We start from the raw sequence: 72089 nt of genomic DNA on the forward strand, positions 1-72089 counted from the left end.
CGATCTCCGTCTCCTACTGGGACTGTCTTCTTACCCCCTCCTATCATGTGGAACAGTCTGTAAGTCATTCATCACATAACCTAGCTCTGGTACAGGGCATTATGTGCGGCTTGCTGAAGGAAGGCTCAGTGTCTGCAAGCTGTACGTAACGTCCTGGACCAGAGTGACACATTACCCACCTCTGGCCATCATGGACAGTCAACTCATCACATTCACGTACTGTAAGTCACAGTTGTGTGATTTGTGTTATTAATTGATTATTAGTATTAAAGTATTAAATTGAGCAGAAGTTAAATTATTATTTTAATATTGTAGTAAATTGTCTGAGTTCACTTCCTAAATAATGTGTTGACATTCCTTTGCTCCCAGCTACAAGCAGGCAGAGATGGAGGTTCACTTCCCGAGAGAAGAGAAGAAGACCTGTACAGAGAAGGAAGCCCACATGCTTGAGTTGAGGGGGAAGGATCGAACGATCCGAAATCAGAAGAAGGAGATGGGAAGACTTCAAGTGTGCCTCTGGGAGGAGGAAAAGAAGAAGAGGAATGGTGGAACGGAGAAGGACAAGATCATTGAACAATTAGAGTCTGAGACAGACCATCTCCGAGCCCTTTTAAAAGACGAAAAGAGGAGAAGAAGAGTAGAAAGGGGTATCATGAAAGAGTGGAAGGCTGAGATCCTGAGACTGAGGGAGGCAGAGAGCCAGAGGGAGGCAGAGAGCCAGAGGGAGGCAGAGAGTCAGAGGAGAGAGCCAGAGAGCCAGAGAGAGAGCAGAAGAGACAGAGAGAGAGAGAGCAGAGAGACAGAGAGAGAGCAGAGAGAGCCAGAGAGATGCAGCAGAGAGACAGAGAGAAGCAGAGAGACAGAGGGAGGCAGAGAGAGAGAGAGAGAGAGACAGAGAGAGCAGAGAGGAGAGCAGAGAGAGCAGAGACAGAGAGCAGAGAGAGCCACAGAAGCAATGGAGTACCAGAGAAAACTGCAGGAGATCCACAGACTCAAACAACTGCTGGATCTACTGATGGTGGACCTACAACTGGCCCACGTAAGACATGTCATTGTTATTATTAAAAGGCAGTGTATATTTACCCAGCTGAAAATGAATAGTGGCAGACAGCGGTACGCTAACCCAATGTTAACTTTTATTCCTTTCCTTAACCCTTACCTTAACCTCACTGAAACTATACCTAACCTTTACCTTAACCCAACCCTAGGTCCTGAACCTAACCTTCATTTATCTCAACCCCTATGCCTTTCTTCTGCCGGTTGAATATCCACTTCCTTATTAACGTCATTACTGTTGTTGTTGTTGATAACTGTATCTGTGCAGGTTGTAAATAGTTGCATTAGTGAAGCATCATTTGTAGGAGTAATTTCTACAAGCATAAACATCAGAGGCAACATTGTTGTAACATCACACAAATTGTAACAGGAATTTCTCAAACCCCTAACTGAATGGGCAAGAAGGTTGTGTGTTTGTATTTGTACACATTGTGGACATAATTGATTCCATAAAATGTCTCATAATTTTTTCAAACCATGTCAATACATTAATTGACAATGAATTGTCCAGATGAATTGATCAACATGACCCTGCTATTGATGTTGTCCAGTGTTTGATTCAATTACCTAGCTCTAGGTTGTATTTCTGTGTATCATTCTCTGCAAATCCTTTGAAAGTATGTCTTGGTAATAGATTATCACTAATTTAACCTTTTAAAATGAAGCAAGAGATTGAGAGATTGAGGCTATGGCAGAAAGTCATGGAGGAGCAGCGACCAAGACTGGCCTGGAACAACAAACCTATTGAAACAGGAAGAGAGAGGGAAAGAGAGAGGGAAGGGAGAGAAAGAGAAAGGCAGATGGAAAGTGAGAAGAAAGTGGAACAGGCAGAAGAACGAAAAAGAGAATGAAGAAGAAAGTGGAACAGGAAGAAGAAACGATAAAAGCGTTAGAACGAGAGATTGAGAGATTGAAAGAGATTGAGAAGGAAATCATATTTGAAAGAGAAAGAGACATGCGTATTGCAGAGAATGAGAAAGTCAAACTGGTCAACGAAAAGGTAAAAGAGTTAGAGAGAGAGGTTGAGAGACTGAAAGAAGAGATTAGATTGAAAGACGAGACTGAACCAGAGAGACCATTTGATAGAGACAGAGAGAGAGAAAATGATTGGAGACGAAGTGAAGAGGAGATGAAAAATAGAGTGGAGAGAGAGATGGAGATGGAGACAGCCCTCATCAATGACAAAAATACGTCTGAATTGGAGGAAGTCTTCAAGAAAATCAAGGAACAGCAGATAGAATTAGAAAATATGGAAACAGACAAATATAAATGGAAACAGAACCAAATGGACATGGAGGAGAAGATGGAGGGTGAGCACAACAAACAGAAAGAGGTAGAAAGAAAGAGAATGGAGAAAATACCAAAACAGAGACAAGAAGAAGATGAGAAGAAGAAGGAGATGGAGAGAGAAGAAGAAGAGGAGAGACGCAAACAGAAGCACATAGAGATGGAAGAGGAAGAAAGAGAGAGGGAGAAAGAGAGACAGAGACAGATCAAAAGAAAGATAATGGAAAAGAGACAAAAACATATCGAAAGAGAAGAAGAGAGACAGAAAGAGATTGAAAGAGAGAATGAAGAAGAAAGATGTAAACAGAAGAAAATAGAGATGGAAGAGGAAGAACGAGAGAGGGAGAAAGAGAGACAGAGAGAGATCAAAAGAAAGATAATGGAAAAGAGACAAAAACATATCGAAAGAGAAGAAGAGAGACAGAAAGAGATTGAAAGAGAGCACGAAGAAGAAAGATGTAAACAGAAGAAAATAGAGATGGAAGAGAAAGAAAGAGAAGAAGAGAGACAGAGAGAGATTGAAAGAGAGCACGAAGAAGAAAGATGTAAACAGAAGCAAATAGAGATGGAAGAGGAAGACGAGAGAGGGAGAAGAGACAGAGAGAGATCAAAAGAAAGATAATGGAAAAGAGACAAAAACATATCGAAAGAAAAGAAGAGAGACAGAAAGAGATTGAAAGAGAGCACGAAGAAGAAAGATGTAAACAGAAGCAAATAGAGATGGAAGAGGAAGAACGAGAGAGGGAGAAAGAGAGACAGAGAGAGATCAAAAGAAAGAGAATGGAGAAGAGACAGAAAAACATGGAAAGAGAAGTGAGACAGAAAGAGATTGAAAGAGAGAATGAAGAACAACTATTTAAACAGAAGCAAATAGAGATGGAAGAGGAAGAAAGAGAAGAAGAGAGACAGAGAGAGATCAAAAGAGAGAATGAAGAAGAAAGATGTCAACAGAAGCAAATAGAGATGGAAGAGGAAGAAAGAGAAGAAGAGAGACAGAGAGCGATCGAAGAGAAAGAGAGACAGAGAGAGATTGGAGAGAAAGAAAGACGACAACAGCAAGAGGAGAGAAAGATCATGTTTGAGAGTGATCAAGAAGAAGAAAATATATGGAAACAGAAGCAAATTGACATGGAGGAGGGAAGAGAGAGGGAGAACAAGAGACAGAGAGAGATAGAAGAGATACACAGACGACAACAACAAGAGGAGAGACAGAAACAAAAGGAGAAGGAGAAAGAAAGGGAGAAAGACAATGACAATCAGAGAGAGATGGAATTAAAAGATCAGCAACAGAAAGAGATGGAGAAAGAAAAGATGATTATGAGAGAAAGGGAGGAAGCAGGAAGCAGAAAGGAGGGGCAGAATTTTTTGGGGGGGAAATTGAGGGACAGAATGAACTGGAGATAGAACAGGAGAGAGAGATGGAAGAAAAGCAGGAAGTGATTAAGGAAGCAGAGGAAGAGTACAGGGAAAGAGAAGAGAGAGGAAAGGAAGTAAGCATGAAGAAACATGTAGTAGTTAATGTTAAAGCAAAAGCACGGGAAGTCTTCAATAGGCGTAAAGAGAGGAGGTTAGAAGTGTTGAAGGGGGAGCGAGAACACATAGAAAGAGGACAACAAATCAGGAGGGAGAAGGAGGAAAGACGGCTGGAGATGGAAAGAAAACAGGAGAGGGCAAGACAACAAGAGGAGCAGGATAAAAAACGAGAGATTGAAATTGCTAGACAGAAAGAAATGTTGAGACTAAGAGAGGAGGAGAGGCAGAGAGAGGAAGAGAGAGAGGAGGAGAGAAAGAAAGCCATTAAATGCCTTTTATCTTTAATCAGAGAGAGAGAAAAAATAATACAGGCAAAAAAAAGAGAGGAGATGGTGGAAGAGGAAAGAAGGGAGATCCTTGAGTACAAGAGGGGTGACTTAGAGGAGGAGGAAAAAGAAGATGACAAGGAGGACATTCTCCCACCCGATAAAAGTATCCGAAGGAGAGCCGTGGGCTGGGTGAATAAAAAATGGGAGAAGAGGAACCTCAGAAAGATAGAGAGAACGTATCAGAGAGAGGCTGAGGAGGGCCATAAGATCGTCCACATAGGTAAGACCTGTTTTCCCTCTACTTATGACATCATCCTCTTTAGTCTCCTCTACACACATAAGTTCCACACCAGTCATCATGTCGCATCATTGTTTCAATATAAAACTACTGTCCAAAGAATATGTTAGCTGACATGGCTCATTGAGTGACTGACTGACATAACAAGAAAAATACTGCTGATAACAACCACGTTTTTAAATGGTACCTTGTGTCATCTACTAGTCTAACTCTCAAGACTAAGTAGAGACCCAGAAAGAGTTCCTAAAAACACACACACAAAAACGTGTTTTGGGGGGATCCGGGGGCTACTAGTGGCCATGGGGCCCTAAGCGATCACATAAGCCCTGGCACTATACAAAGAATAGGTGCCATTCTGGACACATGTTCAACTTAGGGCCAGGTCAATTTGGGATGGGGATTATTGCACTTAATTCACAAATTCCATGCCTTGCTCAACTGAAAAGAGTAAATAATCAGTGAGATCCAATTGTGTTTTCTATTCTTCATTCCCTGTGTCCATTACATTTAAGTTGATACCAGATCCACTAAGTTGAATGTGAACTCTACTTCTTCTCCCCTCCCAGCCATCCCTGGACACACAAGGCTAACATCCACCATGACCCGGGCAGAGAGAGAGAGGGAGAAGAGGAAGGAGCTGCTGAAGGCTGAGGAGAGAAGGAAGAAGATGGAGGATTTCAATAAGCAGTGGAGAGAGCGGTCCCTGCTTAAAAAACAGACTCATCAACAACTGAAGGAGGAGAGGGAGAGGATGAAGGAAAACTACCTGGAGCAGATGAATCTGGAGGCTGATGCTCAAATCAACACCCGGTGTCTAACCACCCAACACAGCCACGATTACAACCACGGTCAGGAGTTGCCCGGGTGGGCCAATGGCCAACAAGTAAGCCAAGAGCCCACTGGATCTGCTGATGGCCACCAGGAAAGGCCAAGGAGGCAACAGGCATGGGCAGAGAACCAGGAGGGGAGTTCAGAGAACCAGCAGGAGGGGCCAGAGAACCATCAGGGGGGGCCAGACAGCCAGCAGCTAGAAGCTCCAGAAGAGGCTGAAACATCAGAGCGAATATCCAAGACAAAGAAAAAGCCAAGCATCTGGAAGAAAATTAGGATGAGGTAAAGAATGTTTAAACATCTATTCATGTTTTACACTGTTAATATACATGTCATCACTTTAAAAAGTGACATTATCCAAATGTGAGGGTTTAGTGTACATGCAACACACATGTAAATATATAGATACTTACCTGTCTCTGTGATGTCTTACAGCCTTCCTGACGTGCTGTCTGCCTAGAGCTGGAACTCGATGAAGCCACAGTTCCACTAATGTTACGTTGGTAATTAAAAGTGTCGCCCAATAATTCCTCCTCCTCTTTAAGTCATCGAGCCACATTTCCTCCTCAAAACATTATAGTCTCCTCAAGCCAGCAAGTATCCTCTTTATCAGGCAACAAACCATCGAAGGTCAGTGACCCTCCTCCCAAGAACAGAGACTCTCATCTGTATCCTAGTTAAATTCATCTCTGCTTACCACCTCTACAGTCCTAGAAAATATCCCAAAAATGGAAATAGTTTCAACAGAAGTCCTCCCCTCAGACCAGTGGCTCCACAGACCAGAGTTTCTCATCTGTATTCAAGTTGAATGCAACTCTGATCATTTCCACCACCTCTCCTGTTAAGGGGAGGTTCTGAAAAGGAGGTCTGGGAGGAGGTCTGCAGGTAGCCTGGACCGGACCGGTAGCAGCTAAGTTGCTGGCTCCATCCCCGGGCAGAGCTTCTCAAGTCAGGCCAGTGATGTTTGATGATGTCATTTTTGTTTGCAAAGTTTTACTCTTTAATAAAAGCATTTATTAAAAAAGCAATATTGTTGTTACGGTGTGGATTGTTTTGTTATTTATTAGAATTGAAACATCCAGTAGTCATGGTAGATGTTAGACTTTCAATGAGACACCTAACATTCCATCAGTTTGATACAATGTGTGACATGTTATATTACAGAGGAGTCCTCTATACACATCTATTTTAGACCATAGGAGAAATATCAGATTGAAATAGCTTCTCTAAGAATCTGAGGAGAGAGCAACAGTAGAAGCATCGTTAGCTCTCCCACCTCCAGTTCAGTACTCGGGTCATTCCACCAATTGAGTACCTTTTGGGGAGTGTAACTTTATATTTCACCTATTTCTAACATTCTGTCATAAAAAGCACATGTTCAACTTAATATAAAACATGTTTTCCCATCTCAAAGTAACAAATACATACTATAGTAAGTGTCTATTAAGTGCCAAATAAAGTGACAGGGTTGACTGTAACAGAGTTGACTATTTCATCTAGAATCAACCATAGATCCCCATGTGACAGGGGGAATGGAATGCAAGCTTACCAAACACATGTAAATAGTTTAAACATGTCTAGACTGTCTATCTATAGGTAACAGGGTTGGTGTGTTATAATTCACCCACCCAGTGGTGATTGCAGCATGTACATCTTGGTGGGGAAAACTCCCCCAAAATGTTTTAGATGAATGCCAGCAAAGCCACTACACAACACAACACTAAACAATACATTAATTGCACTATAAATTTAACAAACGGTGCCCACAAACTGTTAGGGTCGACATAAAGCTTTCGCAATAGCAGAGCTATCTTTTCAGCACCATGGAGAGAATCCTTTAAAAAACATAGCTGATATGGCTGACTTGCTTAAACAAATGTGGTTTCTACTGACAATTGAGAAGTACAAACTATGGCACAAGGGGACAACGAGTGGACTACAGGATATCTGTAATTTAGATTAAGACAATGAGAGACCTAGGATGGACGTCGTCAATATAACCATTTGTTCAGCACTTTTGAAATGTACAGCGACAGAATTTTGAACATGGGCCATTCTTACAGTATTCTCCCTGTACACCAAGTCATAACTGCATATAAGCAGACAATGAAAGCTCGTACAATATTCAATGATTACATTTCTCTTAAACAGGCTATAGTCTACATGTGCACCACCAAGTCAGAGCAGTAGGCTAAGTTATGAGAGGGGAAAGGGACAACATTATTAGGGTGAGGCACATGGGCTACTAACAGCTTACTACACAACATACACTTAGTATTACTTTCTTAGATACAGTATACATATCTCCCTGTAACGATATTCGTCTTCCTCTGACGAGGAGTATGAAGGATCGGACCAATATGCAGCGTGATACGTGTCCATGTTGATCATTTATTAACATTGAACACAAAAAACAAAATAACAAGGACAACGAACGAAAACAAAACAGATCTGTCTGGTGAAGACACAGAGACAGAAAACAATCACCCACCTCTAAAATGGGAATAACAGGCTACCTAAGTATGATTCTCAATCAGAGACAACAAACGACATCTGTCTCTGATTGAGAACCATACCAGGCCAAACACATAAATACTACATAGAAAAAATAACATAGACTACCCACCCCAACTCACGCCCTGACCAAACTAACACAAAGACATAATAAAGGAACTAAGGTCAGAACGTGACACTCCCAGGCATATTACATCATTTATAGAGAAGCTTCCAACCACTCAGGAGTCATGCTGAATAGCAGGCTAGTGATTGCTTTGTTAAGCTTGAAGTTAGCCACTGATTCCTTCCAAACCACTCATTGTTGAATTTGCGATTTTCCAACTTTTTGTGTTTATTTGGAAAGGTTGATGACCACCAATACTTTTTATCTATAATTTGCAGGTATCCTAGTGGTTAGAGTGTTGGGTCAGTAACCGAAAGGTTGCTAGATAGAATCCCCGAGCTGACAAGGTAAAAATCTGTCATTCCTCCCCTGAACACGGCAGTTAACCTACTGTTCGTAGGAGCTGGATTTGCCTTTCTTTGCAACAGTGGAAGCTGCTGAGGAGACGATGGCTCATAATAATGGTTGGAATGGAGTCAATGGAGTGGGTTCAAACACATCAAAGATGTTTCCATGTGTTTGATACCACTCCATTGACTTCATTCTAGACATTATTATGAGTTGTCTTCCCCTCAGCAGCCTCCACTGCTTTGCAATTAGTTTGTTCGTTTTCAGTTGTTAGCATGTAGCTAACAGCGTCTATGTGAATTTGCTATCAGTTTGTGCTAATTTGTTAGCATTCTGGAAATAGAGTGCAATAGGTTTTTCTTGTGTTTTTAGCACCCCCTCATGTGCTATGCTGGCAATACTTTAAACCCCGGTATGAGAGAAGGATGGTATGACAATATGAAAATATGGATACCACCCAACCCTAATCACCACAACCACCACACCAACCTACCACAACTAACACAACTACCACACCTATCATCACCACAACTACAAAACCTACCATCACCAAACCTACCTAGCACAACCACCACATATATGTACCACAACTAACACACCTACCTACCAAAACTGCCACACCTACCAAACACAACTACCAAACCTACCTACCACATCGACCTACCACAACTATCACACCTACAATCCACCTATACCACAACTATCACATCTATTATCATCAAACTTACCACACCTACCATCACCACACCTACCAAACCTACCTACCACAACTACCTACCCAAACTACCACACCTATAATCACCATACCTACCATATCTATCATCACCAAACCTACCAAACTTACCTACCATCACCACGTCTCTCACACCTACATCACAAAACCTAACACACCTACCATGCCTACCTTCACCAAACCATCCATCACCACACCTATCACACCTACTATCACCACACCTACCATAACCACAGCTACCTCACGTACCATCACCACACCCACCATACCTACCATCCATACACCTACCATCACCACACCTATCTCACCTACCATCACCACAAAAACCATACCATAATTACTTCACCACACCTACCATCATCACATCTACCATAACCACACCTACCATCATCACATCTACCATAACCACACCTACCATCACTACACTTATCATCACTACACTTACCATCACTACACTTACCATAATCACACCTACCATACCTACCGTCACACCTACAATCACCACACCTACCATCAACCACACCTACCAACACTCCACTTACCATTACACCTACCATCGCTACTATCCCCACACCTATCACACCTACCATCCCCACACCTACCATTATAAATGTGGATAGGTATGCTGCTTCATTCAATGATGACGGTATTGTAGAAGGTAGATACAGGAGTAGCCTATAGTCTACTATAATAACGTCATTGAATGTACTATAGTATCATTTATTTAATTGATGAATGAAATTGTAAATAGGCTCCTTCATTCAGTGAATACTGGATGTCTTTCTATCTCTGGGAGTATGTTAATGAAGGCTTTTCAGCTGTTGAACTATGGCAATGTCCAACAAATGTCTAAATCTTTCTTTCTTTTAGTCAACAAGTGATGAGCCAGATCAACCAATCAACGTCACTGCAGCTGTTCTACCCACCACCCCCACTGCTCTTCCTCCACCACCAACCTCATCCTCTTCTCCTGTTCAACTCATTTGCCGCCACACTAGAAAGGACTGGACATACAGTCGAAGTCGCAAGTTTACATACACTTAGGTTGGAGTCATTAAACGTTATGAACTGAGAGAAAACAGGACCTACCTTTGTTGATGATCTTATAGCCCTCCTCAGCCTCTCTCTGATATGTTCTCTCTGTCTTTTTGAGGTTCCTCTTCTCCCACTTCTTAGTCACCCAGGCCACAGCTCTCCTTCAGATACTTTTATAGGGTGGAACAAGGTCTATGGTCTAAAATAGATGTGTATAGTTGACTCCTCTGCAATATAACATGTCCTTTGTCATTTTTATTAGGATCCCCATTAGGTAACGCCGTAACTCAGCTGATCTTCCTGGGTCCAACACAATTAACAGACATTACAAACATTCACAAATCAAGACTTCAAACATTCAACAAGTAGACAGTTACAGACAATTAAAACACCTGACAGGAAACACATGTAACATTCAGTTGATCCTTTCTATTTCCTGTCCAGTCATAGGGTCTATTGCATTAGATGTTATTTTATTTTCATCTTGAAGGGGTGTTTACTTTTTGCCTGAGAAATATGGATTGGTAAACAGTTCCATTCAGCTATGGCTCTTTATAAACTGTTGATTTAAAGGCGATTTGTCCTTGGCTGGGTTGTTTTTAGCTGCCCTGAATTTGCCTGTCTGGTTTGGTGGTTATGTTGTTGCTAGTATATACTAACTGCCTAACAAAAAATACGTAATGTGAAAAATATATATAACATTTCTAAAATAATCAGAAGACTGGATAGTAATTTGTTTTCAACGTGAGGCCATGAGAGATTCGGATGCATTTGGATAATATTCATACGGTTGGAGCAATGAAAGAGCTAATCTACCAGCCTGATCAGAGCAATGAAGAGCTAATCTACCAGCCCCTGGTTTAGAGCAATGAAGAGCTAATCTACCAGCCCTGGTTAGAGCAATGAAGAGCTAATCTACCAGCCCTGGTTAGAGCAATGAAGAGCTAATCTACAAGCCCTGGTTCCTGCAATGAAGAGCTAATCTACCAGCCCTGGTTAGAGCAATGAAGGGCTAATCTACCAGCCCTGGTTAGAGTAATGAATAGCTAATCTACCAGCCCTGTTAGAGCAATGAAGAGCTAATCTACAAGCCCTGGTTAGAAGCAATGAAGAGCTAATCTACCAGCCCTGGTTCCTGCAATGAAGAGCTAATCTACCAACCCTGTTTAGAACAATGAAGAGCTAATCTACCAGCCCTTGTTTAGAGCAATGAAGAGCTAATCTACCAGCCCTGGTTAGAGCAATGAAGAGCTAATCTACCAGCCCTGGTTAGAGCAATGAAGAACTAATCTACCAGCCCTGGTTAGAGCAAGCAATAGAGCTAATCTACCAGCCCCTGGTTAGAGCAATGAAGAGCTAATCTAACCAGCCCTTGTTAGAGCAATGAAGAGCTAATCTACCAGCCCTGGTTAGAGCAATGAAGAGCTAATCTACAAGCCCTGGTTCCTGCAATGAAGAGCTAATCTACCAGCCCTGGTTAGAGCAATGAAGAGCTAATCTACCAGCCCTGGTTAGAGTAATGAATAGCTAATCTACCAGCCCTGGTTAGAGCAATGAAGAGCTAATCTACAAGCCCTGGTTCCTGCAATGAAGAGCTAATCTACCAGCCCTGGTTCCTGCAATGAAGAGCTAATCTACCAACCCTGTTTAGAACAATGAAGAGCTAATCTACCAGCCCTGTTTAGAGCAATGAAGAGCTAATCTACCAGCCCTGGTTAGAGCAATGAAGAGCTAATCTACCAGCCCTGGTTAGAGCAATGAAGAGCTAATCTACCAGCCCTGTTTAGAGGTAATGACGAGCTAATCTACCAGCCCTGGTTAGAGGCAATGAAGAGCGAATCTACCATCCCTGGTTAGAGCAATGAAGAGCTAATCTACCAGCCCTGGTTAGAGCAATGGAGAGCTAATGTACCAGCCCTGTTTAGAGCAATGAAGAGCTAATCTACCAGCCCTGTTTAGAGCAATGAAGAGCTAATCTACCAGCCCTGTTTAGAGCAATGAAGAGCTAATCTACCAGCCCTGTTTAGAGCAATGAAGAGCTAATCTACCAGCCCTGTTTAGAGCAAATGAAGAGCTAATCTACCAGCCCTGTTTAGAGCAGAAGAGCTAATCTACCAGCCCTGTTTAGAGCAATGAAGAGCTAATCTACCAGCCCTGTTTAGAGCAATGAAAAGCTAATCTACCAGCCCTGTTTAGAGCAATGAAGAGCTAATCTACCAGCCCGGTTTAGAGCAATGAAGAGCTTAATCTACCAGCCCTGTTTAGAGCAATGAAGAGCTAATCTACCAGCCCTGTTTAGAGCAATGAAGAGCTAATCTACCAGCCCTGGTTAGAGCAATGGAGAGTGAATCTACCAGCCCTGGTTAGAGCAATGAAGAGCTAATCTACCAGCCCTGTTTAGAGCAATGAAGAGCTAATCTGACAGCCCTGTTTAGAGCAATTACGAGCTAATCTACCAGCCCTGGTTAGAGCAATGAAGAGTGAATCTACCAGCCCTGGTTAGAGCAATGAAGAGCTAATCTACCAGCCCTGTTTAGAGCTAATCTACCAGCCCTGGTTAGAGCAATGAAGAGCTAATCTACCAGCCCTGTTTAGAGCTAATCTACCAGCCCTGGTTAGAGCAATGAAGAGCTAATCTACCAGCCCTGTTTAGAGCTAATCTACCAGCCCTGGTTAGAGCAATGAGAGCTAATCTACAGCCCTGGTTAGAGCAATTACGAGCTAATCTACCAGCCCTGGTTAGAGCAATGAAGAGTGAATCTACCAGCCCTGGTTAGAGCAATGAAGAGCTAATCTACCAGCCCTGTTTAGAGCTAATCTACCAGCCCTGGTTAGAGCAATGAAGAGCTAATCTACCAGCCCTGGTTAGAGCAATGAAGAGCTAATCTACCAGCCCTGGTTAGAGCAATGAAGAGCTAATCTACCAGCCCTGTTTAGAGCAATGAAGAGCTAATCTACCAGCCCTGGTTAGAACAATGAAGAGCTAATCTACCAGCCCTGGTTAGAGCAATGAAGAGCTAATCTACCAGCCCTGGTTAGAGCAATGAAGAGCTGATCTACCAGCCCTGTTTAGAGCAATGAAGAGCTAATCTACCAGCCCTGTTTTGAGCCATTTTGAACTTTTTTTTTACATCTTTCTTTGCTGCAGATGACCATAGAACCAGACAGTACTCTAAGTGTGATGGGACCAGGGATTGACCATATAACTGGACAGTACTCTAAGTGTGATAGGACCAGGGATTGACCATATAACTGGACAGTACTCTAAGTGTGATAGGACCAGGGATTGACCATATAACTGGACAGTACTCTAAGTGTGATAGGACCAGGGATTGACCATATAACTGGACAGTACTCTAAGTGTGATAGGACCAGGGATTGACCATATAACTGGACAGTACTCTAAGTGTGATAGGACCAGGGATTGACCATATAACCGGACACTGCTCAGTACATTTGTTAGCTCATTACATTCTGATGCTGCACTATACATTGCAGAATCATCAGCATACATGACCACTCTTGCTTTGTTCATTACTGAAGGTAAATCATTAGTAAAGATTGAGTAGAGAAGTGGTCCTCAGTGGTACTGTGGCTTGGTCGAGTTCCAGCTCTCAACAGACAGCAGGAATGCTATATAACATATATATAACAGTGTAAAACATAAATACATTCTTTACCCCATCTTAAATCTCTTGCTTGTTTATTTAGGTACTGTTCCTTCATCCTCTCCCTCTCCTCTTTAAGTTTCTGATGAGTCCGTTTATTAAGCAGGGACTGCTCTCTCCACTGCAATCCTCCATCTTATTCCTTCTCTCCTCAGTCTTCAGGAGCTCCTTCCTCTCTCTCTCTGCCTGGGTCATGGTTAGCCTTATGGGTCCAGGGATGACTGGGAGAGGAGAAAAAGTAGAGTTCACATTCAACTTAGTGGATCTGGTGTCAACTTAAATGTAATGGACACAGGGAATTAGGAATAGAGAACCCAGTTGGATCTCAATGATTCTTTACTCCCCCCCCCCCTTCTTTTACAGTTGAGCAAGGCATGGAATTTGTCAATAAAGTGCAATAAGCCCCTTCCAGAATTGATCTGACCCAAAGTTTAACATGAGTCCCAAATGGCACCTATTCTTTGTATAGTGTCAGGGCCGGCCCTAGGCATATGCGATAGCTTAGGGCTTCATGGCAACTTGGGGCCCCCTGACCCCCCCCCAAAAAAACTTTTGGGGTGGAATTACAGACTAGGCACACAAGGCACGCAGGGCACGTGCCCAGGGGCCTTGACCTGCAATGGGCTTCCATTGATCTTGTTAGTCACTCTCATTCAGATAGCATCTTAGCGTCATGGCAAAATGTGTAAAATGACACGCTACCCAAACCGGACACAATGCGTGCGCGAGCATTGCAAAATAAATGTACACATACATGTTATTCAGTCATTGCATCCACACTGTTCGCATGTGCGTTTCCAAGCACGAAAATAGAAGTTGCTTCTATTTGTGACGGCGAACGCGATGCAAGTCCTGCCTCTCCCATCTCCTCATTGGTTATACCCACGTGGGTGATTGAAAGATGAACTGAAGTCGGTCGGTTGTGGTAATACACCTTATTATGAAAGTTAGACGCCAATCGCCATATAAAGTCCAAAGAAGAAACGATTCAGTTGACCATTACATAGGGATTCATTTTCAGAGAAGAGGACCATTTCAGGTAAAATAACAACTCTACGTTTATATCCCTGGACAAATTAGCTAGCAACTGCAAGTTAGCTAGCTAATTTGCCAAAAATGTTTAATAGTTTTCGACCTGCGTGTCGTGATTGCGTTTGGTGTGGGTGGACAAAATCAATATGCGCACGATGGCGCATGCGGACGCGTTTCGGTGTTAGATTCAAACTGCCAACATTTTCTCTCCACCCCATGGCAAAATGTGTAGAATTGAAGGAAATTAGGTTAAAAACTGCTAATTCTTCTCTCCACCCCATGGGAAAATGTGTAGAATTGAAGTAAATTAGTTTGGGAGGAAATGTAGTCAAAAACCTGAACAAAATGTTTCTTAGGGCCTCAAAAGGCTATGATGCACTACTTTAGACCAGGGTCATTGAGATCCAGTTTTCCATTCTAAATTCCCTGTGTACATTACATTTAAGTTGATACCAGATCAGCTTGACCATTTTGGACAGTAGTTTTATATTGAAACAATGATGCAACATGATGACTGGTGTGGAACGTATGTGTGTAGAGGAGACTACAGAGGATGATGTCATAAGCAGAGGGAAAACAGGTCTTACCTATGTGGACGATCTTATAGCCCTCCTCAGCTTCTCTCTGACAGGTTCTCTATCTTTCTGAGGTTCCTCTTCTCCCACTTCTTATTTACCCAGCCCACGGCTCTCCTTCAGATACTTTTATCAGGTGGGAGGATGTCCTCCTTGTCATCGTCCTTCTCCTCCTCCTCTTCAGTGTTCTCTAACTCACCCCTCTTCTCAAGGATCTCCCTTCTTTCCTCTTCTGCCATCTCCTCTCTTTTCGTTGCCTCTATTATCTTCTCTCTCTCTCTGATTGAAGCTAAATGAAATTCCCAATGCAAATATGAGACATTTTACGGAATCAATTATGTCCACAATGTGTACAAATACAAACACACAACCTTCTTGCCCATTCAGTTAGGGGTTTGAGAAATTCCTGTTACAATTTGTGTGATGTTACAACAATGTTGCCTCTGATGTTTATGCTTGTAGAAATTACTCCTACAGATGATGCTTCACTAATGCAACTATTTACAACCTGCACAGATACAGTTATCAACAACAACAACAACAACAGTAATGACGTTAATAAGGAAGTGGATATTCAACCGGCAGAAGAAAGGCATAGGGGTTGAGATAAATGAAGGTTAGGTTCAGGACCTAGAGTTGGGTTAAGGTAAAGGTTAGGTATAGTTTCAGTGAGGTTAAGGTAAGGGTTAAGGAAAGGAATAAAAGTTAACATTGGGTTAGCGTACCGCTGTCTGCCACTATTCATTTTCAGCTGGGTAAATATACACTGCCTTTTAATAATAACAATGACATGTCTTATGTGGGCCAGTTGTAGGTCCACCATCAGTAGATCCAGCAGTTGTTTGAGTCTGTGGATCTCCTGCAGTTTTCTCTGGTGCTCCATTGCTTCTGTGGCTCGCTCTGCTTCTCTCTGGCACTCTGACTCCCTCTCTGGCACTCTGACTCCCTCTGTGGCACTCTGACTCCCTCTGTGGCACTCTGACTCCCTCTGTGGCACTCTGACTCCCTCTGTGGCACTCTGCCTCCCTCTGTGGCACTCTGCCTCCCTCTGTGGCACTCTGCCTCCCTCTGGCTCTCTGACTCAGCCTTCCACTCTTTCATTATACCCCTTTCGAGCATGAAGAAAGGTAAAACACATATCCTGTCTCACATCCCCAATACATTGCTAGGTGCTTTCAGTGTTGACAGTACCAAAATACAACAACTCATGTACAAAAACACTGCAACACAAACAAGTTACAACGTGAAATCGCCTCTATCCCATTCAGACCGGACAAAACTACATCTCCCATAATGCAAAGCCAGCACCAGTGGGCAGCTAACCGTCTGCATCACAGAAAGGCATGCTAGCTAGCAACAGCAGCACTTTTAGCACTCTGTAAACTATCTTAATAACAATAAAACTCTGAAAGTTACATGTTTCAATAGTCTCACACTCCCTTATAACAATATCTACAGCATTAACATCGGGATGTTTTATTTATTTCACGTTATGGACTTCTACAAAGGAGTAATCTGCAACACATACCTTTCTCTCAGTGTTTTACTCAGACTGAGGAGAACGGGAGCTACGGGTTGTACCAGGGTGTTAGTATGTGACGCAAGCACTCAGATGAAATAAAATACATTTAAGATGATGTTAACATCATTCAGCTACTGTAGTTCCCTACCTAACATCAACAGGCAGCACCAGTAGCGCAACAATTAAAAATAGACACCAAAAGTAAATTTCCTGGCGATCATAACGATCTGACTCCCCCCCTTCTGTCTGAACTTGGAATATTCCTGTTCGCGGGCTTGGGCCACTGACCCCCAACCTGGCTGTTCTGTTCTGCCTTGTGTACTATTCTAATCATTAGAAGTTTGATGGAATAACCTTTTCAACTCTACTACATTTATATGTAGATTATATTTTGGTTTTATATTTCATATTTGATTGATGATTAGGCCTATGACTTTTGATTCCACTTTGGCTACCTTGCACCATATTGTCCTCTCTTGCTATATCTTAAACTTTATGCCTGATCTTCTATGATCTTCTCTCTAAACAATAGTCATGATAGTTTGAATGAGTTGAGTTAACTACACTGTTGTTAGTGTAACAGATGTTAATCGTTCTCTCCTTGCGTTGTGTTTTGTCCTAATAAATCACCCCAGCCAGTGGTCCCAGTTGAGCATTATTATCTGTTGTTCAATAGGAAACAGCAGGTTAGTTGTGAAGGGCCTAATGATGTTGATGGCTGTCAATGGTAAAATCTGTAGCATGAAAACAACTGTGTTAGCAGTGGGCTTATGTGACCATTACATCGGTGCATGCTAGCTAACCCACTTATATACAGCAATCATATACCAAAGCACATCCCAGAAAGGTATTCTAATGAATTCTGTATGAAAAACCCTCTGTGTCTGCATAGTCTCCATGAGTCTTACTGGGTGTTTCCTAACCCGACCAGCCCCTGACCTGACAGACCTAACAGAGTTATCATTACGTTTAACCTGTTCACCTACAACCCCCACTGGTGGGTCACTGTCCACAGTCGGTGGATAGTCAAGGTCAAGGGTTCTGTGACTGTTGCTGGAGCTTGTGCTACCAGAGGCATCTTCAGAATGCCTTTCTTCTTCAGAGGGTTCGGACATTTCTTCTCCAAAGGTTAGCTTTGACATGCTTGTGCCACCAGTGGCCCCCTGTGGTGAGTTCTGATGGATGTTCTGTGGATGTCACTATTCTTCTCCGTAACAATATAGAGGTTGTTCTCCCAACGATCCGCCAGATTCCTCTTTCCACGTTCACCTTTATTCGCCAGCCGCGCCCGATCACCAACCTCCACTGGAGCTCCTCTGATCTCCCTGTTGTAGAGGCCTGCATGCCTCTTCAGCTGTTTGGTTGTCGACACCTGTACCGTCTCCATGGCCTCCCTCAGGTCTCTCGTCAGGGACTTGATGTACTCGTCATAGTCTACAACCTCTGAGTCTTGCAGCACAGTACCAAACATCATGTCCACAGGCAGACGTGGGGTTCTCCCAAACATCAACTGGAAAGGGGCGTGGCCCATGGTTTCATGGACTGTACAGTTGTAGGCGAAGGTCAACGACTTCAGCTTCTGGGGCCACCTGTGCTTCGCTCTCGTAGGTAAAGCCCTGATCATGTTCCCCAGCGTTCTACTGAACCTTTCGACTCCCCCATTTCCCATCGGCTGGTAGGGAGGTGTGTGGACTTCTGGACTCCTGCAGCACTCAACAACTCAGCAATCAATTTACTTTCAAAGTTTTCCCCTTGGTCAGAGTGGATATGACGAGGTAAACCATACACACAGAAGATGTTGTTCCACAGCTGAAGGGCCACCGCTTTAGCTGATTGGTTCGGACACAAGAAGGCATGGGCCATCTTAGTAATATGATCAGTGACGACCAGAACATCCAAGGACTTGTTGTTGGAGTCTTCCGCAGATCAGAAGTCCACACACACCAACTCGAGGGGATCAGTCGTGATGATGTTCTCCAGTGGAGCTCTGGCCTCTGGCTCGGGGGCCTTACTGAACACACACCACTTGCAGGTCTTGACATACTCTCTCACATCCGACTCCAGACCATGCCAGAAGAACCTCTGTCTCGTCAAGTACAACGTCCGCTGTTGCCCCTGATGACCGGCTTCATTGTGGACACCCTTCAAAACTGTCGCCCTCATTGAGGTGGGTACTACATACTGGTACGTCTTCTTCTTTGACAGAAAACGTTTGGTAACGTGATATAGTACACCCATTTTCAGAGTGAGCTTCTCCCAGGTCTTCAGAATCCGCAGAGCCTCAAGTGGTTCATGGCCACATTCCCTCCTAGAAGGTCTACGGCCAGTGTCCACGTAGAAGACAACTCTGGCGTGAGCGTCATCCTGGCGCTGCTTTGATATCAGGTCATCACGGGATAGCACTCTCACATCTGACATCTCAGATGGCACCAGTGACTGAGGGAGCTGAGGCAGTAGCAGAGCACAGTTCTGTAGACCAGCCTCCTCTTGCGACCTCAGGACTGCTGACACCGCTTCCTTTGACAGAGAACCGGGAGAAGGATAGGAGGTAGTTTGGCAGTCCATGACAATTTCACAGACATCTGCCTCAATTGACGGTGAGCAGCTTTCGAGGTCGAATGGGTGGTTCGACCAGCGGAACACATCTTGCACCTTCTCAGCAAGTACTCCTGCACCTTCTTCCAGCAAGGCCTTGTATGGAACCCTTGTGATGCGGTGGAGAGCGCTCGGCTGCACAAATGGCTGTCTACTGAGTGCATCAGCAATTACATTTTTGGGACCGGGGATGTACTTGATGTCAAACTCGAATGGAGCGAGTTTAGCAACCCATCTCTGTTCACAGGCATCCAATTTGGGCTAGGACAGGATGTACGTTAATGGGTTGTTGTCTGTCCATACAGTAAAAGGCTTGCCCCTTAGCCAATGACTAAACTTTTCACAGATGGCTCAGCGTAAAGCAAAAAACTCTAACCTATGGGTAGGATACTTTGACTGTGCATAAGTAAATGATTTGCTAGCAAATGCTACGGGTCTGGCTGCAGACCCATCCTCTGGCACCTGGGAGAGGACAGCACCTAATCCATTACTAGATGCGTCTACAGACAGCAAGAAAGTTCTACTAAAATCAGGGTGGGCTAGCGTGACCTGATTGAGGAGAGCTTGTTTCAACTGACTAAAGGCCTGTTTGCACTCACCAGTCCAGTCTGCTGCTGTGAGTTTCCTATGTATTCCTCTTTTCCTCTTGCTTTTCCCATGGCGTGGTGCCTTCGTCCCAGTTGTCAGCCCATGCAGCGGCTTAGCGATGGTGGAGCACCCCTCAATGAAATGCTGGTAATAGCCTATCATTCCAAGAAAGGACATAATCTTGCCCTGGGAGGGCAAGTCCGTTTTATCCTCCATGAGAGCCTTCTCTGTCATCCCTGCAACAGCCTTCACTTTTTCTGGGTCTGTGGCCACACCTCCTTCACTGATGACATGCCCCAAGAACCGCACTGACCTCTTCATGAAATGGCATTTCATTGGAGACAATTTCAGATGATGGGCCTTGAGACGCTCATAAACTGACTCCAAGTGTTGCAATCCAAGTTTTTCAGTCGGGGCAAAAATCAGCACATCGTCCAGGTAGTATAGAAGGCTAGAATAATTTTGATCCCAGAAAATGCTCAACATCATCCTCATGAATGTAGCTGGGCTGTTGCATAGTCCTTGTGGAAGATATCCATATCCTTCTCCTGATCCTCCTCAACTGAGGCCACAGACCCCTGAATCCCTTCTACCACATCCCTCTCAACACCCCCCACTTGCACCCCATCACTCGTACCAGGCATCTTCTTCACTACCTGGGAGACTAGCCCCACCTGAACCCCATCACTCGTACCAGGCATCTCCTACACTACCTGGGAGATTAGCTCCACATGAACCCCCTCCTGAACCCCATCACTCGTACCAGGCATCTCCTCCACTACCTGGGAGACTAGCCCCACCTGAACCCCATCACCTGTACCAGGCTTCTCCTCCACTACCTGGGAGACTAGCCCCACCTGAACCCCATCACTCGTACCAGGCATCTCCTACACTACCTGGGAGATTAGCTCCACATGAACCCCCTCCTGTACCCCAGCACTCGTACTGGGCACCTCCTCACCAGTCTGAGGAAATGGCTGTTCAGATCCATCCTTACCTTCTACAACAATATTTTTCTGCTGCATAACATTCTCCTCTGGTACAAGTTGCAACTCCGTGCCCTCAACACGGACAACTTGTTCCTCAGCAACAGGTGCTTGTGGCTGTTCTACCGCTGTCGGCCCATCTCTCCCTACATCAGTGGGCCCAGTCCTTACGAGGACCACCTGCGCCCCTCCCTCTGCCTTCTCCCTTTTCGGGCAAGCATGTCGCTTATGGCCAACATCACCACACTCAAAACACAGTTGACTACCCGTACTAGCATAAGCCATATACAGTCTATTGTCATACTTGACTTAAACGATAACTCCAAAGTCTGCTCCGGTGAGTCCAAAAACATAAACACCTGTCGCCGAAACGACCTAACCTGTTTCAACTCCGGGTGTTTGAAACAACCTAACCTGTTTCAACTCCGGGTGTTTGAAACGACCTAACCTGTTTCAACTCCGGGTGTTTGAAACGACCTAACCTGTTTCAACGCCGGGTGATGAAACGACCTAACCTGTTTCAACGCCGGGTGTTTGAAACGACCTAACCTGTTTCAACGCCGGGTGATGAAACGACCTAACCTGTTTCAACGCCGGGTGTTTGAAACGACCTAACCTGTTTCAACGCCGGGTGTTTGAAACGACCTAACCTGTTTTAACTCCGGGTGTTTGAAACGACCTAACCTGTTTCAACGCCGGGTGTTTGAAACGACCTAACCTGTTTCAACGCCGGGTGATGAAACGACCTAACCTGTTTCAACGCCAGGTGTTTGAAACGACCTAACCTGTTTCAACGCCGGGTGATGAAACGACCTAACCTGTTTCAACGCCGGGTGTTTGAAACGACCTAACCTGTTTCAACGCCGGGTGTTTGAAACGACCTAACCTGTTTCAACTCCGGGTGTTTGAAACGACCTAACCTGTTTCAACGCCGGGTGATGAAACGACCTAACCTGTTTCAACACCGGGTGTTTGAAACGACCTAACCTGTTTCAACGCCGGGTGATGAAACGACCTAACCTGTTTCAACGCCGGGTGTTTGAAACGACCTAACCTGTTTCAACGCCGGGTGTTTGAAACGACCTAACCTGTTTTAACTCCGGGTGTTTGAAACGACCTAACCTGTTTCAACGCCGGGTGTTTGAAACGACCTAACCTGTTTCAACGCCGGGTGATGAAACGACCTAACCTGTTTCAACGCCAGGTGTTTGAAACGACCTAACCTGTTTCAACGCCGGGTGTTTGAAACGACCTAACCTGTTTCAACGCCGGGTGTTTGAAACGACCTAACCTGTTTCAACGCCGGGTGATGAAACGACCTAACCTGTTTCAACGCCGGGTGATGAAATGACCTAACCTGTTTCAACGCCGGGTGATGAAACGACCTAACCTGTTTCAACGCCGGGTGATGAAACGACCTAACCTGTTTCAACTCCGGGTGTTTGAAACGACCTAACCTGTTTCAATGCCGGGTGATTGAAACCCAACTGGACAATCTTAATTGAACTTGAGAACTTCCCAAACCGCAATAACTCGCGCTCCAACAGCTCATTGGGTATAAACGGCGGTACATTCGAAATCGTTACCCTTGTTGACGGAGAGAAAAGCGGCGTAACTTGAATAAACATTCCTTTAAGAAGTACGCCATGCTCAACCATACGATCTACAAGACTCTCTTCTTTAAGAAGTACACCATGCTCAACCATACGATCTACAAGACTCTCTTCTTTAAGAAGTACACCATGCTCAACCATACGATCTACAAGACACTCTTCTTTAACCTGTTAGATCTCTAGGGGCGCTATTTCATTTTTGGATAAAAAACGTTCCCGTTTTAAGCGCGATATTTTGTCACGAAAAGATGCTCGACTATGCATATTCTTTCAGTTTCAGAATCTGCAAAGATTTTGTCTGTAAGTGCCCCAGAACTCATTCTACAGGCGAAACCAAGATGATGCATCAACCAGGAATTAGCAGAATTTCTGAAGCTCTGTTTTCCATTGTCTCCTTATATGGCTGTGATTGCGCAAGGAATGAGCCTACACTTTCTGTCGTTCGCCCAAGGTCTTAGCAGCATTGTGACGTATTTGTAGGCATATCATTGGAAGATTGACCATAAGAGACTACATTTTCCAAGTGTCCGCCTGGTGTCCTGCGTGGAATTCGGTGCGCAATTGCCAGCTGCTCGTACCTTTCCATTTGATATAGGGGAGAAACCATGTGTCCAAGAACGATGTATCAATGAAGAGATATGTGAAAAACACCTTGATGATTGATTCTAAACAACGTTTGCCATGTTTTCAGTCGATATTATGGAGTTAATTTGGAAAAAAGTTCGCGTTTTGAGGACTGAATTTTCTGATTTTTTTTGGTAGCCAAATGTGATGTATAAAACGGAGCTATTTCTAATACACAAAGAATCTTTTTGGAAAAACTGAGCATCTGCTATCTAACTGAGAGTATCCTCATTGAAAACATCAGAAGTTCTTCAAAGGTAAATGATTTTATTTGAAGGCTTTTATGTTTTTGTTGAAATGTTGCGTGCTGGATGCTAACGCTAATGCTAACGCTAAATGCTAACGCTAAATGCTAACGCTAAATGCTAACGCTAGCTAGCTACTTTTACACAAATGATTGTTTTCCTATGGTTGAGAAGCATATTTTGAAAATCTGAGATGACAGTGTTGTTTACAAAAGGCTAAGCTTGAGAGATGGCATATTTATTTCATTTCATTTGCGATTTTCATGAATAGTTAACGTTGTGTTATGCTAATGAGCTTGCTGATAGATTTACACAATCCTGGATACAGGGGTTTTTTCATAGCTAAACGTGACGCAGAAAACGGAGCGATTTGTCCTAAACAAATAATCTTTCAGGAAAAACTGAACATTTGCTATCTGAGAGTCTCCTCATTGAAAACATCTGAAGTTCTTCAAAGGTAAATGATTTTATTTGAATGCTTTTCTGTTTTTTTGTGTAAATGTTGCCAGCTGAATGCTAATGCTAAATGCTACGTTAGGCATCAATACTGTTACACAAATGCTTGTTTTGCAATGGTTGAGAAGCATATTTTGAAAATCTGAGATGACAGTGTTGTTAACAAAAGGCTAAGCTTGAGAGCTAGCATATTTATTTCATTTCATTTGCGATTTTCATGAATAGTTAACGTTGCGTTATGGTAATGAGCTTGAGTCTGTATTCACGATCCCGGATCCGGGATGGGGAGACCAGAAAGGTTAAGAAGTACGCCATGCTCAACCATACGATCTACAAGACTCTCTTCTTTAAGAAGTACACCATGCTCAACCATACGATCTACAAACACTCTTCTTTAAGAAGTATGCCATGCTCAACCATACGATCTACAAGACACTCTTCTTTAAGAAGTACGCCATGCTCAACCATACGATCTACAAGACACTCTTCTTTAAGAAGTACGCCATGCTCAACCATACGATCTACAAGACTCTCTTCTTTAAGAAGTACGCCATGCTCAACCATACGATCTACAAACACTCTTCTTTAAGAAGTATGCCATGCTCAACCATACGATCTACAAGACACTCTTCTTTAAGAAGTACGCCATGCTCAACCATACGATCTACAAGACTCTCTTCTTTAAGAAGTACGCCATGCTCAACCATACGATCAACAAGACGCTCTTCTTTAAGAAGTACACCATGCTCAACCATACGATCTACAAGACTCTCTTCTTTAAGCAAAACCACCACCCGTTTATTCATCCGTGACGCATAAGCAACATTCTCATATCCCACCTTCTCTCCTACGGCGACCAGAATCTCCTCCACAGTGACAGTAGCTTCAGTAACACACCTGAAGCCGTGCTGAAGTGACAGGGACGGCATCCCCATGTGGGTCGCCACCCCCGCCAAAGCCAATTTCAACACGAAAAACAATGTACTTAATTCTACCACAACAACTAAATAAAAATACTGATAACCTCAATGATGCATAGGAAGAGAAAAAAGACACCACCAAGAAAAATAAATGTAAAAGAAAAAGCAGGATATGTAACTCTACACAACACTCACTCATACAATTCCCAGCATGCACCAAACACTCTCAGCATGCAGAGAGAGATTGTCCAGACAGAATGTTTTAACACTCTTGATTTGACCACCAGAGAAGAGAAAGAAAACTGTTATGAGCTGAACAATATGCCAGTGGAAAGGAGGACCGTACCAGGTGACCCAATTGTGGTTTGTGACTATTATGATTTCCCATATCAGCCAATTCAGTTGCAGTAATTCGGTTACAGATTTCTTGGTAATTCCACTAGCATTTTGGTAACGGAATTACGAATTTTAATCACTTAATAATTCACCCAAAAAATATACATCAGAAAAATCACTAGAACTAATTGTTAGCCCCACCATTACTTCTGTGAACTTTCATTATCCCCCTCCTCACAATGACAAATGTGAAAATATCTTGAAGTTATGTGGGTTTTTGGTAACGGAATTACAAGGCACAAGGTAATATTTCTGAAACTTAAAGAAGGTTAATGATTTCTCCAAAACCAAATGTAAGTGTTGATATTAGTAGTCAGGGGTCTTTATGTCAACATGATTCTGTTTTTATGTAGTTCTGATATTGGATATTGGACCTTTTTAGACTTTTTCTGGTGATGTTTTCTAAGATCCCTTTTCCATCTGTTGACCCAGAAATCAAAGCCTTCACTGGTTGAAAAATGTATCTAGAATTACATTTACCAAAAATATACACTCTTAGATTTCATTTGACACCCAATTACACATGCTCCTATGAACGATGCGTTGGTGCTCAAATCAAATCAAATTTTACTCTTCACAACACATGGTTAGCAAATGTTATTGCGACTGTAGCGAAATGCTTGTGCTTCTAGTTCTGAAAGTACAGCAATATCTAACAAGTAATATCTAACAATTTCACAACCAATACCTAATAGACATTCATTTTACATGGAAATGCCTTACTGTAACTCTAGAGATACTATCCAGCCCCAACTAGTAATAAAGTGGTCAGGGTGGTTGCTACTGGCCTCTCCAGCTTCAGCCTGAATCCCACCCATGATGAGAGGAGGTTTACTGGACACACAGGGAGAAACTACAGTCTGAATCACACCCATGATGAGAGGAGGTTTACTGGACACACAGGGAGAAACTACAGTCTGAATCACACCCATGATGAGAGGAGGTTTACTGGACACACAGGGAGAAACTACAGTCTGAATCACACCCATGATGAGAGGAGGTTTACTGGACATACAGGGAGAAACTACAGTCTGATGACTGATGAGACTACCTTTAAGGCTTAAGGGTTTGGTTAATGTTAGGGTTAAGGTTAGAGTCCTTTTTAAGTTTTGGCCAGATGGGCTGTCAATGGGATGTTGGTCAGAAAAGTCCATTTAGTCTTTCCCTTCTCAAACCTGTCCCCTAACCAGTTCATATCATGTATTCCACCACCAGCACACCTGATTCACTAATCAGAGGTTTGGATGATTAGTTGACCAGTGGTACAAAGTGGACTGGATCTAGGTGAACTATGTGGAGAGTCTTCCAGGGACAGTACAGTACAGACTGAGAAGCTAACAACAGTGAAGTTTACTCAACTCATTCAAACTATAATGAATATTGTTTAGAGAGAAGATCTGCACAAGGGCATAAAGTTTAAGATATAGCAAGAGAGGACAATATGGTGCAAGGTTGCCAAAGTGGAATCAAAAGTCATAGGCCTAATCATCAATCAAATATGAAATATAAAACCAAAATATAATCTACATATAAAGACAACATGTCATCTACATGTGTTATAGAATAGCTCCCTTCTCACATCCCAGGTCATGTTTGGACTGGAACGTGACAACTCAACGGGCTATGCGCATCTCCCCAATAGCCTACAGACAACTTTCCTGAGTGCAATGTCATTAATGTGACCGATATGTACAGTATAATAAGCATAGTGAAGAAGGAAAAGATCCCACCTCTGACGCACAGCAGAGACATCGCTGCTGAGATTTCCCCTGGAGCAAGAGTCCCTCAATAATTTAAAAACAGTCATTGCGTTACAATGAATGTCCTCCCCAAACGCTTGTTGCATCGTGAACTATCCTCCCAGTCCCTTGGGAGTTCAGCGGATGGATGATGCGCCTCTGCCATTTATTTGGATGAGAAGTTGGACGAACGCTCCTCCAGCTCACGATACGAAATGGTGGAGAACTACAGTGTGGTGATGTGTCGTTCACGAACGAACGGCTCTTTTTGAACGGTTCTTTTTGTTGAACCTCGGGAACCGAATTGCATCGGTGAAAGAGCCATTCCTCTGTCTCTATGATTTGCAAACTGCTACTACTGCTTGTTGAGATCAGAACAACGTTTTTCTGTAGATAAATTACAACATCATTATCTAAAGGGGGTGAATCCTCACTGCAGAAACAATAAATAGTGGGGAGAGAGTTGTGATTGTATGTTTGTTTGTACAGTTATGGCTGTAATGTTATTATTTTGTATTCTCACTAAACACCCACATTTGTATTTGTGTGGGAAATGTTTGTAGGCTATGGTTGCTGTTTGTATTTCATTGAACTTTAGGCCCATACAAAGACAAATCACACAACATAGAATTCCAAATAACCTTTGGCAAAAATACACGAAATAAAAGTCAAGTGAAAATAGTTATTAATGACTTGATCAATTATGAGTAGCTAAACATTATCGACTTTTGGACACTGATGCGCAGGAGAACCCCTAGCTGTCAATCAAGCAGGCGCGGTGAACGGATTATGACGCTCAAGCGTTCCAAATGACGCAACAATACAGCTCCAGACCAGAGAAAGTTAATGCCGAGGATATTATTCGGTTCAACACTAAAACTGAGGTTTGACACGTGTGATTTGAGGTGAGTCAAATATTTACAAAAGTTTACAATACATTAACCATCCGCTTCGTTATTTCTGTTGCTATCAATCACTCCATCTGTATCTACTCTTCTGTCTGTCTGTCGGACTATCTGAATTGTCTGTGTACTGTCTAGCCAGCATATGCCAGAAAGGTTCTTTCACATAGGCTCATATTCACAAAGTCTCATAGAAGGAGTGCTGATCAATAATCAGTTTGGTCTTTTAAATTAAACTGAATACGTTTTGATGGACAGGAGGCAACCTGATCCTAGATCAGCACTCCTACCCTGAAACACTTTGTGAACACAATCCAGGTGTACTGTGATGAGATATTATTATATTAGTTGTGCTGATGCATGATGGGTTGTAGGCTAGAGCTTGAGGACTCAACTCTGAAGACTGTTTCTGAATTCACTGACCTGGTGAGTAAATGTTGTGTACAATGGCACCATCTAGTGACAGAAACATAGAAACACACATTGTTGCTGAACGAAGGCATCTCTTTATTTTCCAGAAATAAAACGTGTAGACCTTTCCTGAAGTCTCTGACGAGATGGACACCTCTTCTTCTTCTGGACGATCTCCGTCTCCTACTGGGACTGTCTTCTTACCCCCTCCTATCATGTGGAACAGTCTGTAAGTCATTCATCACATAACCTAGCTCTGGTACAGGGCATTATGTGCGGCTTGCTGAAGGAAGGCTCAGTGTCTGCAAGCTGTACGTAACGTCCTGGACCAGAGTGACACATTACCCACCTCTGGCCATCATGGACAGTCAACTCATCACATTCACGTACTGTAAGTCACAGTTGTGTGATTTGTGTTATTAAAGTATTAATTGATTATTATTAAAGTATTAAAGTATTATTAATTGAGCAGAAGTTAAATTATTATTTTAATATTGTAGTAAATTGTCTGAGTTCACTTCCTAAATAATGTGTTGACATTCCTTTGCTCCCAGCTACAAGCAGGCAGAGATGGAGGTTCACTTCCCGAGAGAAGAGAAGAAGACCTGTACAGAGAAGGAAGCCCACATGCTTGAGTTGAGGGGGAAGGATCGAACGATCCGAAATCAGAAGAAGGAGATGGGAAGACTTCAAGTGTGCCTCTGGGAGGAGGAAAAGAAGAAGAGGAATGGTGGAACGGAGAAGGACAAGATCATTGAACAATTAGAGTCTGAGACAGACCATCTCCGAGCCCTTTTAAAAGACGAAAAGAGGAGAAGAAGAGTAGAAAGGGGTATCATGAAAGAGTGGAAGGCTGAGATCCTGAGACTGAGGGAGGCAGAGAGCCAGAGGGAGGCAGAGAGCCAGAGGGAGGCAGAGAGTCAGAGGGAGGAAGAGAGCCAGAGAGAGGCAGAGAGAGAGAGAGATGCAGAGAGAGAGAGAGAGGCGGAGAGACAGAGAGAAGCAGAGAGACAGAGAGAGGCAGAGAGCCAGAGGGAGGCAGAGAGCCAGAGAGATGCAGAAAGACAGAGAGAAGCAGAGAGACAGAGAGAAGCAGAGAGACAGAGGGAGGCAGAGAGAGAGAGGGAAGCAGAGAGACAGAGGGAGGCAGAGAGACAGAGAGAAGCAGAGAGACAGAGAGAAGCAGAGAGACAGAGGGAAGCAGAGAGAGCCACAGAAGCAATGGAGTACCAGAGAAAACTGCAGGAGATCCACAGACTCAAACAACTGCTGGATCTACTGATGGTGGACCTACAACTGGCCCACGTAAGACATGTCATTGTTATTATTAAAAGGCAGTGTATATTTACCCAGCTGAAAATGAATAGTGGCAGACAGCGGTACGCTAACCCAATGTTAACTTTTATTCCTTTCCTTAACCCTTACCTTAACCTCACTGAAACTATACCTAACCTTTACCTTAACCCAACCCTAGGTCCTGAACCTAACCTTCATTTATCTCAACCCCTATGCCTTTCTTCTGCCGGTTGAATATCCACTTCCTTATTAACGTCATTACTGTTGTTGTTGTTGATAACTGTATCTGTGCAGGTTGTAAATAGTTGCATTAGTGAAGCATCATTTGTAGGAGTAATTTCTACAAGCATAAACATCAGAGGCAACATTGTTGTAACATCACACAAATTGTAACAGGAATTTCTCAAACCCCTAACTGAATGGGCAAGAAGGTTGTGTGTTTGTATTTGTACACATTGTGGACATAATTGATTCCATAAAATGTCTCATAATTTTTTCAAACCATGTCAATACATTAATTGACAATGAATTGTCCAGATGAATTGATCAACATGACCCTGCTATTGATGTTGTCCAGTGTTTGATTCAATTACCTAGCTCTAGGTTGTATTTCTGTGTATCATTCTCTGCAAATCCTTTGAAAGTATGTCTTGGTAATAGATTATCACTAATTTAACCTTTTAAAATGAAGCAAGAGATTGAGAGATTGAGGCTATGGCAGAAAGTCATGGAGGAGCAGCGACCAAGACTGGCCTGGAACAACAAACCTATTGAAACAGGAAGAGAGAGGGAAAGAGAGAGGGAAAAAGAGAGAGAAAGGGAGATGGAAAGTGAGAGAAAAGCAGAATTGGAAAAACAAGAAATGAAGAAGAAAGTGGAACAGGCAGAAGAAACGATAAAAGCGTTAGAACGAGAGATTGAGAGATTGAAAGAGATTGAGAAGGAAATCATATTTGAAAGAGAAAGAGACATGCGTATTGCAGAGAATGAGAAAGTCAAACTGGTCAACGAAAAGGTAAAAGAGTTAGAGAGAGAGGTTGAGAGACTGAAAGAAGAGATTAGATTGAAAGACGAGACTGAACCAGAGAGACCATTTGATAGAGACAGAGAGAGAGAAAATGATTGGAGACGAAGTGAAGAGGAGATGAAAAATAGAGTGGAGAGAGAGATGGAGATGGAGACAGCCCTCATCAATGACAAAAATACGTCTGAATTGGAGGAAGTCTTCAAGAAAATCAAGGAACAGCAGATAGAATTAGAAAATATGGAAACAGACAAATATAAATGGAAACAGAACCAAATGGACATGGAGGAGAAGATGGAGGGTGAGCACAACAAACAGAAAGAGGTAGAAAGAAAGAGAATGGAGAAAATACCAAAACAGAGACAAGAAGAAGATGAGAAGAAGAAGGAGATGGAGAGAGAAGAAGAAGAGGAGAGACGCAAACAGAAGCACATAGAGATGGAAGAGGAAGAAAGAGAGAGGGAGAAAGAGAGACAGAGACAGATCAAAAGAAAGATAATGGAAAAGAGACAAAAACATATCGAAAGAGAAGAAGAGAGACAGAAAGAGATTGAAAGAGAGAATGAAGAAGAAAGATGTAAACAGAAGAAAATAGAGATGGAAGAGGAAGAACGAGAGAGGGAGAAAGAGAGACAGAGAGAGATCAAAAGAAAGATAATGGAAAAGAGACAAAAACATATCGAAAGAGAAGAAGAGAGACAGAAAGAGATTGAAAGAGAGCACGAAGAAGAAAGATGTAAACAGAAGAAAATAGAGATGGAAGAGAAAGAAAGAGAAGAAGAGAGACAGAGAGAGATTGAAAGAGAGCACGAAGAAGAAAGATGTAAACAGAAGCAAATAGAGATGGAAGAGGAAGAGCGAGAGAGGGAGAAGAGACAGAGAGAGATCAAAAGAAAGATAATGGAAAAGAGACAAAAACATATCGAAAGAAAAGAAGAGAGACAGAAAGAGATTGAAAGAGAGCACGAAGAAGAAAGATGTAAACAGAAGCAAATAGAGATGGAAGAGGAAGAACGAGAGAGGGAGAAAGAGAGACAGAGAGAGATCAAAAGAAAGAGAATGGAGAAGAGACAGAAAAACATGGAAAGAGAAGTGAGACAGAAAGAGATTGAAAGAGAGAATGAAGAACAACTATTTAAACAGAAGCAAATAGAGATGGAAGAGGAAGAAAGAGAAGAAGAGAGACAGAGAGAGATCAAAAGAGAGAATGAAGAAGAAAGATGTCAACAGAAGCAAATAGAGATGGAAGAGGAAGAAAGAGAAGAAGAGAGACAGAGAGCGATCGAAGAGAAAGAGAGACAGAGAGAGATTGGAGAGAAAGAAAGACGACAACAGCAAGAGGAGAGAAAGATCATGTTTGAGAGTGATCAAGAAGAAGAAAATATATGGAAACAGAAGCAAATTGACATGGAGGAGGGAAGAGAGAGGGAGAACAAGAGACAGAGAGAGATAGAAGAGATACACAGACGACAACAACAAGAGGAGAGACAGAAACAAAAGGAGAAGGAGAAAGAAAGGGAGAAAGACAATGACAATCAGAGAGAGATGGAATTAAAAGATCAGCAACAGAAAGAGATGGAGAAAGAAAAGATGATTATGAGAGAAAGGGAGGAAGCAGGAAGCAGAAAGGAGGGGCAGAATTTTTTGGGGGGGAAATTGAGGGACAGAATGAACTGGAGATAGAACAGGAGAGAGAGATGGAAGAAAAGCAGGAAGTGATTAAGGAAGCAGAGGAAGAGTACAGGGAAAGAGAAGAGAGAGGAAAGGAAGTAAGCATGAAGAAACATGTAGTAGTTAATGTTAAAGCAAAAGCACGGGAAGTCTTCAATAGGCGTAAAGAGAGGAGGTTAGAAGTGTTGAAGGGGGAGCGAGAACACATAGAAAGAGGACAACAAATCAGGAGGGAGAAGGAGGAAAGACGGCTGGAGATGGAAAGAAAACAGGAGAGGGCAAGACAACAAGAGGAGCAGGATAAAAAACGAGAGATTGAAATTGCTAGACAGAAAGAAATGTTGAGACTAAGAGAGGAGGAGAGGCAGAGAGAGGAAGAGAGAGAGGAGGAGAGAAAGAAAGCCATTAAATGCCTTTTATCTTTAATCAGAGAGAGAGAAAAAATAATACAGGCAAAAAAAAGAGAGGAGATGGTGGAAGAGGAAAGAAGGGAGATCCTTGAGTACAAGAGGGGTGACTTAGAGGAGGAGGAAAAAGAAGATGACAAGGAGGACATTCTCCCACCCGATAAAAGTATCCGAAGGAGAGCCGTGGGCTGGGTGAATAAAAAATGGGAGAAGAGGAACCTCAGAAAGATAGAGAGAACGTATCAGAGAGAGGCTGAGGAGGGCCATAAGATCGTCCACATAGGTAAGACCTGTTTTCCCTCTACTTATGACATCATCCTCTTTAGTCTCCTCTACACACATAAGTTCCACACCAGTCATCATGTCGCATCATTGTTTCAATATAAAACTACTGTCCAAAGAATATGTTAGCTGACATGGCTCATTGAGTGACTGACTGACATAACAAGAAAAATACTGCTGATAACAACCACGTTTTTAAATGGTACCTTGTGTCATCTACTAGTCTAACTCTCAAGACTAAGTAGAGACCCAGAAAGAGTTCCTAAAAACACACACACAAAAACGTGTTTTGGGGGGATCCGGGGGCTACTAGTGGCCATGGGGCCCTAAGCGATCACATAAGCCCTGGCACTATACAAAGAATAGGTGCCATTCTGGACACATGTTCAACTTAGGGCCAGGTCAATTTGGGATGGGGATTATTGCACTTAATTCACAAATTCCATGCCTTGCTCAACTGAAAAGAGTAAATAATCAGTGAGATCCAATTGTGTTTTCTATTCTTCATTCCCTGTGTCCATTACATTTAAGTTGATACCAGATCCACTAAGTTGAATGTGAACTCTACTTCTTCTCCCCTCCCAGCCATCCCTGGACACACAAGGCTAACATCCACCATGACCCGGGCAGAGAGAGAGAGGGAGAAGAGGAAGGAGCTGCTGAAGGCTGAGGAGAGAAGGAAGAAGATGGAGGATTTCAATAAGCAGTGGAGAGAGCGGTCCCTGCTTAAAAAACAGACTCATCAACAACTGAAGGAGGAGAGGGAGAGGATGAAGGAAAACTACCTGGAGCAGATGAATCTGGAGGCTGATGCTCAAATCAACACCCGGTGTCTAACCACCCAACACAGCCACGATTACAACCACGGTCAGGAGTTGCCCGGGTGGGCCAATGGCCAACAAGTAAGCCAAGAGCCCACTGGATCTGCTGATGGCCACCAGGAAAGGCCAAGGAGGCAACAGGCATGGGCAGAGAACCAGGAGGGGAGTTCAGAGAACCAGCAGGAGGGGCCAGAGAACCATCAGGGGGGGCCAGACAGCCAGCAGCTAGAAGCTCCAGAAGAGGCTGAAACATCAGAGCGAATATCCAAGACAAAGAAAAAGCCAAGCATCTGGAAGAAAATTAGGATGAGGTAAAGAATGTTTAAACATCTATTCATGTTTTACACTGTTAATATACATGTCATCACTTTAAAAAGTGACATTATCCAAATGTGAGGGTTTAGTGTACATGCAACACACATGTAAATATATAGATACTTACCTGTCTCTGTGATGTCTTACAGCCTTCCTGACGTGCTGTCTGCCTAGAGCTGGAACTCGATGAAGCCACAGTTCCACTAATGTTACGTTGGTAATTAAAAGTGTCGCCCAATAATTCCTCCTCCTCTTTAAGTCATCGAGCCACATTTCCTCCTCAAAACATTATAGTCTCCTCAAGCCAGCAAGTATCCTCTTTATCAGGCAACAAACCATCGAAGGTCAGTGACCCTCCTCCCAAGAACAGAGACTCTCATCTGTATCCTAGTTAAATTCATCTCTGCTTACCACCTCTACAGTCCTAGAAAATATCCCAAAAATGGAAATAGTTTCAACAGAAGTCCTCCCCTCAGACCAGTGGCTCCACAGACCAGAGTTTCTCATCTGTATTCAAGTTGAATGCAACTCTGATCATTTCCACCACCTCTCCTGTTAAGGGGAGGTTCTGAAAAGGAGGTCTGGGAGGAGGTCTGCAGGTAGCCTGGACCGGACCGGTAGCAGCTAAGTTGCTGGCTCCATCCCCGGGCAGAGCTTCTCAAGTCAGGCCAGTGATGTTTGATGATGTCATTTTTGTTTGCAAAGTTTTACTCTTTAATAAAAGCATTTATTAAAAAAGCAATATTGTTGTTACGGTGTGGATTGTTTTGTTATTTATTAGAATTGAAACATCCAGTAGTCATGGTAGATGTTAGACTTTCAATGAGACACCTAACATTCCATCAGTTTGATACAATGTGTGACATGTTATATTACAGAGGAGTCCTCTATACACATCTATTTTAGACCATAGGAGAAATATCAGATTGAAATAGCTTCTCTAAGAATCTGAGGAGAGAGCAACAGTAGAAGCATCGTTAGCTCTCCCACCTCCAGTTCAGTACTCGGGTCATTCCACCAATTGAGTACCTTTTGGGGAGTGTAACTTTATATTTCACCTATTTCTAACATTCTGTCATAAAAAGCACATGTTCAACTTAATATAAAACATGTTTTCCCATCTCAAAGTAACAAATACATACTATAGTAAGTGTCTATTAAGTGCCAAATAAAGTGACAGGGTTGACTGTAACAGAGTTGACTATTTCATCTAGAATCAACCATAGATCCCCATGTGACAGGGGGAATGGAATGCAAGCTTACCAAACACATGTAAATAGTTTAAACATGTCTAGACTGTCTATCTATAGGTAACAGGGTTGGTGTGTTATAATTCACCCACCCAGTGGTGATTGCAGCATGTACATCTTGGTGGGGAAAACTCCCCCAAAATGTTTTAGATGAATGCCAGCAAAGCCACTACACAACACAACACTAAACAATACATTAATTGCACTATAAATTTAACAAACGGTGCCCACAAACTGTTAGGGTCGACATAAAGCTTTCGCAATAGCAGAGCTATCTTTTCAGCACCATGGAGAGAATCCTTTAAAAAACATAGCTGATATGGCTGACTTGCTTAAACAAATGTGGTTTCTACTGACAATTGAGAAGTACAAACTATGGCACAAGGGGACAACGAGTGGACTACAGGATATCTGTAATTTAGATTAAGACAATGAGAGACCTAGGATGGACGTCGTCAATATAACCATTTGTTCAGCACTTTTGAAATGTACAGCGACAGAATTTTGAACATGGGCCATTCTTACAGTATTCTCCCTGTACACCAAGTCATAACTGCATATAAGCAGACAATGAAAGCTCGTACAATATTCAATGATTACATTTCTCTTAAACAGGCTATAGTCTACATGTGCACCACCAAGTCAGAGCAGTAGGCTAAGTTATGAGAGGGGAAAGGGACAACATTATTAGGGTGAGGCACATGGGCTACTAACAGCTTACTACACAACATACACTTAGTATTACTTTCTTAGATACAGTATACATATCTCCCTGTAACGATATTCGTCTTCCTCTGACGAGGAGTATGAAGGATCGGACCAATATGCAGCGTGATACGTGTCCATGTTGATCATTTATTAACATTGAACACAAAAAACAAAATAACAAGGACAACGAACGAAAACAAAACAGATCTGTCTGGTGAAGACACAGAGACAGAAAACAATCACCCACCTCTAAAATGGGAATAACAGGCTACCTAAGTATGATTCTCAATCAGAGACAACAAACGACATCTGTCTCTGATTGAGAACCATACCAGGCCAAACACATAAATACTACATAGAAAAAATAACATAGACTACCCACCCCAACTCACGCCCTGACCAAACTAACACAAAGACATAATAAAGGAACTAAGGTCAGAACGTGACACTCCCAGGCATATTACATCATTTATAGAGAAGCTTCCAACCACTCAGGAGTCATGCTGAATAGCAGGCTAGTGATTGCTTTGTTAAGCTTGAAGTTAGCCACTGATTCCTTCCAAACCACTCATTGTTGAATTTGCGATTTTCCAACTTTTTGTGTTTATTTGGAAAGGTTGATGACCACCAATACTTTTTATCTATAATTTGCAGGTATCCTAGTGGTTAGAGTGTTGGGTCAGTAACCGAAAGGTTGCTAGATAGAATCCCCGAGCTGACAAGGTAAAAATCTGTCATTCCTCCCCTGAACACGGCAGTTAACCTACTGTTCGTAGGAGCTGGATTTGCCTTTCTTTGCAACAGTGGAAGCTGCTGAGGAGACGATGGCTCATAATAATGGTTGGAATGGAGTCAATGGAGTGGGTTCAAACACATCAAAGATGTTTCCATGTGTTTGATACCACTCCATTGACTTCATTCTAGACATTATTATGAGTTGTCTTCCCCTCAGCAGCCTCCACTGCTTTGCAATTAGTTTGTTCGTTTTCAGTTGTTAGCATGTAGCTAACAGCGTCTATGTGAATTTGCTATCAGTTTGTGCTAATTTGTTAGCATTCTGGAAATAGAGTGCAATAGGTTTTTCTTGTGTTTTTAGCACCCCCTCATGTGCTATGCTGGCAATACTTTAAACCCCGGTATGAGAGAAGGATGGTATGACAATATGAAAATATGGATACCACCCAACCCTAATCACCACAACCACCACACCAACCTACCACAACTAACACAACTACCACACCTATCATCACCACAACTACAAAACCTACCATCACCAAACCTACCTAGCACAACCACCACATATATGTACCACAACTAACACACCTACCTACCAAAACTGCCACACCTACCAAACACAACTACCAAACCTACCTACCACATCGACCTACCACAACTATCACACCTACAATCCACCTATACCACAACTATCACATCTATTATCATCAAACTTACCACACCTACCATCACCACACCTACCAAACCTACCTACCACAACTACCTACCCAAACTACCACACCTATAATCACCATACCTACCATATCTATCATCACCAAACCTACCAAACTTACCTACCATCACCACGTCTCTCACACCTACATCACAAAACCTAACACACCTACCATGCCTACCTTCACCAAACCATCCATCACCACACCTATCACACCTACTATCACCACACCTACCATAACCACAGCTACCTCACGTACCATCACCACACCCACCATACCTACCATCCATACACCTACCATCACCACACCTATCTCACCTACCATCACCACAAAAACCATACCATAATTACTTCACCACACCTACCATCATCACATCTACCATAACCACACCTACCATCATCACATCTACCATAACCACACCTACCATCACTACACTTATCATCACTACACTTACCATCACTACACTTACCATAATCACACCTACCATACCTACCGTCACACCTACAATCACCACACCTACCATCAACCACACCTACCAACACTCCACTTACCATTACACCTACCATCGCTACTATCCCCACACCTATCACACCTACCATCCCCACACCTACCATTATAAATGTGGATAGGTATGCTGCTTCATTCAATGATGACGGTATTGTAGAAGGTAGATACAGGAGTAGCCTATAGTCTACTATAATAACGTCATTGAATGTACTATAGTATCATTTATTTAATTGATGAATGAAATTGTAAATAGGCTCCTTCATTCAGTGAATACTGGATGTCTTTCTATCTCTGGGAGTATGTTAATGAAGGCTTTTCAGCTGTTGAACTATGGCAATGTCCAACAAATGTCTAAATCTTTCTTTCTTTTAGTCAACAAGTGATGAGCCAGATCAACCAATCAACGTCACTGCAGCTGTTCTACCCACCACCCCCACTGCTCTTCCTCCACCACCAACCTCATCCTCTTCTCCTGTTCAACTCATTTGCCGCCACACTAGAAAGGACTGGACATACAGTCGAAGTCGCAAGTTTACATACACTTAGGTTGGAGTCATTAAACGTTATGAACTGAGAGAAAACAGGACCTACCTTTGTTGATGATCTTATAGCCCTCCTCAGCCTCTCTCTGATATGTTCTCTCTGTCTTTTTGAGGTTCCTCTTCTCCCACTTCTTAGTCACCCAGGCCACAGCTCTCCTTCAGATACTTTTATAGGGTGGAACAAGGTCTATGGTCTAAAATAGATGTGTATAGTTGACTCCTCTGCAATATAACATGTCCTTTGTCATTTTTATTAGGATCCCCATTAGGTAACGCCGTAACTCCAGCTGATCTTCCTGGGGTCCAACACCAATTAACAAGACATTACAAACATTCACAAATCAAGACTTCAAACATTCAACAAGTAGACAGTACAGACAATTAAAACACCTGACAGGAAACACATGTAACATTCAGTTGATGCTTTCTATTTCCTGTCCAGTCATAGGGTCTATTGCATTAGATGTTATTTTATTTTCATCTTGAAGGGGTGTTTACTTTTTGCCTGAGAAATATGGATTGGTAAACAGTTCCATTCAGCTATGGCTCTTTATAAAACTGTTGATTTAAGGCGATTTGTCCTTGGCTTGGGTTGTTTTAGCTGCCCTGAATTTGCCTGTCTGGTTTGGTGGTTATGTGTGTTGCTAGTATATACTAACTGGCCTAAAAAAATACGTAATGAAAAATATATATAACATTTCTAAAATAATCAGAAGACTGGATAGTAATTTGTTTTCAACGTGAGGCCATGAGAGATTCTGATGCATTTGGATAATATTCATACGGTTGGAGCAATGAAGAGCTAATCTACCAGCCCTGATCAGAGCAATGAAGAGCTAATCTACCAGCCCTGGTTAGAGCAATGAAGAGCTAATCTACCAGCCCTGGTTAGAGCAATGAAGAGCTAATCTACCAGCCCTGGTTAGAGCAATGAAGAGCTAATCTACAAGCCCTGGTTCCTGCAATGAAGAGCTAATCTACCAGCCCTGGTTAGAGCAATGAAGGGCTAATCTACCAGCCCTGGTTAGAGTAATGAATAGCTAATCTACCAGCCCTGGTTAGAGCAATGAAGAGCTAATCTACAAGCCCTGGTTAGAGCAATGAAGAGCTAATCTACCAGCCCTGGTTCCTGCAATGAAGAGCTAATCTACCAACCCTGTTTAGAACAATGAAGAGCTAATCTACCAGCCCTGTTTAGAGCAATGAAGAGCTAATCTACCAGCCCTGGTTAGAGCAATGAAGAGCTAATCTACCAGCCCTGGTTAGAGCAATGAAGAACTAATCTACCAGCCCTGGTTAGAGCAATGAAGAGCTAATCTACCAGCCCTGGTTAGAGCAATGAAGAGCTAATCTACCAGCCCTGGTTAGAGCAATGAAGAGCTAATCTACCAGCCCTGGTTAGAGCAATGAAGAGCTAATCTACAAGCCCTGGTTCCTGCAATGAAGAGCTAATCTACCAGCCCTGGTTAGAGCAATGAAGAGCTAATCTACCAGCCCTGGTTAGAGTAATGAATAGCTAATCTACCAGCCCTGGTTAGAGCAATGAAGAGCTAATCTACAAGCCCTGGTTCCTGCAATGAAGAGCTAATCTACCAGCCCTGGTTCCTGCAATGAAGAGCTAATCTACCAACCCTGTTTAGAACAATGAAGAGCTAATCTACCAGCCCTGTTTAGAGCAATGAAGAGCTAATCTACCAGCCCTGGTTAGAGCAATGAAGAGCTAATCTACCAGCCCTGGTTAGAGCAATGAAGAGCTAATCTACCAGCCCTGTTTAGAGGTAATGACGAGCTAATCTACCAGCCCTGGTTAGAGCAATGAAGAGCGAATCTACCAGCCCTGGTTAGAGCAATGAAGAGCTAATCTACCAGCCCTGGTTAGAGCAATGGAGAGCTAATGTACCAGCCCTGTTTAGAGCAATGAAGAGCTAATCTACCAGCCCTGTTTAGAGCAATGAAGAGCTAATCTACCAGCCCTGTTTAGAGCAATGAAGAGCTAATCTACCAGCCCTGTTTAGAGCAATGAAGAGCTAATCTACCAGCCCTGTTTAGAGCAATGAAGAGCTAATCTACCAGCCCTGTTTAGAGCAAAGAGCTAATCTACCAGCCCTGTTTAGAGCAATGAAGAGCTAATCTACCAGCCCTGTTTAGAGCAATGAAAAGCTAATCTACCAGCCCTGTTTAGAGCAATGAAGAGCTAATCTACCAGCCCGGTTTAGAGCAATGAAGAGCTAATCTACCAGCCCTGTTTAGAGCAATGAAGAGCTAATCTACCAGCCCTGTTTAGAGCAATGAAGAGCTAATCTACCAGCCCTGGTTAGAGCAATGGAGAGTGAATCTACCAGCCCTGGTTAGAGCAATGAAGAGCTAATCTACCAGCCCTGTTTAGAGCAATGAAGAGCTAATCTGACAGCCCTGTTTAGAGCAATTACGAGCTAATCTACCAGCCCTGGTTAGAGCAATGAAGAGTGAATCTACCAGCCCTGGTTAGAGCAATGAAGAGCTAATCTACCAGCCCTGTTTAGAGCTAATCTACCAGCCCTGGTTAGAGCAATGAAGAGCTAATCTACCAGCCCTGTTTAGAGCTAATCTACCAGCCCTGGTTAGAGCAATGAAGAGCTAATCTACCAGCCCTGTTTAGAGCTAATCTACCAGCCCTGGTTAGAGCAATGAAGAGCTAATCTAACAGCCCTGGTTAGAGCAATTACGAGCTAATCTACCAGCCCTGGTTAGAGCAATGAAGAGTGAATCTACCAGCCCTGGTTAGAGCAATGAAGAGCTAATCTACCAGCCCTGTTTAGAGCTAATCTACCAGCCCTGGTTAGAGCAATGAAGAGCTAATCTACCAGCCCTGGTTAGAGCAATGAAGAGCTAATCTACCAGCCCTGGTTAGAGCAATGAAGAGCTAATCTACCAGCCCTGTTTAGAGCAATGAAGAGCTAATCTACCAGCCCTGGTTAGAACAATGAAGAGCTAATCTACCAGCCCTGGTTAGAGCAATGAAGAGCTAATCTACCAGCCCTGGTTAGAGCAATGAAGAGCTGATCTACCAGCCCTGTTTAGAGCAATGAAGAGCTAATCTACCAGCCCTGTTTTGAGCCATTTTGAACTTTTTTTTTACATCTTTCTTTGCTGCAGATGACCATAGAACCAGACAGTACTCTAAGTGTGATGGGACCAGGGATTGACCATATAACTGGACAGTACTCTAAGTGTGATAGGACCAGGGATTGACCATATAACTGGACAGTACTCTAAGTGTGATAGGACCAGGGATTGACCATATAACTGGACAGTACTCTAAGTGTGATAGGACCAGGGATTGACCATATAACTGGACAGTACTCTAAGTGTGATAGGACCAGGGATTGACCATATAACCGGACAGTACTCTAAGTGTGATAGGACCAGGGATTGACCATATAACCGGACACTGCTCAGTACATTTGTTAGCTCATTACATTCTGATGCTGCACTATACATTGCAGAATCATCAGCATACATGACCACTCTTGCTTTGTTCATTACTGAAGGTAAATCATTAGTAAAGATTGAGTAGAGAAGTGGTCCTCAGTGGTACTGTGGCTTGGTCGAGTTCCAGCTCTCAACAGACAGCAGGAATGCTATATAACATATATATAACAGTGTAAAACATAAATACATTCTTTACCCCATCTTAAATCTCTTGCTTGTTTATTTAGGTACTGTTCCTTCATCCTCTCCCTCTCCTCTTTAAGTTTCTGATGAGTCCGTTTATTAAGCAGGGACTGCTCTCTCCACTGCAATCCTCCATCTTATTCCTTCTCTCCTCAGTCTTCAGGAGCTCCTTCCTCTCTCTCTCTGCCTGGGTCATGGTTAGCCTTATGGGTCCAGGGATGACTGGGAGAGGAGAAAAAGTAGAGTTCACATTCAACTTAGTGGATCTGGTGTCAACTTAAATGTAATGGACACAGGGAATTAGGAATAGAGAACCCAGTTGGATCTCAATGATTCTTTACTCCCCCCCCCCCTTCTTTTACAGTTGAGCAAGGCATGGAATTTGTCAATAAAGTGCAATAAGCCCCTTCCAGAATTGATCTGACCCAAAGTTTAACATGAGTCCCAAATGGCACCTATTCTTTGTATAGTGTCAGGGCCGGCCCTAGGCATATGCGATAGCTTAGGGCTTCATGGCAACTTGGGGCCCCCTGACCCCCCCCCAAAAAAACTTTTGGGGTGGAATTACAGACTAGGCACACAAGGCACGCAGGGCACGTGCCCAGGGGCCTTGACCTGCAATGGGCTTCCATTGATCTTGTTAGTCACTCTCATTCAGATAGCATCTTAGCGTCATGGCAAAATGTGTAAAATGACACGCTACCCAAACCGGACACAATGCGTGCGCGAGCATTGCAAAATAAATGTACACATACATGTTATTCAGTCATTGCATCCACACTGTTCGCATGTGCGTTTCCAAGCACGAAAATAGAAGTTGCTTCTATTTGTGACGGCGAACGCGATGCAAGTCCTGCCTCTCCCATCTCCTCATTGGTTATACCCACGTGGGTGATTGAAAGATGAACTGAAGTCGGTCGGTTGTGGTAATACACCTTATTATGAAAGTTAGACGCCAATCGCCATATAAAGTCCAAAGAAGAAACGATTCAGTTGACCATTACATAGGGATTCATTTTCAGAGAAGAGGACCATTTCAGGTAAAATAACAACTCTACGTTTATATCCCTGGACAAATTAGCTAGCAACTGCAAGTTAGCTAGCTAATTTGCCAAAAATGTTTAATAGTTTTCGACCTGCGTGTCGTGATTGCGTTTGGTGTGGGTGGACAAAATCAATATGCGCACGATGGCGCATGCGGACGCGTTTCGGTGTTAGATTCAAACTGCCAACATTTTCTCTCCACCCCATGGCAAAATGTGTAGAATTGAAGGAAATTAGGTTAAAAACTGCTAATTCTTCTCTCCACCCCATGGGAAAATGTGTAGAATTGAAGTAAATTAGTTTGGGAGGAAATGTAGTCAAAAACCTGAACAAAATGTTTCTTAGGGCCTCAAAAGGCTATGATGCACTACTTTAGACCAGGGTCATTGAGATCCAGTTTTCCATTCTAAATTCCCTGTGTACATTACATTTAAGTTGATACCAGATCAGCTTGACCATTTTGGACAGTAGTTTTATATTGAAACAATGATGCAACATGATGACTGGTGTGGAACGTATGTGTGTAGAGGAGACTACAGAGGATGATGTCATAAGCAGAGGGAAAACAGGTCTTACCTATGTGGACGATCTTATAGCCCTCCTCAGCTTCTCTCTGACAGGTTCTCTATCTTTCTGAGGTTCCTCTTCTCCCACTTCTTATTTACCCAGCCCACGGCTCTCCTTCAGATACTTTTATCAGGTGGGAGGATGTCCTCCTTGTCATCGTCCTTCTCCTCCTCCTCTTCAGTGTTCTCTAACTCACCCCTCTTCTCAAGGATCTCCCTTCTTTCCTCTTCTGCCATCTCCTCTCTTTTCGTTGCCTCTATTATCTTCTCTCTCTCTCTGATTGAAGCTAAATGAAATTCCCAATGCAAATATGAGACATTTTACGGAATCAATTATGTCCACAATGTGTACAAATACAAACACACAACCTTCTTGCCCATTCAGTTAGGGGTTTGAGAAATTCCTGTTACAATTTGTGTGATGTTACAACAATGTTGCCTCTGATGTTTATGCTTGTAGAAATTACTCCTACAGATGATGCTTCACTAATGCAACTATTTACAACCTGCACAGATACAGTTATCAACAACAACAACAACAACAGTAATGACGTTAATAAGGAAGTGGATATTCAACCGGCAGAAGAAAGGCATAGGGGTTGAGATAAATGAAGGTTAGGTTCAGGACCTAGAGTTGGGTTAAGGTAAAGGTTAGGTATAGTTTCAGTGAGGTTAAGGTAAGGGTTAAGGAAAGGAATAAAAGTTAACATTGGGTTAGCGTACCGCTGTCTGCCACTATTCATTTTCAGCTGGGTAAATATACACTGCCTTTTAATAATAACAATGACATGTCTTATGTGGGCCAGTTGTAGGTCCACCATCAGTAGATCCAGCAGTTGTTTGAGTCTGTGGATCTCCTGCAGTTTTCTCTGGTGCTCCATTGCTTCTGTGGCTCGCTCTGCTTCTCTCTGGCACTCTGACTCCCTCTCTGGCACTCTGACTCCCTCTGTGGCACTCTGACTCCCTCTGTGGCACTCTGACTCCCTCTGTGGCACTCTGACTCCCTCTGTGGCACTCTGCCTCCCTCTGTGGCACTCTGCCTCCCTCTGTGGCACTCTGCCTCCCTCTGGCTCTCTGACTCAGCCTTCCACTCTTTCATTATACCCCTTTCGAGCATGAAGAAAGGTAAAACACATATCCTGTCTCACATCCCCAATACATTGCTAGGTGCTTTCAGTGTTGACAGTACCAAAATACAACAACTCATGTACAAAAACACTGCAACACAAACAAGTTACAACGTGAAATCGCCTCTATCCCATTCAGACCGGACAAAACTACATCTCCCATAATGCAAAGCCAGCACCAGTGGGCAGCTAACCGTCTGCATCACAGAAAGGCATGCTAGCTAGCAACAGCAGCACTTTTAGCACTCTGTAAACTATCTTAATAACAATAAAACTCTGAAAGTTACATGTTTCAATAGTCTCACACTCCCTTATAACAATATCTACAGCATTAACATCGGGATGTTTTATTTATTTCACGTTATGGACTTCTACAAAGGAGTAATCTGCAACACATACCTTTCTCTCAGTGTTTTACTCAGACTGAGGAGAACGGGAGCTACGGGTTGTACCAGGGTGTTAGTATGTGACGCAAGCACTCAGATGAAATAAAATACATTTAAGATGATGTTAACATCATTCAGCTACTGTAGTTCCCTACCTAACATCAACAGGCAGCACCAGTAGCGCAACAATTAAAAATAGACACCAAAAGTAAATTTCCTGGCGATCATAACGATCTGACTCCCCCCCTTCTGTCTGAACTTGGAATATTCCTGTTCGCGGGCTTGGGCCACTGACCCCCAACCTGGCTGTTCTGTTCTGCCTTGTGTACTATTCTAATCATTAGAAGTTTGATGGAATAACCTTTTCAACTCTACTACATTTATATGTAGATTATATTTTGGTTTTATATTTCATATTTGATTGATGATTAGGCCTATGACTTTTGATTCCACTTTGGCTACCTTGCACCATATTGTCCTCTCTTGCTATATCTTAAACTTTATGCCTGATCTTCTATGATCTTCTCTCTAAACAATAGTCATGATAGTTTGAATGAGTTGAGTTAACTACACTGTTGTTAGTGTAACAGATGTTAATCGTTCTCTCCTTGCGTTGTGTTTTGTCCTAATAAATCACCCCAGCCAGTGGTCCCAGTTGAGCATTATTATCTGTTGTTCAATAGGAAACAGCAGGTTAGTTGTGAAGGGCCTAATGATGTTGATGGCTGTCAATGGTAAAATCTGTAGCATGAAAACAACTGTGTTAGCAGTGGGCTTATGTGACCATTACATCGGTGCATGCTAGCTAACCCACTTATATACAGCAATCATATACCAAAGCACATCCCAGAAAGGTATTCTAATGAATTCTGTATGAAAAACCCTCTGTGTCTGCATAGTCTCCATGAGTCTTACTGGGTGTTTCCTAACCCGACCAGCCCCTGACCTGACAGACCTAACAGAGTTATCATTACGTTTAACCTGTTCACCTACAACCCCCACTGGTGGGTCACTGTCCACAGTCGGTGGATAGTCAAGGTCAAGGGTTCTGTGACTGTTGCTGGAGCTTGTGCTACCAGAGGCATCTTCAGAATGCCTTTCTTCTTCAGAGGGTTCGGACATTTCTTCTCCAAAGGTTAGCTTTGACATGCTTGTGCCACCAGTGGCCCCCTGTGGTGAGTTCTGATGGATGTTCTGTGGATGTCACTATTCTTCTCCGTAACAATATAGAGGTTGTTCTCCCAACGATCCGCCAGATTCCTCTTTCCACGTTCACCTTTATTCGCCAGCCGCGCCCGATCACCAACCTCCACTGGAGCTCCTCTGATCTCCCTGTTGTAGAGGCCTGCATGCCTCTTCAGCTGTTTGGTTGTCGACACCTGTACCGTCTCCATGGCCTCCCTCAGGTCTCTCGTCAGGGACTTGATGTACTCGTCATAGTCTACAACCTCTGAGTCTTGCAGCACAGTACCAAACATCATGTCCACAGGCAGACGTGGGGTTCTCCCAAACATCAACTGGAAAGGGGCGTGGCCCATGGTTTCATGGACTGTACAGTTGTAGGCGAAGGTCAACGACTTCAGCTTCTGGGGCCACCTGTGCTTCGCTCTCGTAGGTAAAGCCCTGATCATGTTCCCCAGCGTTCTACTGAACCTTTCGACTCCCCCATTTCCCATCGGCTGGTAGGGAGGTGTGTGGACTTCTGGACTCCTGCAGCACTCAACAACTCAGCAATCAATTTACTTTCAAAGTTTTCCCCTTGGTCAGAGTGGATATGACGAGGTAAACCATACACACAGAAGATGTTGTTCCACAGCTGAAGGGCCACCGCTTTAGCTGATTGGTTCGGACACAAGAAGGCATGGGCCATCTTAGTAATATGATCAGTGACGACCAGAACATCCAAGGACTTGTTGTTGGAGTCTTCCGCAGATCAGAAGTCCACACACACCAACTCGAGGGGATCAGTCGTGATGATGTTCTCCAGTGGAGCTCTGGCCTCTGGCTCGGGGGCCTTACTGAACACACACCACTTGCAGGTCTTGACATACTCTCTCACATCCGACTCCAGACCATGCCAGAAGAACCTCTGTCTCGTCAAGTACAACGTCCGCTGTTGCCCCTGATGACCGGCTTCATTGTGGACACCCTTCAAAACTGTCGCCCTCATTGAGGTGGGTACTACATACTGGTACGTCTTCTTCTTTGACAGAAAACGTTTGGTAACGTGATATAGTACACCCATTTTCAGAGTGAGCTTCTCCCAGGTCTTCAGAATCCGCAGAGCCTCAAGTGGTTCATGGCCACATTCCCTCCTAGAAGGTCTACGGCCAGTGTCCACGTAGAAGACAACTCTGGCGTGAGCGTCATCCTGGCGCTGCTTTGATATCAGGTCATCACGGGATAGCACTCTCACATCTGACATCTCAGATGGCACCAGTGACTGAGGGAGCTGAGGCAGTAGCAGAGCACAGTTCTGTAGACCAGCCTCCTCTTGCGACCTCAGGACTGCTGACACCGCTTCCTTTGACAGAGAACCGGGAGAAGGATAGGAGGTAGTTTGGCAGTCCATGACAATTTCACAGACATCTGCCTCAATTGACGGTGAGCAGCTTTCGAGGTCGAATGGGTGGTTCGACCAGCGGAACACATCTTGCACCTTCTCAGCAAGTACTCCTGCACCTTCTTCCAGCAAGGCCTTGTATGGAACCCTTGTGATGCGGTGGAGAGCGCTCGGCTGCACAAATGGCTGTCTACTGAGTGCATCAGCAATTACATTTTTGGGACCGGGGATGTACTTGATGTCAAACTCGAATGGAGCGAGTTTAGCAACCCATCTCTGTTCACAGGCATCCAATTTGGGCTAGGACAGGATGTACGTTAATGGGTTGTTGTCTGTCCATACAGTAAAAGGCTTGCCCCTTAGCCAATGACTAAACTTTTCACAGATGGCTCAGCGTAAAGCAAAAAACTCTAACCTATGGGTAGGATACTTTGACTGTGCATAAGTAAATGATTTGCTAGCAAATGCTACGGGTCTGGCTGCAGACCCATCCTCTGGCACCTGGGAGAGGACAGCACCTAATCCATTACTAGATGCGTCTACAGACAGCAAGAAAGTTCTACTAAAATCAGGGTGGGCTAGCGTGACCTGATTGAGGAGAGCTTGTTTCAACTGACTAAAGGCCTGTTTGCACTCACCAGTCCAGTCTGCTGCTGTGAGTTTCCTATGTATTCCTCTTTTCCTCTTGCTTTTCCCATGGCGTGGTGCCTTCGTCCCAGTTGTCAGCCCATGCAGCGGCTTAGCGATGGTGGAGCACCCCTCAATGAAATGCTGGTAATAGCCTATCATTCCAAGAAAGGACATAATCTTGCCCTGGGAGGGCAAGTCCGTTTTATCCTCCATGAGAGCCTTCTCTGTCATCCCTGCAACAGCCTTCACTTTTTCTGGGTCTGTGGCCACACCTCCTTCACTGATGACATGCCCCAAGAACCGCACTGACCTCTTCATGAAATGGCATTTCATTGGAGACAATTTCAGATGATGGGCCTTGAGACGCTCATAAACTGACTCCAAGTGTTGCAATCCAAGTTTTTCAGTCGGGGCAAAAATCAGCACATCGTCCAGGTAGTATAGAAGGCTAGAATAATTTTGATCCCAGAAAATGCTCAACATCATCCTCATGAATGTAGCTGGGCTGTTGCATAGTCCTTGTGGAAGATATCCATATCCTTCTCCTGATCCTCCTCAACTGAGGCCACAGACCCCTGAATCCCTTCTACCACATCCCTCTCAACACCCCCCACTTGCACCCCATCACTCGTACCAGGCATCTTCTTCACTACCTGGGAGACTAGCCCCACCTGAACCCCATCACTCGTACCAGGCATCTCCTACACTACCTGGGAGATTAGCTCCACATGAACCCCCTCCTGAACCCCATCACTCGTACCAGGCATCTCCTCCACTACCTGGGAGACTAGCCCCACCTGAACCCCATCACCTGTACCAGGCTTCTCCTCCACTACCTGGGAGACTAGCCCCACCTGAACCCCATCACTCGTACCAGGCATCTCCTACACTACCTGGGAGATTAGCTCCACATGAACCCCCTCCTGTACCCCAGCACTCGTACTGGGCACCTCCTCACCAGTCTGAGGAAATGGCTGTTCAGATCCATCCTTACCTTCTACAACAATATTTTTCTGCTGCATAACATTCTCCTCTGGTACAAGTTGCAACTCCGTGCCCTCAACACGGACAACTTGTTCCTCAGCAACAGGTGCTTGTGGCTGTTCTACCGCTGTCGGCCCATCTCTCCCTACATCAGTGGGCCCAGTCCTTACGAGGACCACCTGCGCCCCTCCCTCTGCCTTCTCCCTTTTCGGGCAAGCATGTCGCTTATGGCCAACATCACCACACTCAAAACACAGTTGACTACCCGTACTAGCATAAGCCATATACAGTCTATTGTCATACTTGACTTAAACGATAACTCCAAAGTCTGCTCCGGTGAGTCCAAAAACATAAACACCTGTCGCCGAAACGACCTAACCTGTTTCAACTCCGGGTGTTTGAAACAACCTAACCTGTTTCAACTCCGGGTGTTTGAAACGACCTAACCTGTTTCAACTCCGGGTGTTTGAAACGACCTAACCTGTTTCAACGCCGGGTGATGAAACGACCTAACCTGTTTCAACGCCGGGTGTTTGAAACGACCTAACCTGTTTCAACGCCGGGTGATGAAACGACCTAACCTGTTTCAACGCCGGGTGTTTGAAACGACCTAACCTGTTTCAACGCCGGGTGTTTGAAACGACCTAACCTGTTTTAACTCCGGGTGTTTGAAACGACCTAACCTGTTTCAACGCCGGGTGTTTGAAACGACCTAACCTGTTTCAACGCCGGGTGATGAAACGACCTAACCTGTTTCAACGCCAGGTGTTTGAAACGACCTAACCTGTTTCAACGCCGGGTGATGAAACGACCTAACCTGTTTCAACGCCGGGTGTTTGAAACGACCTAACCTGTTTCAACGCCGGGTGTTTGAAACGACCTAACCTGTTTCAACTCCGGGTGTTTGAAACGACCTAACCTGTTTCAACGCCGGGTGATGAAACGACCTAACCTGTTTCAACACCGGGTGTTTGAAACGACCTAACCTGTTTCAACGCCGGGTGATGAAACGACCTAACCTGTTTCAACGCCGGGTGTTTGAAACGACCTAACCTGTTTCAACGCCGGGTGTTTGAAACGACCTAACCTGTTTTAACTCCGGGTGTTTGAAACGACCTAACCTGTTTCAACGCCGGGTGTTTGAAACGACCTAACCTGTTTCAACGCCGGGTGATGAAACGACCTAACCTGTTTCAACGCCAGGTGTTTGAAACGACCTAACCTGTTTCAACGCCGGGTGTTTGAAACGACCTAACCTGTTTCAACGCCGGGTGTTTGAAACGACCTAACCTGTTTCAACGCCGGGTGATGAAACGACCTAACCTGTTTCAACGCCGGGTGATGAAATGACCTAACCTGTTTCAACGCCGGGTGATGAAACGACCTAACCTGTTTCAACGCCGGGTGATGAAACGACCTAACCTGTTTCAACTCCGGGTGTTTGAAACGACCTAACCTGTTTCAATGCCGGGTGATTGAAACCCAACTGGACAATCTTAATTGAACTTGAGAACTTCCCAAACCGCAATAACTCGCGCTCCAACAGCTCATTGGGTATAAACGGCGGTACATTCGAAATCGTTACCCTTGTTGACGGAGAGAAAAGCGGCGTAACTTGAATAAACATTCCTTTAAGAAGTACGCCATGCTCAACCATACGATCTACAAGACTCTCTTCTTTAAGAAGTACACCATGCTCAACCATACGATCTACAAGACTCTCTTCTTTAAGAAGTACACCATGCTCAACCATACGATCTACAAGACACTCTTCTTTAACCTGTTAGATCTCTAGGGGCGCTATTTCATTTTTGGATAAAAAACGTTCCCGTTTTAAGCGCGATATTTTGTCACGAAAAGATGCTCGACTATGCATATTCTTTCAGTTTCAGAATCTGCAAAGATTTTGTCTGTAAGTGCCCCAGAACTCATTCTACAGGCGAAACCAAGATGATGCATCAACCAGGAATTAGCAGAATTTCTGAAGCTCTGTTTTCCATTGTCTCCTTATATGGCTGTGATTGCGCAAGGAATGAGCCTACACTTTCTGTCGTTCGCCCAAGGTCTTAGCAGCATTGTGACGTATTTGTAGGCATATCATTGGAAGATTGACCATAAGAGACTACATTTTCCAAGTGTCCGCCTGGTGTCCTGCGTGGAATTCGGTGCGCAATTGCCAGCTGCTCGTACCTTTCCATTTGATATAGGGGAGAAACCATGTGTCCAAGAACGATGTATCAATGAAGAGATATGTGAAAAACACCTTGATGATTGATTCTAAACAACGTTTGCCATGTTTTCAGTCGATATTATGGAGTTAATTTGGAAAAAAGTTCGCGTTTTGAGGACTGAATTTTCTGATTTTTTTTGGTAGCCAAATGTGATGTATAAAACGGAGCTATTTCTAATACACAAAGAATCTTTTTGGAAAAACTGAGCATCTGCTATCTAACTGAGAGTATCCTCATTGAAAACATCAGAAGTTCTTCAAAGGTAAATGATTTTATTTGAAGGCTTTTATGTTTTTGTTGAAATGTTGCGTGCTGGATGCTAACGCTAATGCTAACGCTAAATGCTAACGCTAAATGCTAACGCTAAATGCTAACGCTAGCTAGCTACTTTTACACAAATGATTGTTTTCCTATGGTTGAGAAGCATATTTTGAAAATCTGAGATGACAGTGTTGTTTACAAAAGGCTAAGCTTGAGAGATGGCATATTTATTTCATTTCATTTGCGATTTTCATGAATAGTTAACGTTGTGTTATGCTAATGAGCTTGCTGATAGATTTACACAATCCTGGATACAGGGGTTTTTTCATAGCTAAACGTGACGCAGAAAACGGAGCGATTTGTCCTAAACAAATAATCTTTCAGGAAAAACTGAACATTTGCTATCTGAGAGTCTCCTCATTGAAAACATCTGAAGTTCTTCAAAGGTAAATGATTTTATTTGAATGCTTTTCTGTTTTTTTGTGTAAATGTTGCCAGCTGAATGCTAATGCTAAATGCTACGTTAGGCATCAATACTGTTACACAAATGCTTGTTTTGCAATGGTTGAGAAGCATATTTTGAAAATCTGAGATGACAGTGTTGTTAACAAAAGGCTAAGCTTGAGAGCTAGCATATTTATTTCATTTCATTTGCGATTTTCATGAATAGTTAACGTTGCGTTATGGTAATGAGCTTGAGTCTGTATTCACGATCCCGGATCCGGGATGGGGAGACCAGAAAGGTTAAGAAGTACGCCATGCTCAACCATACGATCTACAAGACTCTCTTCTTTAAGAAGTACACCATGCTCAACCATACGATCTACAAACACTCTTCTTTAAGAAGTATGCCATGCTCAACCATACGATCTACAAGACACTCTTCTTTAAGAAGTACGCCATGCTCAACCATACGATCTACAAGACACTCTTCTTTAAGAAGTACGCCATGCTCAACCATACGATCTACAAGACTCTCTTCTTTAAGAAGTACGCCATGCTCAACCATACGATCTACAAACACTCTTCTTTAAGAAGTATGCCATGCTCAACCATACGATCTACAAGACACTCTTCTTTAAGAAGTACGCCATGCTCAACCATACGATCTACAAGACTCTCTTCTTTAAGAAGTACGCCATGCTCAACCATACGATCAACAAGACGCTCTTCTTTAAGAAGTACACCATGCTCAACCATACGATCTACAAGACTCTCTTCTTTAAGCAAAACCACCACCCGTTTATTCATCCGTGACGCATAAGCAACATTCTCATATCCCACCTTCTCTCCTACGGCGACCAGAATCTCCTCCACAGTGACAGTAGCTTCAGTAACACACCTGAAGCCGTGCTGAAGTGACAGGGACGGCATCCCCATGTGGGTCGCCACCCCCGCCAAAGCCAATTTCAACACGAAAAACAATGTACTTAATTCTACCACAACAACTAAATAAAAATACTGATAACCTCAATGATGCATAGGAAGAGAAAAAAGACACCACCAAGAAAAATAAATGTAAAAGAAAAAGCAGGATATGTAACTCTACACAACACTCACTCATACAATTCCCAGCATGCACCAAACACTCTCAGCATGCAGAGAGAGATTGTCCAGACAGAATGTTTTAACACTCTTGATTTGACCACCAGAGAAGAGAAAGAAAACTGTTATGAGCTGAACAATATGCCAGTGGAAAGGAGGACCGTACCAGGTGACCCAATTGTGGTTTGTGACTATTATGATTTCCCATATCAGCCAATTCAGTTGCAGTAATTCGGTTACAGATTTCTTGGTAATTCCACTAGCATTTTGGTAACGGAATTACGAATTTTAATCACTTAATAATTCACCCAAAAAATATACATCAGAAAAATCACTAGAACTAATTGTTAGCCCCACCATTACTTCTGTGAACTTTCATTATCCCCCTCCTCACAATGACAAATGTGAAAATATCTTGAAGTTATGTGGGTTTTTGGTAACGGAATTACAAGGCACAAGGTAATATTTCTGAAACTTAAAGAAGGTTAATGATTTCTCCAAAACCAAATGTAAGTGTTGATATTAGTAGTCAGGGGTCTTTATGTCAACATGATTCTGTTTTTATGTAGTTCTGATATTGGATATTGGACCTTTTTAGACTTTTTCTGGTGATGTTTTCTAAGATCCCTTTTCCATCTGTTGACCCAGAAATCAAAGCCTTCACTGGTTGAAAAATGTATCTAGAATTACATTTACCAAAAATATACACTCTTAGATTTCATTTGACACCCAATTACACATGCTCCTATGAACGATGCGTTGGTGCTCAAATCAAATCAAATTTTACTCTTCACAACACATGGTTAGCAAATGTTATTGCGACTGTAGCGAAATGCTTGTGCTTCTAGTTCTGAAAGTACAGCAATATCTAACAAGTAATATCTAACAATTTCACAACCAATACCTAATAGACATTCATTTTACATGGAAATGCCTTACTGTAACTCTAGAGATACTATCCAGCCCCAACTAGTAATAAAGTGGTCAGGGTGGTTGCTACTGGCCTCTCCAGCTTCAGCCTGAATCCCACCCATGATGAGAGGAGGTTTACTGGACACACAGGGAGAAACTACAGTCTGAATCACACCCATGATGAGAGGAGGTTTACTGGACACACAGGGAGAAACTACAGTCTGAATCACACCCATGATGAGAGGAGGTTTACTGGACACACAGGGAGAAACTACAGTCTGAATCACACCCATGATGAGAGGAGGTTTACTGGACATACAGGGAGAAACTACAGTCTGATGACTGATGAGACTACCTTTAAGGCTTAAGGGTTTGGTTAATGTTAGGGTTAAGGTTAGAGTCCTTTTTAAGTTTTGGCCAGATGGGCTGTCAATGGGATGTTGGTCAGAAAAGTCCATTTAGTCTTTCCCTTCTCAAACCTGTCCCCTAACCAGTTCATATCATGTATTCCACCACCAGCACACCTGATTCACTAATCAGAGGTTTGGATGATTAGTTGACCAGTGGTACAAAGTGGACTGGATCTAGGTGAACTATGTGGAGAGTCTTCCAGGGACAGTACAGTACAGACTGAGAAGCTAACAACAGTGAAGTTTACTCAACTCATTCAAACTATAATGAATATTGTTTAGAGAGAAGATCTGCACAAGGGCATAAAGTTTAAGATATAGCAAGAGAGGACAATATGGTGCAAGGTTGCCAAAGTGGAATCAAAAGTCATAGGCCTAATCATCAATCAAATATGAAATATAAAACCAAAATATAATCTACATATAAAGACAACATGTCATCTACATGTGTTATAGAATAGCTCCCTTCTCACATCCCAGGTCATGTTTGGACTGGAACGTGACAACTCAACGGGCTATGCGCATCTCCCCAATAGCCTACAGACAACTTTCCTGAGTGCAATGTCATTAATGTGACCGATATGTACAGTATAATAAGCATAGTGAAGAAGGAAAAGATCCCACCTCTGACGCACAGCAGAGACATCGCTGCTGAGATTTCCCCTGGAGCAAGAGTCCCTCAATAATTTAAAAACAGTCATTGCGTTACAATGAATGTCCTCCCCAAACGCTTGTTGCATCGTGAACTATCCTCCCAGTCCCTTGGGAGTTCAGCGGATGGATGATGCGCCTCTGCCATTTATTTGGATGAGAAGTTGGACGAACGCTCCTCCAGCTCACGATACGAAATGGTGGAGAACTACAGTGTGGTGATGTGTCGTTCACGAACGAACGGCTCTTTTTGAACGGTTCTTTTTGTTGAACCTCGGGAACCGAATTGCATCGGTGAAAGAGCCATTCCTCTGTCTCTATGATTTGCAAACTGCTACTACTGCTTGTTGAGATCAGAACAACGTTTTTCTGTAGATAAATTACAACATCATTATCTAAAGGGGGTGAATCCTCACTGCAGAAACAATAAATAGTGGGGAGAGAGTTGTGATTGTATGTTTGTTTGTACAGTTATGGCTGTAATGTTATTATTTTGTATTCTCACTAAACACCCACATTTGTATTTGTGTGGGAAATGTTTGTAGGCTATGGTTGCTGTTTGTATTTCATTGAACTTTAGGCCCATACAAAGACAAATCACACAACATAGAATTCCAAATAACCTTTGGCAAAAATACACGAAATAAAAGTCAAGTGAAAATAGTTATTAATGACTTGATCAATTATGAGTAGCTAAACATTATCGACTTTTGGACACTGATGCGCAGGAGAACCCCTAGCTGTCAATCAAGCAGGCGCGGTGAACGGATTATGACGCTCAAGCGTTCCAAATGACGCAACAATACAGCTCCAGACCAGAGAAAGTTAATGCCGAGGATATTATTCGGTTCAACACTAAAACTGAGGTTTGACACGTGTGATTTGAGGTGAGTCAAATATTTACAAAAGTTTACAATACATTAACCATCCGCTTCGTTATTTCTGTTGCTATCAATCACTCCATCTGTATCTACTCTTCTGTCTGTCTGTCGGACTATCTGAATTGTCTGTGTACTGTCTAGCCAGCATATGCCAGAAAGGTTCTTTCACATAGGCTCATATTCACAAAGTCTCATAGAAGGAGTGCTGATCAATAATCAGTTTGGTCTTTTAAATTAAACTGAATACGTTTTGATGGACAGGAGGCAACCTGATCCTAGATCAGCACTCCTACCCTGAAACACTTTGTGAACACAATCCAGGTGTACTGTGATGAGATATTATTATATTAGTTGTGCTGATGCATGATGGGTTGTAGGCTAGAGCTTGAGGACTCAACTCTGAAGACTGTTTCTGAATTCACTGACCTGGTGAGTAAATGTTGTGTACAATGGCACCATCTAGTGACAGAAACATAGAAACACACATTGTTGCTGAACGAAGGCATCTCTTTATTTTCCAGAAATAAAACGTGTAGACCTTTCCTGAAGTCTCTGACGAGATGGACACCTCTTCTTCTTCTGGACGATCTCCGTCTCCTACTGGGACTGTCTTCTTACCCCCTCCTATCATGTGGAACAGTCTGTAAGTCATTCATCACATAACCTAGCTCTGGTACAGGGCATTATGTGCGGCTTGCTGAAGGAAGGCTCAGTGTCTGCAAGCTGTACGTAACGTCCTGGACCAGAGTGACACATTACCCACCTCTGGCCATCATGGACAGTCAACTCATCACATTCACGTACTGTAAGTCACAGTTGTGTGATTTGTGTTATTAAAGTATTAATTGATTATTATTAAAGTATTAAAGTATTATTAATTGAGCAGAAGTTAAATTATTATTTTAATATTGTAGTAAATTGTCTGAGTTCACTTCCTAAATAATGTGTTGACATTCCTTTGCTCCCAGCTACAAGCAGGCAGAGATGGAGGTTCACTTCCCGAGAGAAGAGAAGAAGACCTGTACAGAGAAGGAAGCCCACATGCTTGAGTTGAGGGGGAAGGATCGAACGATCCGAAATCAGAAGAAGGAGATGGGAAGACTTCAAGTGTGCCTCTGGGAGGAGGAAAAGAAGAAGAGGAATGGTGGAACGGAGAAGGACAAGATCATTGAACAATTAGAGTCTGAGACAGACCATCTCCGAGCCCTTTTAAAAGACGAAAAGAGGAGAAGAAGAGTAGAAAGGGGTATCATGAAAGAGTGGAAGGCTGAGATCCTGAGACTGAGGGAGGCAGAGAGCCAGAGGGAGGCAGAGAGCCAGAGGGAGGCAGAGAGTCAGAGGGAGGAAGAGAGCCAGAGAGAGGCAGAGAGAGAGAGAGATGCAGAGAGAGAGAGAGAGGCGGAGAGACAGAGAGAAGCAGAGAGACAGAGAGAGGCAGAGAGCCAGAGGGAGGCAGAGAGCCAGAGAGATGCAGAAAGACAGAGAGAAGCAGAGAGACAGAGAGAAGCAGAGAGACAGAGGGAGGCAGAGAGAGAGAGGGAAGCAGAGAGACAGAGGGAGGCAGAGAGACAGAGAGAAGCAGAGAGACAGAGAGAAGCAGAGAGACAGAGGGAAGCAGAGAGAGCCACAGAAGCAATGGAGTACCAGAGAAAACTGCAGGAGATCCACAGACTCAAACAACTGCTGGATCTACTGATGGTGGACCTACAACTGGCCCACGTAAGACATGTCATTGTTATTATTAAAAGGCAGTGTATATTTACCCAGCTGAAAATGAATAGTGGCAGACAGCGGTACGCTAACCCAATGTTAACTTTTATTCCTTTCCTTAACCCTTACCTTAACCTCACTGAAACTATACCTAACCTTTACCTTAACCCAACCCTAGGTCCTGAACCTAACCTTCATTTATCTCAACCCCTATGCCTTTCTTCTGCCGGTTGAATATCCACTTCCTTATTAACGTCATTACTGTTGTTGTTGTTGATAACTGTATCTGTGCAGGTTGTAAATAGTTGCATTAGTGAAGCATCATTTGTAGGAGTAATTTCTACAAGCATAAACATCAGAGGCAACATTGTTGTAACATCACACAAATTGTAACAGGAATTTCTCAAACCCCTAACTGAATGGGCAAGAAGGTTGTGTGTTTGTATTTGTACACATTGTGGACATAATTGATTCCATAAAATGTCTCATAATTTTTTCAAACCATGTCAATACATTAATTGACAATGAATTGTCCAGATGAATTGATCAACATGACCCTGCTATTGATGTTGTCCAGTGTTTGATTCAATTACCTAGCTCTAGGTTGTATTTCTGTGTATCATTCTCTGCAAATCCTTTGAAAGTATGTCTTGGTAATAGATTATCACTAATTTAACCTTTTAAAATGAAGCAAGAGATTGAGAGATTGAGGCTATGGCAGAAAGTCATGGAGGAGCAGCGACCAAGACTGGCCTGGAACAACAAACCTATTGAAACAGGAAGAGAGAGGGAAAGAGAGAGGGAAAAAGAGAGAGAAAGGGAGATGGAAAGTGAGAGAAAAGCAGAATTGGAAAAACAAGAAATGAAGAAGAAAGTGGAACAGGCAGAAGAAACGATAAAAGCGTTAGAACGAGAGATTGAGAGATTGAAAGAGATTGAGAAGGAAATCATATTTGAAAGAGAAAGAGACATGCGTATTGCAGAGAATGAGAAAGTCAAACTGGTCAACGAAAAGGTAAAAGAGTTAGAGAGAGAGGTTGAGAGACTGAAAGAAGAGATTAGATTGAAAGACGAGACTGAACCAGAGAGACCATTTGATAGAGACAGAGAGAGAGAAAATGATTGGAGACGAAGTGAAGAGGAGATGAAAAATAGAGTGGAGAGAGAGATGGAGATGGAGACAGCCCTCATCAATGACAAAAATACGTCTGAATTGGAGGAAGTCTTCAAGAAAATCAAGGAACAGCAGATAGAATTAGAAAATATGGAAACAGACAAATATAAATGGAAACAGAACCAAATGGACATGGAGGAGAAGATGGAGGGTGAGCACAACAAACAGAAAGAGGTAGAAAGAAAGAGAATGGAGAAAATACCAAAACAGAGACAAGAAGAAGATGAGAAGAAGAAGGAGATGGAGAGAGAAGAAGAAGAGGAGAGACGCAAACAGAAGCACATAGAGATGGAAGAGGAAGAAAGAGAGAGGGAGAAAGAGAGACAGAGACAGATCAAAAGAAAGATAATGGAAAAGAGACAAAAACATATCGAAAGAGAAGAAGAGAGACAGAAAGAGATTGAAAGAGAGAATGAAGAAGAAAGATGTAAACAGAAGAAAATAGAGATGGAAGAGGAAGAACGAGAGAGGGAGAAAGAGAGACAGAGAGAGATCAAAAGAAAGATAATGGAAAAGAGACAAAAACATATCGAAAGAGAAGAAGAGAGACAGAAAGAGATTGAAAGAGAGCACGAAGAAGAAAGATGTAAACAGAAGAAAATAGAGATGGAAGAGAAAGAAAGAGAAGAAGAGAGACAGAGAGAGATTGAAAGAGAGCACGAAGAAGAAAGATGTAAACAGAAGCAAATAGAGATGGAAGAGGAAGAGCGAGAGAGGGAGAAGAGACAGAGAGAGATCAAAAGAAAGATAATGGAAAAGAGACAAAAACATATCGAAAGAAAGAAGAGAGACAGAAAGAGATTGAAAGAGAGCACGAAGAAGAAAGATGTAAACAGAAGCAAATAGAGATGGAAGAGGAAGAACGAGAGAGGGAGAAAGAGAGACAGAGAGAGATCAAAAGAAAGAGAATGGAGAAGAGACAGAAAAACATGGAAAGAGAAGTGAGACAGAAAGAGATTGAAAGAGAGAATGAAGAACAACTATTTAAACAGAAGCAAATAGAGATGGAAGAGGAAGAAAGAGAAGAAGAGAGACAGAGAGAGATCAAAAGAGAGAATGAAGAAGAAAGATGTCAACAGAAGCAAATAGAGATGGAAGAGGAAGAAAGAGAAGAAGAGAGACAGAGAGCGATCGAAGAGAAAGAGAGACAGAGAGAGATTGGAGAGAAAGAAAGACGACAACAGCAAGAGGAGAGAAAGATCATGTTTGAGAGTGATCAAGAAGAAGAAAATATATGGAAACAGAAGCAAATTGACATGGAGGAGGGAAGAGAGAGGGAGAACAAGAGACAGAGAGAGATAGAAGAGATACACAGACGACAACAACAAGAGGAGAGACAGAAACAAAAGGAGAAGGAGAAAGAAAGGGAGAAAGACAATGACAATCAGAGAGAGATGGAATTAAAAGATCAGCAACAGAAAGAGATGGAGAAAGAAAAGATGATTATGAGAGAAAGGGAGGAAGCAGGAAGCAGAAAGGAGGGGCAGAATTTTTTTGGGGGGGAAATTGAGGGACAGAATGAACTGGAGATAGAACAGGAGAGAGAGATGGAAGAAAAGCAGGAAGTGATTAAGGAAGCAGAGGAAGAGTACAGGGAAAGAGAAGAGAGAGGAAAGGAAGTAAGCATGAAGAAACATGTAGTAGTTAATGTTAAAGCAAAAGCACGGGAAGTCTTCAATAGGCGTAAAGAGAGGAGGTTAGAAGTGTTGAAGGGGGAGCGAGAACACATAGAAAGAGGACAACAAATCAGGAGGGAGAAGGAGGAAAGACGGCTGGAGATGGAAAGAAAACAGGAGAGGGCAAGACAACAAGAGGAGCAGGATAAAAAACGAGAGATTGAAATTGCTAGACAGAAAGAAATGTTGAGACTAAGAGAGGAGGAGAGGCAGAGAGAGGAAGAGAGAGAGGAGGAGAGAAAGAAAGCCATTAAATGCCTTTTATCTTTAATCAGAGAGAGAGAAAAAATAATACAGGCAAAAAAAGAGAGGAGATGGTGGAAGAGGAAAGAAGGGAGATCCTTGAGTACAAGAGGGGTGACTTAGAGGAGGAGGAAAAAGAAGATGACAAGGAGGACATTCTCCCACCCGATAAAAGTATCCGAAGGAGAGCCGTGGGCTGGGTGAATAAAAAATGGGAGAAGAGGAACCTCAGAAAGATAGAGAGAACGTATCAGAGAGAGGCTGAGGAGGGCCATAAGATCGTCCACATAGGTAAGACCTGTTTTCCCTCTACTTATGACATCATCCTCTTTAGTCTCCTCTACACACATAAGTTCCACACCAGTCATCATGTCGCATCATTGTTTCAATATAAAACTACTGTCCAAAGAATATGTTAGCTGACATGGCTCATTGAGTGACTGACTGACATAACAAGAAAAATACTGCTGATAACAACCACGTTTTTAAATGGTACCTTGTGTCATCTACTAGTCTAACTCTCAAGACTAAGTAGAGACCCAGAAAGAGTTCCTAAAAACACACACACAAAAACGTGTTTTGGGGGGATCCGGGGGCTACTAGTGGCCATGGGGCCCTAAGCGATCACATAAGCCCTGGCACTATACAAAGAATAGGTGCCATTCTGGACACATGTTCAACTTAGGGCCAGGTCAATTTGGGATGGGGATTATTGCACTTAATTCACAAATTCCATGCCTTGCTCAACTGAAAAGAGTAAATAATCAGTGAGATCCAATTGTGTTTTCTATTCTTCATTCCCTGTGTCCATTACATTTAAGTTGATACCAGATCCACTAAGTTGAATGTGAACTCTACTTCTTCTCCCCTCCCAGCCATCCCTGGACACACAAGGCTAACATCCACCATGACCCGGGCAGAGAGAGAGAGGGAGAAGAGGAAGGAGCTGCTGAAGGCTGAGGAGAGAAGGAAGAAGATGGAGGATTTCAATAAGCAGTGGAGAGAGCGGTCCCTGCTTAAAAAACAGACTCATCAACAACTGAAGGAGGAGAGGGAGAGGATGAAGGAAAACTACCTGGAGCAGATGAATCTGGAGGCTGATGCTCAAATCAACACCCGGTGTCTAACCACCCAACACAGCCACGATTACAACCACGGTCAGGAGTTGCCCGGGTGGGCCAATGGCCAACAAGTAAGCCAAGAGCCCACTGGATCTGCTGATGGCCACCAGGAAAGGCCAAGGAGGCAACAGGCATGGGCAGAGAACCAGGAGGGGAGTTCAGAGAACCAGCAGGAGGGGCCAGAGAACCATCAGGGGGGGCCAGACAGCCAGCAGCTAGAAGCTCCAGAAGAGGCTGAAACATCAGAGCGAATATCCAAGACAAAGAAAAAGCCAAGCATCTGGAAGAAAATTAGGATGAGGTAAAGAATGTTTAAACATCTATTCATGTTTTACACTGTTAATATACATGTCATCACTTTAAAAAGTGACATTATCCAAATGTGAGGGTTTAGTGTACATGCAACACACATGTAAATATATAGATACTTACCTGTCTCTGTGATGTCTTACAGCCTTCCTGACGTGCTGTCTGCCTAGAGCTGGAACTCGATGAAGCCACAGTTCCACTAATGTTACGTTGGTAATTAAAAGTGTCGCCCAATAATTCCTCCTCCTCTTTAAGTCATCGAGCCACATTTCCTCCTCAAAACATTATAGTCTCCTCAAGCCAGCAAGTATCCTCTTTATCAGGCAACAAACCATCGAAGGTCAGTGACCCTCCTCCCAAGAACAGAGACTCTCATCTGTATCCTAGTTAAATTCATCTCTGCTTACCACCTCTACAGTCCTAGAAAATATCCCAAAAATGGAAATAGTTTCAACAGAAGTCCTCCCCTCAGACCAGTGGCTCCACAGACCAGAGTTTCTCATCTGTATTCAAGTTGAATGCAACTCTGATCATTTCCACCACCTCTCCTGTTAAGGGGAGGTTCTGAAAAGGAGGTCTGGGAGGAGGTCTGCAGGTAGCCTGGACCGGACCGGTAGCAGCTAAGTTGCTGGCTCCATCCCCGGGCAGAGCTTCTCAAGTCAGGCCAGTGATGTTTGATGATGTCATTTTTGTTTGCAAAGTTTTACTCTTTAATAAAAGCATTTATTAAAAAAGCAATATTGTTGTTACGGTGTGGATTGTTTTGTTATTTATTAGAATTGAAACATCCAGTAGTCATGGTAGATGTTAGACTTTCAATGAGACACCTAACATTCCATCAGTTTGATACAATGTGTGACATGTTATATTACAGAGGAGTCCTCTATACACATCTATTTTAGACCATAGGAGAAATATCAGATTGAAATAGCTTCTCTAAGAATCTGAGGAGAGAGCAACAGTAGAAGCATCGTTAGCTCTCCCACCTCCAGTTCAGTACTCGGGTCATTCCACCAATTGAGTACCTTTTGGGGAGTGTAACTTTATATTTCACCTATTTCTAACATTCTGTCATAAAAAGCACATGTTCAACTTAATATAAAACATGTTTTCCCATCTCAAAGTAACAAATACATACTATAGTAAGTGTCTATTAAGTGCCAAATAAAGTGACAGGGTTGACTGTAACAGAGTTGACTATTTCATCTAGAATCAACCATAGATCCCCATGTGACAGGGGGAATGGAATGCAAGCTTACCAAACACATGTAAATAGTTTAAACATGTCTAGACTGTCTATCTATAGGTAACAGGGTTGGTGTGTTATAATTCACCCACCCAGTGGTGATTGCAGCATGTACATCTTGGTGGGGAAAACTCCCCCAAAATGTTTTAGATGAATGCCAGCAAAGCCACTACACAACACAACACTAAACAATACATTAATTGCACTATAAATTTAACAAACGGTGCCCACAAACTGTTAGGGTCGACATAAAGCTTTCGCAATAGCAGAGCTATCTTTTCAGCACCATGGAGAGAATCCTTTAAAAAACATAGCTGATATGGCTGACTTGCTTAAACAAATGTGGTTTCTACTGACAATTGAGAAGTACAAACTATGGCACAAGGGGACAACGAGTGGACTACAGGATATCTGTAATTTAGATTAAGACAATGAGAGACCTAGGATGGACGTCGTCAATATAACCATTTGTTCAGCACTTTTGAAATGTACAGCGACAGAATTTTGAACATGGGCCATTCTTACAGTATTCTCCCTGTACACCAAGTCATAACTGCATATAAGCAGACAATGAAAGCTCGTACAATATTCAATGATTACATTTCTCTTAAACAGGCTATAGTCTACATGTGCACCACCAAGTCAGAGCAGTAGGCTAAGTTATGAGAGGGGAAAGGGACAACATTATTAGGGTGAGGCACATGGGCTACTAACAGCTTACTACACAACATACACTTAGTATTACTTTCTTAGATACAGTATACATATCTCCCTGTAACGATATTCGTCTTCCTCTGACGAGGAGTATGAAGGATCGGACCAATATGCAGCGTGATACGTGTCCATGTTGATCATTTATTAACATTGAACACAAAAAACAAAATAACAAGGACAACGAACGAAAACAAAACAGATCTGTCTGGTGAAGACACAGAGACAGAAAACAATCACCCACCTCTAAAATGGGAATAACAGGCTACCTAAGTATGATTCTCAATCAGAGACAACAAACGACATCTGTCTCTGATTGAGAACCATACCAGGCCAAACACATAAATACTACATAGAAAAAATAACATAGACTACCCACCCCAACTCACGCCCTGACCAAACTAACACAAAGACATAATAAAGGAACTAAGGTCAGAACGTGACACTCCCAGGCATATTACATCATTTATAGAGAAGCTTCCAACCACTCAGGAGTCATGCTGAATAGCAGGCTAGTGATTGCTTTGTTAAGCTTGAAGTTAGCCACTGATTCCTTCCAAACCACTCATTGTTGAATTTGCGATTTTCCAACTTTTTGTGTTTATTTGGAAAGGTTGATGACCACCAATACTTTTTATCTATAATTTGCAGGTATCCTAGTGGTTAGAGTGTTGGGTCAGTAACCGAAAGGTTGCTAGATAGAATCCCCGAGCTGACAAGGTAAAAATCTGTCATTCCTCCCCTGAACACGGCAGTTAACCTACTGTTCGTAGGAGCTGGATTTGCCTTTCTTTGCAACAGTGGAAGCTGCTGAGGAGACGATGGCTCATAATAATGGTTGGAATGGAGTCAATGGAGTGGGTTCAAACACATCAAAGATGTTTCCATGTGTTTGATACCACTCCATTGACTTCATTCTAGACATTATTATGAGTTGTCTTCCCCTCAGCAGCCTCCACTGCTTTGCAATTAGTTTGTTCGTTTTCAGTTGTTAGCATGTAGCTAACAGCGTCTATGTGAATTTGCTATCAGTTTGTGCTAATTTGTTAGCATTCTGGAAATAGAGTGCAATAGGTTTTTCTTGTGTTTTTAGCACCCCCTCATGTGCTATGCTGGCAATACTTTAAACCCCGGTATGAGAGAAGGATGGTATGACAATATGAAAATATGGATACCACCCAACCCTAATCACCACAACCACCACACCAACCTACCACAACTAACACAACTACCACACCTATCATCACCACAACTACAAAACCTACCATCACCAAACCTACCTAGCACAACCACCACATATATGTACCACAACTAACACACCTACCTACCAAAACTGCCACACCTACCAAACACAACTACCAAACCTACCTACCACATCGACCTACCACAACTATCACACCTACAATCCACCTACCACAACTATCACATCTATTATCATCAAACTTACCACACCTACCATCACCACACCTACCAAACCTACCTACCACAACTACCTACCCAAACTACCACACCTATAATCACCATACCTACCATATCTATCATCACCAAACCTACCAAACTTACCTACCATCACCACGTCTCTCACACCTACATCACAAAACCTAACACACCTACCATGCCTACCTTCACCAAACCATCCATCACCACACCTATCACACCTACTATCACCACACCTACCATAACCACAGCTACCTCACGTACCATCACCACACCCACCATACCTACCATCCATACACCTACCATCACCACACCTATCTCACCTACCATCACCACAAAAACCATACCATAATTACTTCACCACACCTACCATCATCACATCTACCATAACCACACCTACCATCATCACATCTACCATAACCACACCTACCATCACTACACTTATCATCACTACACTTACCATCACTACACTTACCATAATCACACCTACCATACCTACCGTCACACCTACAATCACCACACCTACCATCAACCACACCTACCAACACTCCACTTACCATTACACCTACCATCGCTACTATCCCCACACCTATCACACCTACCATCCCCACACCTACCATTATAAATGTGGATAGGTATGCTGCTTCATTCAATGATGACGGTATTGTAGAAGGTAGATACAGGAGTAGCCTATAGTCTACTATAATAACGTCATTGAATGTACTATAGTATCATTTATTTAATTGATGAATGAAATTGTAAATAGGCTCCTTCATTCAGTGAATACTGGATGTCTTTCTATCTCTGGGAGTATGTTAATGAAGGCTTTTCAGCTGTTGAACTATGGCAATGTCCAACAAATGTCTAAATCTTTCTTTCTTTTAGTCAACAAGTGATGAGCCAGATCAACCAATCAACGTCACTGCAGCTGTTCTACCCACCACCCCCACTGCTCTTCCTCCACCACCAACCTCATCCTCTTCTCCTGTTCAACTCATTTGCCGCCACACTAGAAAGGACTGGACATACAGTCGAAGTCGCAAGTTACATACACTTAGGTTGGAGTCATTAAACGTTATGAACTGAGAGAAAACAGGACCTACCTTTGTTGATGATCTTATAGCCCTCCTCAGCCTCTCTCTGATATGTTCTCTCTGTCTTTTTGAGGTTCCTCTTCTCCCACTTCTTAGTCACCCAGGCCACAGCTCTCCTTCAGATACTTTTATAGGGTGGAACAAGGTCTATGGTCTAAAATAGATGTGTATAGTTGACTCCTCTGCAATATAACATGTCCTTTGTCATTTTATTAGGATCCCCATTAGGTAACGCCGTAACTCCAGCTGATCTTCCTGGGTCCAACACCAATTAACAAGACATTACAAACATTCACAAATCAAGACTTCAAACATTCAACAAGTAGACAGTACAGACAATTAAAACACCTGACAGGAAACACATGTAACATTCAGTTGATGCTTTCTATTTCCTGTCCAGTCATAGGGTCTATTGCATTAGATGTTATTTTATTTTCATCTTGAAGGGGTGTTTACTTTTTGCCTGAGAAATATGGATTGGTAAACAGTTCCATTCAGCTATGGCTCTTTATAAAACTGTTGATTTAAGGCGATTTGTCCTTGGCTTGGGTTGTTTTAGCTGCCCTGAATTTGCCTGTCTGGTTTGGTGGTTATGTGTGTTGCTAGTATATACTAACTGGCCTAAAAAAATACGTAATGAAAAATATATATAACATTTCTAAAATAATCAGAAGACTGGATAGTAATTTGTTTTCAACGTGAGGCCATGAGAGATTCTGATGCATTTGGATAATATTCATACGGTTGGAGCAATGAAGAGCTAATCTACCAGCCCTGATCAGAGCAATGAAGAGCTAATCTACCAGCCCTGGTTAGAGCAATGAAGAGCTAATCTACCAGCCCTGGTTAGAGCAATGAAGAGCTAATCTACCAGCCCTGGTTAGAGCAATGAAGAGCTAATCTACAAGCCCTGGTTCCTGCAATGAAGAGCTAATCTACCAGCCCTGGTTAGAGCAATGAAGGGCTAATCTACCAGCCCTGGTTAGAGTAATGAATAGCTAATCTACCAGCCCTGGTTAGAGCAATGAAGAGCTAATCTACAAGCCCTGGTTAGAGCAATGAAGAGCTAATCTACCAGCCCTGGTTCCTGCAATGAAGAGCTAATCTACCAACCCTGTTTAGAACAATGAAGAGCTAATCTACCAGCCCTGTTTAGAGCAATGAAGAGCTAATCTACCAGCCCTGGTTAGAGCAATGAAGAGCTAATCTACCAGCCCTGGTTAGAGCAATGAAGAACTAATCTACCAGCCCTGGTTAGAGCAATGAAGAGCTAATCTACCAGCCCTGGTTAGAGCAATGAAGAGCTAATCTACCAGCCCTGGTTAGAGCAATGAAGAGCTAATCTACCAGCCCTGGTTAGAGCAATGAAGAGCTAATCTACAAGCCCTGGTTCCTGCAATGAAGAGCTAATCTACCAGCCCTGGTTAGAGCAATGAAGAGCTAATCTACCAGCCCTGGTTAGAGTAATGAATAGCTAATCTACCAGCCCTGGTTAGAGCAATGAAGAGCTAATCTACAAGCCCTGGTTCCTGCAATGAAGAGCTAATCTACCAGCCCTGGTTCCTGCAATGAAGAGCTAATCTACCAACCCTGTTTAGAACAATGAAGAGCTAATCTACCAGCCCTGTTTAGAGCAATGAAGAGCTAATCTACCAGCCCTGGTTAGAGCAATGAAGAGCTAATCTACCAGCCCTGGTTAGAGCAATGAAGAGCTAATCTACCAGCCCTGTTTAGAGGTAATGACGAGCTAATCTACCAGCCCTGGTTAGAGCAATGAAGAGCGAATCTACCAGCCCTGGTTAGAGCAATGAAGAGCTAATCTACCAGCCCTGGTTAGAGCAATGGAGAGCTAATGTACCAGCCCTGTTTAGAGCAATGAAGAGCTAATCTACCAGCCCTGTTTAGAGCAATGAAGAGCTAATCTACCAGCCCTGTTTAGAGCAATGAAGAGCTAATCTACCAGCCCTGTTTAGAGCAATGAAGAGCTAATCTACCAGCCCTGTTTAGAGCAATGAAGAGCTAATCTACCAGCCCTGTTTAGAGCAAAGAGCTAATCTACCAGCCCTGTTTAGAGCAATGAAGAGCTAATCTACCAGCCCTGTTTAGAGCAATGAAAAGCTAATCTACCAGCCCTGTTTAGAGCAATGAAGAGCTAATCTACCAGCCCGGTTTAGAGCAATGAAGAGCTAATCTACCAGCCCTGTTTAGAGCAATGAAGAGCTAATCTACCAGCCCTGTTTAGAGCAATGAAGAGCTAATCTACCAGCCCTGGTTAGAGCAATGGAGAGTGAATCTACCAGCCCTGGTTAGAGCAATGAAGAGCTAATCTACCAGCCCTGTTTAGAGCAATGAAGAGCTAATCTGACAGCCCTGTTTAGAGCAATTACGAGCTAATCTACCAGCCCTGGTTAGAGCAATGAAGAGTGAATCTACCAGCCCTGGTTAGAGCAATGAAGAGCTAATCTACCAGCCCTGTTTAGAGCTAATCTACCAGCCCTGGTTAGAGCAATGAAGAGCTAATCTACCAGCCCTGTTTAGAGCTAATCTACCAGCCCTGGTTAGAGCAATGAAGAGCTAATCTACCAGCCCTGTTTAGAGCTAATCTACCAGCCCTGGTTAGAGCAATGAAGAGCTAATCTAACAGCCCTGGTTAGAGCAATTACGAGCTAATCTACCAGCCCTGGTTAGAGCAATGAAGAGTGAATCTACCAGCCCTGGTTAGAGCAATGAAGAGCTAATCTACCAGCCCTGTTTAGAGCTAATCTACCAGCCCTGGTTAGAGCAATGAAGAGCTAATCTACCAGCCCTGGTTAGAGCAATGAAGAGCTAATCTACCAGCCCTGGTTAGAGCAATGAAGAGCTAATCTACCAGCCCTGTTTAGAGCAATGAAGAGCTAATCTACCAGCCCTGGTTAGAACAATGAAGAGCTAATCTACCAGCCCTGGTTAGAGCAATGAAGAGCTAATCTACCAGCCCTGGTTAGAGCAATGAAGAGCTGATCTACCAGCCCTGTTTAGAGCAATGAAGAGCTAATCTACCAGCCCTGTTTGAGCCATTTTGAACTTTTTTTTTACATCTTTCTTTGCTGCAGATGACCATAGAACCAGACAGTACTCTAAGTGTGATGGGACCAGGGATTGACCATATAACTGGACAGTACTCTAAGTGTGATAGGACCAGGGATTGACCATATAACTGGACAGTACTCTAAGTGTGATAGGACCAGGGATTGACCATATAACTGGACAGTACTCTAAGTGTGATAGGACCAGGGATTGACCATATAACTGGACAGTACTCTAAGTGTGATAGGACCAGGGATTGACCATATAACTGGACAGTACTCTAAGTGTGATAGGACCAGGGATTGACCATATAACCGGACAGTACTCTAAGTGTGATAGGACCAGGGATTGACCATATAACCGGACACTGCTCAGTACATTTGTTAGCTCATTACATTCTGATGCTGCACTATACATTGCAGAATCATCAGCATACATGACCACTCTTGCTTTGTTCATTACTGAAGGTAAATCATTAGTAAAGATTGAGTAGAGAAGTGGTCCTCAGTGGTACTGTGGCTTGGTCGAGTTCCAGCTCTCAACAGACAGCAGGAATGCTATATAACATATATATAACAGTGTAAAACATAAATACATTCTTTACCCCATCTTAAATCTCTTGCTTGTTTATTTAGGTACTGTTCCTTCATCCTCTCCCTCTCCTCTTTAAGTTTCTGATGAGTCCGTTTATTAAGCAGGGACTGCTCTCTCCACTGCAATCCTCCATCTTATTCCTTCTCTCCTCAGTCTTCAGGAGCTCCTTCCTCTCTCTCTCTGCCTGGGTCATGGTTAGCCTTATGGGTCCAGGGATGACTGGGAGAGGAGAAAAAGTAGAGTTCACATTCAACTTAGTGGATCTGGTGTCAACTTAAATGTAATGGACACAGGGAATTAGGAATAGAGAACCCAGTTGGATCTCAATGATTCTTTACTCCCCCCCCCCCTTCTTTTACAGTTGAGCAAGGCATGGAATTTGTCAATAAAGTGCAATAAGCCCCTTCCAGAATTGATCTGACCCAAAGTTTAACATGAGTCCCAAATGGCACCTATTCTTTGTATAGTGTCAGGGGCCGGCCCTAGGCATATGCGATAGCTTAGGGCTTCATGGCAACTTGGGGCCCCCTGACCCCCCCCCAAAAAAACTTTTGGGGTGGAATTACAGACTAGGCACACAAGGCACGCAGGGCACGTGCCCAGGGGCCTTGACCTGCAATGGGCTTCCATTGATCTTGTTAGTCACTCTCATTCAGATAGCATCTTAGCGTCATGGCAAAATGTGTAAAATGACACGCTACCCAAACCGGACACAATGCGTGCGCGAGCATTGCAAAATAAATGTACACATACATGTTATTCAGTCATTGCATCCACACTGTTCGCATGTGCGTTTCCAAGCACGAAAATAGAAGTTGCTTCTATTTGTGACGGCGAACGCGATGCAAGTCCTGCCTCTCCCATCTCCTCATTGGTTATACCCACGTGGGTGATTGAAAGATGAACTGAAGTCGGTCGGTTGTGGTAATACACCTTATTATGAAAGTTAGACGCCAATCGCCATATAAAGTCCAAAGAAGAAACGATTCAGTTGACCATTACATAGGGATTCATTTTCAGAGAAGAGGACCATTTCAGGTAAAATAACAACTCTACGTTTATATCCCTGGACAAATTAGCTAGCAACTGCAAGTTAGCTAGCTAATTTGCCAAAAATGTTTAATAGTTTTCGACCTGCGTGTCGTGATTGCGTTTGGTGTGGGTGGACAAAATCAATATGCGCACGATGGCGCATGCGGACGCGTTTCGGTGTTAGATTCAAACTGCCAACATTTTCTCTCCACCCCATGGCAAAATGTGTAGAATTGAAGGAAATTAGGTTAAAAACTGCTAATTCTTCTCTCCACCCC

General features: G+C 43.0%; 3 protein-coding genes and 3 long non-coding RNA genes across 6 annotated transcripts in view; 3 read left to right on the top strand and 3 right to left on the bottom strand.

Moving 5' to 3' along the window:
• The first annotated feature begins 3719 nt into the window (after positions 1-3719).
• Positions 3720-6003, top strand: LOC118964820 (golgin subfamily A member 6-like protein 6). Its single transcript, XM_036979306.1, has 3 exons — positions 3720-4425; positions 5010-5556; positions 5710-6003. Exons 1-3 carry the CDS (start codon positions 3762-3764, stop codon positions 5732-5734), a joined length of 1236 nt encoding a protein of 411 aa, XP_036835201.1. The 5' UTR covers positions 3720-3761; the 3' UTR covers positions 5735-6003.
• Positions 6004-13698: 7695 nt separating this feature from the next.
• Positions 13699-17857, bottom strand: LOC118964827. The gene is made up of 2 exons (XR_005052000.1): positions 15298-17857; positions 13699-13899 (listed from the first exon to the last, which is right to left on the bottom strand). It is a non-coding gene; the product is annotated as an uncharacterized LOC118964827 (long non-coding RNA).
• A 14400-nt stretch (positions 17858-32257) lies between these two features.
• Positions 32258-34541, top strand: LOC118964822 (golgin subfamily A member 6-like protein 6). Its single transcript, XM_036979308.1, has 3 exons — positions 32258-32963; positions 33548-34094; positions 34248-34541. Exons 1-3 carry the CDS (start codon positions 32300-32302, stop codon positions 34270-34272), a joined length of 1236 nt encoding a protein of 411 aa, XP_036835203.1. The 5' UTR covers positions 32258-32299; the 3' UTR covers positions 34273-34541.
• Positions 34542-42228: 7687 nt separating this feature from the next.
• On the bottom strand, positions 42229-46387 carry LOC118964828. Its single transcript, XR_005052001.1, has 2 exons — positions 43828-46387; positions 42229-42429 (listed from the first exon to the last, which is right to left on the bottom strand). It is a non-coding gene; the product is annotated as an uncharacterized LOC118964828 (long non-coding RNA).
• A 14876-nt stretch (positions 46388-61263) lies between these two features.
• LOC118936655 (capping protein inhibiting regulator of actin dynamics-like) lies at positions 61264-63070 on the top strand. The gene is made up of 3 exons (XM_036979312.1): positions 61264-61492; positions 62077-62623; positions 62777-63070. The coding sequence occupies exons 1-3, from the start codon at positions 61273-61275 to the stop codon at positions 62799-62801; spliced, it is 792 nt and encodes a 263-aa protein (XP_036835207.1). The 5' UTR covers positions 61264-61272; the 3' UTR covers positions 62802-63070.
• Positions 62469-72089, bottom strand: part of LOC118964825 — an 11455-nt gene continuing 1834 nt past the window's right edge. The window contains exons 2-3 of the long non-coding RNA XR_005051998.1: positions 70790-70998; positions 62469-62602 (exon numbers count right to left, since the gene is read on the bottom strand). This is a non-coding gene — a long non-coding RNA (uncharacterized LOC118964825). The remainder of the gene's footprint in view (positions 62603-70789; positions 70999-72089) is intronic.

This window comes from Oncorhynchus mykiss, chromosome 6, assembly GCF_013265735.2.
Source record: "Oncorhynchus mykiss isolate Arlee chromosome 6, USDA_OmykA_1.1, whole genome shotgun sequence".
Classification (NCBI taxonomy): domain Eukaryota; kingdom Metazoa; phylum Chordata; class Actinopteri; order Salmoniformes; family Salmonidae; genus Oncorhynchus; species Oncorhynchus mykiss.

Excerpts from the sequence above, each read along its gene's own strand:
- LOC118964820 (XM_036979306.1), top strand. The coding sequence starts at position 3,762 with ATGGAAGAAAAGCAGGAAGTGATTAAGGAAGCAGAGGAAGAGTACAGG. Across the intron at positions 4,426-5,009 it reads CCATAAGATCGTCCACATAG|CCATCCCTGGACACACAAGG; the intron begins GTAAGACCTGTT and ends CTCCCCTCCCAG. Across the intron at positions 5,557-5,709 it reads TGGAAGAAAATTAGGATGAG|CCTTCCTGACGTGCTGTCTG; the intron begins GTAAAGAATGTT and ends GATGTCTTACAG.
- LOC118964822 (XM_036979308.1), top strand. The coding sequence starts at position 32,300 with ATGGAAGAAAAGCAGGAAGTGATTAAGGAAGCAGAGGAAGAGTACAGG. Across the intron at positions 32,964-33,547 it reads CCATAAGATCGTCCACATAG|CCATCCCTGGACACACAAGG; the intron begins GTAAGACCTGTT and ends CTCCCCTCCCAG. Across the intron at positions 34,095-34,247 it reads TGGAAGAAAATTAGGATGAG|CCTTCCTGACGTGCTGTCTG; the intron begins GTAAAGAATGTT and ends GATGTCTTACAG.
- LOC118936655 (XM_036979312.1), top strand. The coding sequence starts at position 61,273 with ATGGTGGAAGAGGAAAGAAGGGAGATCCTTGAGTACAAGAGGGGTGAC. Across the intron at positions 61,493-62,076 it reads CCATAAGATCGTCCACATAG|CCATCCCTGGACACACAAGG; the intron begins GTAAGACCTGTT and ends CTCCCCTCCCAG. Across the intron at positions 62,624-62,776 it reads TGGAAGAAAATTAGGATGAG|CCTTCCTGACGTGCTGTCTG; the intron begins GTAAAGAATGTT and ends GATGTCTTACAG.